At 32.8% G+C, this 67,662-nt stretch overlaps 7 protein-coding genes and 1 pseudogene across 9 annotated transcripts; 5 read left to right on the forward strand and 3 right to left on the reverse strand.

Moving 5' to 3' along the window:
• Positions 1-5,210: 5,210 nt before the first annotated feature.
• Positions 5,211-7,773, reverse strand: LOC125868373 (uncharacterized). The gene is made up of 4 exons (XM_049549038.1): positions 7,483-7,773; positions 7,012-7,200; positions 6,340-6,906; positions 5,211-5,325 (listed from the first exon to the last, which is right to left on the reverse strand). The coding sequence occupies exons 1-3, from the start codon at positions 7,771-7,773 to the stop codon at positions 6,343-6,345; spliced, it is 1,044 nt and encodes a 347-aa protein (XP_049404995.1). The 3' UTR covers positions 5,211-5,325; positions 6,340-6,342.
• Positions 7,774-12,356: 4,583 nt separating this feature from the next.
• Positions 12,357-22,372, forward strand: LOC125866775 (probable RNA-dependent RNA polymerase 1). The gene is made up of 5 exons (XM_049547126.1): positions 12,357-12,510; positions 15,112-15,681; positions 17,658-19,522; positions 20,168-20,318; positions 21,371-22,372. Exons 2-5 carry the CDS (start codon positions 15,178-15,180, stop codon positions 22,190-22,192), a joined length of 3,342 nt encoding a protein of 1,113 aa, XP_049403083.1. The 5' UTR covers positions 12,357-12,510; positions 15,112-15,177; the 3' UTR covers positions 22,193-22,372.
• A 718-nt stretch (positions 22,373-23,090) lies between these two features.
• LOC125869418 (uncharacterized) lies at positions 23,091-27,459 on the reverse strand. The gene is made up of 10 exons (XM_049550005.1): positions 27,156-27,459; positions 26,856-26,947; positions 26,311-26,418; positions 26,149-26,231; positions 25,885-26,018; positions 25,692-25,741; positions 25,451-25,543; positions 24,094-24,185; positions 23,594-23,700; positions 23,091-23,433 (listed from the first exon to the last, which is right to left on the reverse strand). The coding sequence occupies exons 1-10, from the start codon at positions 27,366-27,368 to the stop codon at positions 23,392-23,394; spliced, it is 1,014 nt and encodes a 337-aa protein (XP_049405962.1). The 5' UTR covers positions 27,369-27,459; the 3' UTR covers positions 23,091-23,391.
• A 5,460-nt stretch (positions 27,460-32,919) lies between these two features.
• Positions 32,920-39,210, forward strand: LOC125869406 (probable methyltransferase PMT2). 2 transcript variants are annotated; one of them, XM_049549992.1, is made up of 7 exons: positions 32,920-33,352; positions 34,206-34,857; positions 34,974-35,184; positions 35,314-35,608; positions 36,783-37,157; positions 37,966-38,043; positions 38,583-39,210. In XM_049549992.1, exons 2-7 carry the CDS (start codon positions 34,213-34,215, stop codon positions 38,815-38,817), a joined length of 1,839 nt encoding a protein of 612 aa, XP_049405949.1. In that variant the 5' UTR covers positions 32,920-33,352; positions 34,206-34,212; the 3' UTR covers positions 38,818-39,210. The 2 variants fall into 2 exon arrangements, with proteins under 2 accessions (XP_049405949.1, XP_049405948.1); XM_049549991.1 differs by having other exon boundaries at positions 32,920-33,250.
• A 1,916-nt stretch (positions 39,211-41,126) lies between these two features.
• Positions 41,127-42,836, forward strand: LOC125869412 (protein PHYTOCHROME KINASE SUBSTRATE 1-like). Its single transcript, XM_049549997.1, has one exon. The coding sequence runs from the start codon at positions 41,350-41,352 to the stop codon at positions 42,760-42,762; it is 1,413 nt and encodes a 470-aa protein (XP_049405954.1). The 5' UTR covers positions 41,127-41,349; the 3' UTR covers positions 42,763-42,836.
• Positions 42,837-50,371: 7,535 nt separating this feature from the next.
• Positions 50,372-52,254, reverse strand: LOC125869408 (AAA-ATPase At3g28580-like; annotated as a pseudogene). Its single transcript, XR_007446815.1, has one exon. The product of XR_007446815.1 is annotated as an AAA-ATPase At3g28580-like (transcript).
• An 11,433-nt stretch (positions 52,255-63,687) lies between these two features.
• Positions 63,688-65,005, forward strand: LOC125868857 (uncharacterized). Its single transcript, XM_049549430.1, has 2 exons — positions 63,688-63,987; positions 64,436-65,005. Exons 1-2 carry the CDS (start codon positions 63,688-63,690, stop codon positions 65,003-65,005), a joined length of 870 nt encoding a protein of 289 aa, XP_049405387.1.
• Positions 65,006-65,369: 364 nt separating this feature from the next.
• Positions 65,370-66,372, forward strand: LOC125869420 (uncharacterized). Its single transcript, XM_049550007.1, has 2 exons — positions 65,370-65,820; positions 65,932-66,372. The coding sequence occupies exons 1-2, from the start codon at positions 65,440-65,442 to the stop codon at positions 66,370-66,372; spliced, it is 822 nt and encodes a 273-aa protein (XP_049405964.1). The 5' UTR covers positions 65,370-65,439.
• Positions 66,373-67,662: the final 1,290 nt, after the last annotated feature.

Here is a 67,662-nt window from a genome sequence, read left to right on the forward strand (position 1 = left end):
TGAGACCAAAGGGCATAACAGTAAACTCATAATGTCCAGAGTGAGTACGAAAAGCAGTTTTATGAATGTCGGCTGGATCGACACGTATCTGGTGGTAACCAGAACGCAAATCAATCTTCGAAAAAATAGTTGCTCCATGCAATTCGTCCAGAAGCTCATCAATATTTGGAATAGGGTACTTATCTGGAATAGTGATTTGGTTGAGACCTCTATAATCAATGCACATACGCCATGTATTGTCTTTTTTCTTGACGAGAAGGACAGGGCTAGCAAATGGACTGGTACTTGACCTTATAAAACCCTTTTGGAGTAATTCAGAAACTTGATTTTCAATTTCTGATTTTTGGAAATACGGATAACGATACGGACGGATGTTGGGTGGTCTTGAGTTAGGAATCAAAGGGATAGAATGAATGTGTTGACGAAAAGGTGGTAGGGCATTGGGTTCTTCAAAAATTGATTCAAATTTATGAAGCAAGCTTTGAATATCAATAGGTAGAGACTTACCTGAAGTATCAGCCTCCTTGGAGAAATACTGAAAAACAACTGGTGCATTTGATTCTTGTGGAACCCCTTGAAGTTTATATCGCTTCCCATTTAAATTAAAAATCAAAAACATCTCATTCCAATTTGCTTGAACTGTATTTAAAGAAGCAAGCCACTTAATTCCAAGCACCAAATCTGCTCCTCCAACAGAGAAAGGATAAAAATCCTGATCAATAGTTAATCCAGGGAATTTCACAACAAGATTTTGGCACAAACGGTTGCAACGTATGATATCTCCATTGCCAATCTGAACTCCAAAATAGGGCACAACTTGAGCAGGTAACTGTAATTCTTCAACAATTTTTTTCGAGATAAAATTGTGGGATGACCCACTATCAACCAGAAGCAGCACCTTGCGTCCATTTAAGGTCCCTTGAAGTTTCATTGTTGTGCCTGTTGTGTTAACTAGAAAGGCGTGGAATGAAATTTCAGCAAGATCATTTGTACCTGCATCACCATCAATAATGTCACTTGACATTTGTTTTCCAGATTCACCACCTTCAATGTTGTCATTTGCCTCCATAAGAGTGAGAGATGTTGTTTTACAACGGTGACCTGGTGCAAATTTTTCATTACACCTAAAACAGAGTCCATTGGCTATGAGATTCTTCTTCTCTATCTCCCAAGCACAATTCAAAGAAGGACGAGGAGACATCAGTGCAGAATTTGGATTTGTTCGTGATACGTGTTGGTTGCCTACTAATTAGTAAGGAACATCACGTGCAGAACCAGTTTGGATTGTGGTGGATCATGACAAATTTGACCATTGAGACTTATGCCCACGATTAGAACTAACTTTTTGCTCAAATTCCATTGCAAGGCTCATGGCTTTATAAACAGTTCTAGGCTTATGAATTCTCACATTTGATTTGAGTTCTTCTTTAAGCCCATTCATGAAAACCCCTAAGAGATAGTGATCTGGCCAGTCTGTGACTCTAGATGAAGGTTTTGCAAATTCTTGACGGTACTCCTGTATTGAGCCAGTTTGGTGGTGTTGGGTTATGAAAGGTGAATAGGGCGTCATGCGGAAACTTACAATTGCAAATAATATGGTTGATAAATCAGATAATAAAAACTTATACTAAAAATCAAAATATTATTATATCAAATCTAATATAAAGAAAAACATTGAAACTGTAGAGATAAAATCTCTCCATAAACTAAACTCTTAAACGTCTACATTGTGGATATTATTGTGTTATGCTATGAGAATAGGGATCTTCAATTTATAAATCTCCAATTTTTTCCTCCAAGGAAAAAATAAACCAAATATGGAAGAAAAATATATTTTTCTTTTTTCAGAAAAGTAAAAACTTTTATGGTAATGTTTTTTCTTTTCTTTTAAGAAAATATAAATTTCAAATAAGGTAAGAAAATCAGGGCAAAACCCTAACAGGCGGATTCTACATAGATGCTCGTCCAGATTTTGAAACTCTGCAGGCCCATAATTTTCTTGCAATGCTTTAACAAGTTCTTCCCAATAGAGCAAAGTTCGTTCACGATTGATCCAAGAGAAGAGATCAAGTGCATCACCTTCAAGATACATAGCAGCAATGTCAACTTTGTGTTCATATGCAATTTGATAGTAGTAGAAATATTTTTCTGCCTTCAAAGTCCAACCCCTAGGGTCTTCTCTTTCAAATCTGGGAAAGTCCATCTTCGTGTATGGCCTCCGGGGAGGATTTCTTGGCCACCCTGTATTATCGATGTCTTCTTCCTCTTCTTGCCAAACATTTGCACTCTTTCCTCTGTTATGAGTTCAATAACTGGTTTCCTCTTGTTGGATTTACTAGTTTGGACTTTCAGTGAAGTAACATCTGCTGCCAATAAATCAATTGTGTTTAATTTTGATGCAATAGTAGATAGTTGTTGCGCAAGGGTTTCAACATTGGGAATGTCTTCTTGTGATTGCGAAGTAGAAGATCTGGTATTTACCATTTGGATCAGTCTACTCTGATACCAAAATGATAGAAACTGATATGAAATGAAATGAAAATGAAACTTTACTGGTTAAATAAAGTGCAAGAATCTTAAACACTGCCTTAACCAATAACAATGTCTGTATGGAGTGGACAAATCTCCAGATATAAAGAAATAATAATATTTTTTCCTCCCAGAATTCTCCTAAAATACAAATATTTATAGTAAACATAAATAACTCCTAACAGATAAATAGAAACAGTTACTGTTGTAAATAACTGTTGTTACCTGCTGGTAATAACTTCTACTTTATAACTACTATAGATAATTACTGCATATATATTTTATCCTACTTAATACAAAGACAGTAAGACAGATAGACTAAGATAGATTATCTTCACATGTTGCTCGCCTATATTTTCTTCTAGAGTAAGTCCTTAAAGGAGCATTTGTATCACGTATCTAAGGGGGGGTCACCGGGTTCACGTGAACCCATGGTCCCCTCCCGAGATCATATATAGTAGTGTTATATTTAAAAAAATATATTGAAATATAGATGTGTGAACCCACACGTGAAGTATCACATAATGCGATTATGACTGGGTGCACCTCTCTCTCGAGGTTAGAAATTTGAATTTTATATTTTTCTTGTTTTATTTTTTTTCTAAAATTAGACAACACTTCTCTAAGTGGTAATTGGTAATTAATTTAGACCTATAATTTTAAAATTTTAACTGTTTTCAATAGTAAAAACCTAAATATCGAACCGATTAAATTTATATCATAGATCAACCTTTTTATAACAGTGCACCCATCATCTCAAAATTCTGGATAGGCCTCTGCACATACTCAACTCCCCTTTGTTTTTATCGTCACTAATTGCATTTCCCCAACAAGGGTCATCTTCAATATGCACCAACATCATAATCAACACATTAAGCAACTTAGTAACTTCTTCTTTTGGTACAATCTCCATCATCCCACACCCAATCTCCCTATTCTCAGCCACAGTAACAACAAACTCTATAGCAAGTTGTCTTAACTTTTCGATTCCCCTAACTTCAAATTCCAATAAATCGCTTATTAAGCTAAGCCTAGACAACAAACCACCACTAGTGCAAAAAAAAAAGAAGATAAAACAAACAATAAGAACCTCATAGGTCAACCCTTCAGAGACTAACTAGCATAATTGCCCACATGCAGAAATAGTAGCCTCAACACCCTATCATTTTAATCAACACACAAAACAAGAAAGTAAACGTTTACTTGAAACAATCCGCAAAGGCCTTGTATTTACAGCTCCCACTTTTCTAAAAACTGACATGCAGTACGATACCCCTTAGAAAACTAGGTATCAAATCATCAACAGAAGAAAACAACCAATTTATCACCAAACGAAACTACTACTATACTGAAACTATTCTTAAAACCATGCTACAGTCTAGCTACAAATGACTACTTGAAAAAAATGTCATTCTAAATCTGTGCGACACTACTTCAGCTCAGCAATACGATTCTTGATCCGCTGACGATGTGCCTCGGATTTGGCAATTCTCAACTCAATATGCTCGAGCTTAGCCTCCTTTTTTGCAATTTTGTGTTCAAGACGAGCTTTTGCCTCAAATAACTCATCCTGCAATACAAAAATAAATGTATTACGCAATTGTAATATTTTTTATCTATTATAGTAGTAGATCATTTACTACATCTTTTAGACTATTGAACATACATAAATTCAAAATTTGAATATTATGGGTTCAAGTTCAAAATTATATATTCACCCATTCAATTTATTAGATTTACATTTAGATTCATTATTACAATTATATAACGAATTGTTTATCATATGTATAAAATTTAATTATTTACTATATCTTTTAGACTATTGAACACATATAAATTCAAAATTTGAATATTATGGGTTCAAGCTCAAAATTCTATCACCCATTCAATTTATTAGATTAGATTTATTATTTACAATTATATAGTGAATTGTTTAATAAATGTACAGAATTAAGTCAAAATTATATGATTATTCTCTAGTTTTTTTGTTAAAAAAATAAATTCATTTATCCCATCTAAATATACGAGTTAAAAAAATAAATTCATTTATCCCATCTAAGTATACGAATCAGATTTGATCAATACTAAAGAATTAATAAAGTGTTAGTTATAATAACTTATCTATTTTTATTTGAATTTGAGATGAATTTTTTTTGAAATGTGATGAGAAAGGAAACACTATGGATAATATTATGTACGTAAGTAAATTATTAATAGGAAAAAAAAGTTATAACGAAAGCAATTAGATATACTAAAATAAATCATACTATGATATATTCGCTAACTAGATGGAGGAGGCCCGTGGCAAGCACGGGCCCAATAGTCAAATTACTATTAAAGCAGCTATGCAGTTATTATGCTTGGAAAATATTAATATTAATGAATCAAGGGTGACGGCTTCTGCAGAAGATGGTTTATATCATATACTATTAGAAATATTCAGAATATGTACAACAGACACCAGTATGGTGTCTACTTGAACGATCTGCAGATACTAACTAATGTTATACACCCAAAAAAAAATTATAGTAGATGTTTCAATTTTGAGATATAAGATTACTATGTCATTGTTTATCATAGGTAAAGGACGTCGAAGTTCACTTCTTAGTAGCCAATCTTCTGCATTCAAAAAACCATAGTGTAATGTTAGTAAATTCACAAAGTTGAGGTGGTTGGTGGAAGTGAAACTGTTTGAAAAGTGACATATGACGCAAAAATGTGGTATAAAACATTACCTGGAAAGCTAAATAATCTCCCTATTGAGCGAAGTTGTACCGGTCGAGAATCCAAAAACTTCTTCATTAAGAAAAAGTGACAAAATCAAGTAAGGGATTTCATGTAATTGGACAGTGTAAAGTATGTCAGAAACTGAAAATGTAAAGTACATTTTCGATGTATTAGCAAACATTTGTTTATGTATATATCATGTCAAATAGAAGTTGAGAATCAATATGTGCTTTCTATCTTGACTTTTAAATTTAATTAAGAATACATCCATGATAATTGATATCCAGTTGTAGAAGTACTACATAGCTTTTTGGTCGAGTTGCATTTACATTCCATGGAGATACACTAATTGTTAGAATATAAAAAGGCAGCGATGAACCATAAGATGTAGCAACACATAGCAAAAGAATTTAAATTTTAGAATCCCTCAAAACGGAAGAAAAAAATCGAAACTTTATCCTCCAAACTGGCACCTTTTTAGCACAGAAAGTGGAAATGAGCAAATGGTAACTTTAGAAAGAGCAAAATATGGTCAATTAACACTCCTAGCGACAACAAAAATAAAGGAGGCAAACTTTAGAAAGACTGAAATTTTCTTGAAATTTACTCAAATGGAGCAAGGAAAGAGCAAAAAGATACTGAAATTTTCTTGAAATTTACTCAAATGGAGCAAGAAAAGAGCAAAAAGATAGATTTTAAAAGCACTTACTCTTTCAATTTCATCAGCATTGATGAGAACAAATTCATTTCTATTATGTGAACCAGCATACAACTAAAAACTGAATAATCATAATGTATTTCTTGCATTGTATTGCCAATTTGGCAGCATATAAGACATTTCCCAGAGAAATCATAACTTTGAACAAAATGTATTGGCAAAGTAAACTAATTGGGTTGTAAATGCTTCCAATAGTATCAAATATTTGGATTGTATTTATGTATGTCTTTTGGCTGGAAGTTGTGTTTCTTTATGGTGATTTTCATAGGAATTCTTGATAATTATATAACGTATTTTTTTTAGTTTGAATAGCTTACATGAAAGTTTATTCCAAAAATAAATATGAAAGTCATATGTAGACCGACCTTTTACACCTTTTTTGTTGGTGTGGGTGGTCCAAATTTCGGCCTCACACTTGAAGAACTACTACTCCACTCTATGACTGGCTCACTAGGTTGCACAGGTATAACATCAAAGTTCATAGCAACATAAGGAATTACAAAAGATAAACTCGCTCTGGGGTCTAGCAAAACATAAACAACAAAGTCAAAGACTCGAATCATACCAGTGACAACATCTGGTGAATCATCTTGCTCTTGGCGACTGTTGATTGCATAGAGGTGGTTTACTCCTCCGCCAGTACTAGAAGTAGCTCCTCTAGGTACCATCATGTATGGGGGAGCAACTGATGAAGCTTGGGCCCTATTGCTCAGATTTCCACTACTTTGCCTGTTCTTAGGGCACTCCTTCAAGAAGTGACCCTCTTGTCCACACTTAAAACAACCTGTCTGGCCATCACGACACTTACCTAGGTGGGTTCTACCACACCTAGCACATGCAGGAGCCTTACTACCCCTTGGTACCATACTGCCTTGAGAATAGGCAAGTCTAACCCTGAAACTATAGGAATTTCTATTGTACCCATCTTTGTTCTAAGGTACAAGTGCACTACCAGATGGTGGAGCAGGTCCCTTCTGTTTCTGTGGGAGGGATGACTAATTGGCATCATTTTTTTGCTGCCTGAACTCGTCCCCTACTATCTTAGCCCTCTTATCTTTAAACTCTTCTCTATCCTTCAGCTTATCCTCCTCAACTTGTTGTAAATGGATCATAAATCTTGCTAGGTCAATATCCCCTATCAGCATAGCTGCCTTGTCTTCCTTGCTTGACTGACGAGATAACCCAGCAACATATAAACTCATTCTACTCATCATGTCTGCAACCATCTCCGGAGCATAGCAGGAAAGTTATGTGAACTTCAGACTGTACTCATGAACACTCATAGACTCCAGATTAAGGGTGAGAAACTCTTTTATCTTTGCCTCTCGCAACTCACGAGGAAAGAAACGCCCCATGAGAGCACTCTCAAACACAACCCAACTCACTATTGGCGCATCCTCAACCCTATTCTTTTTCCATTGGTCAAACCAGATTCTAGCGACACCCTTCAATTGGTATGCAACTAGTTCCACCCTCTCCGACTCAGCAACCTGCATCACATCAAATACCCTTTTAAGCTCCTCAATGAAGTTCTTTGGATTCTCACTAATACTTAAACAGGTGAAACTTGGTGGGTTCATCCTTAAGAGTTCACGAATCCTTGAAATATCAACCAATTCGTGTCGATTATTTCTCTGCCCAACATGAAAGGTCGCAACTTGACTTAACATCTGGATAGCTTCACGAAAATCAGCATATTTGATCTCTTCTTGGGTTTGCACTTCTAGGGCATTCGGTAACTCTTGTTCCTCAACACTCTTCATAGCCGGACGAACTCTGACTGCTCTTCGTGGAGGCATGATCCTCTGAAACACGTGCAAGCACGAATTAGAAAGACACTTTTTAGAGATAAACTCTAACGCACGAGATAAGTGTGAAAGAAGTGAGAAATCTTCCTAAATGTTGCAGCCTCATAATTATAGATATGGCGCGCTTCACATCGATAACTAAGACTTTACAGACACGGCTTCATAGACTCCCTAGGACTCTTGCACTCTGTGCTCTGATACCAAGTTTGTCACGCCCCGAGCCTACACCCTGGACATGACCGGCACTCGAAGACCATTGCTGGCCCCAAGCGAACCCTTGGCCTGGCTATCTTAACTCAGCGGAAACCTAACTCAACAGAATAACTTCATGCAATGAAAGGTCATAAAACAACCCAACTGATAAAATCTGGCCAAAAAGGCAACTCGAGTCTCAAAATAGAATATTTACATATATACATAGATGAGAGACTCAATACTAACTGACTGACTGTCTATGAAGCCTCTATAATATTGAGATGGATGTTGGGACAGACCCCACAACATCCTCATAAAGCAAAACTAACAGAACAAAATAACCGAGTTCTCCAAAATGCAAAGAGGCTCACCACTGACTCTGGAGTGCTCAACTGGACCAACAGCGTGCTGGATGCTGATCATGGGTACCTGCGTCTGCGTCATAATAAGATGCAGGCCAACGGGCATCAGTACATGAAATGTACGAGTATGCGAGCTGGACAGCTAAACAACAACTTAAGCTTGAAAGGGATACAAAAGAGAACTTACCTCGGCTCAGTTCAACTCATGAATAACTGAACTCAATATAAAGCAATGAGACACATGCAATATATATAAAGCTTGCAAAACTATTTAAAACATGACGTCAAAATCATATTTATAATATCATGAAAATATCATGCTTCCTCTCAAAGTCTACTTGTGCAATGCATGAATGAAGTCCCATACCCCTATCCATACTAAGCAGAACCCCTCGAGGAACCATGCAATTTCTACTGTGGGAGTTCTCTAACCAACAGCCACCACTACATGTCTAAGTGGTGATACAACGTCTTGTCCACGCTGCCAGAACTGTCATATATTTTGTTGTCATATAGGACGCTTTAACTTAGTGGATCCACTAGCTTAACTTTACGTGATCATCCAAAAAGTATGACCCGTCAAATCCCATATTTGGCTACATGGTTCTTATGGAGAGTTGAGTTAATATGAACTCGTGTCCCCAATTCGGTGCTCAAGATTACTCCCAAAAATACTTTAGCTCATTAGTGTTTTAAACACATCGTGCTTTAGTTGAGATAATTACTCAAAACTTAGCCCAAAAGGCTCTTGAAAACTCTTTCTAAAAAGAACATCTCAAAACCATATTTTAATATGATCATTGATGACTCGGGATATTCATACTGCTTAAACATTGATGGTATATCTAGAGACCATACTATTTAAACATTGATGACATACTCGATTTGTCATACTAATCATGTTTTAAAAACTCTTTCGCAAAACTCATCTTTTCTCAAATAGAGATAGTGCTCAAACTGCTTAAAACTCTTTTGGAAATCTCAGTTTCCTCTCATCTTAAATGTGAAAACATTTATAAACTTTTTTGGGAACACTTAGTTCCCTAATAACTTTTGAGAAATGAACTCAACTTTAAACTCTTGACTTAACTTGAAACTCGATACTCTTTACTCGACTTGAAACTTGAGACTCTTTACTTAGCTTGAAACTCTATACTCTTTGCTTGACTTGAAACTTGAACCTTAAAACGAAGTTAGAACGTTCAATAAAGACTCTTGAACAACTTTGAATACTTGCTTTGACTTACTTCTTAACTTTTAGACTTGACTTCTAACTTCACTTGACTTTGATCCGAACTCGCCTTGAATTGAATTATGGATTCAAGGTATATGATCACACGTTTACGAATGAGTTCTTGACGTTTAGACGTACCTTGGAGTGTTGGAAACAACTATGAAACATAGGTACAATGCCAAGGAACATGCATGAAAAAGTGGGGAATAAATGGGAAAGGTTAGTGTCCTTGGCGCTCTGAGAGGCGCGGGGCGCCAGACCATAAAGCTCAGAAGGGGCCTGCTGGCGCTCTGCTAGGCGCGCCGCCCCAAGGGCTGGACTTCAGAGTCCCTTTTGGGGGGAGCTACGCCACCCCTTTTCCCCGAAAACTCGACTTTTCTTCCTCCTTTGTCCAACTGTAAACCACCCTAACTTCAAGGGTTTCAACTCCAAACACTAAGAATCATAAAATCCCTCAGCATACAAGAGATTCATCTAAAAAACACAACCAAATCATGAACTAAACCAACAAGAACTTCAACAACACCAACCAACAACTTCAACAACACAACCAATCTTTTCTCGAAAATAAAACGAGTTTGGCGTGTGGGGAAAAGGGCCAACCCAACACTAAGAACTCACATAACTTAATAGGGATCACCCCCGACGAAACCACGACGATCTCCTTGCTTGCTCTTCTCTTTCTCCTCTTCTTCTCCTCTTCACTCACAAACCCTCACTCTCACTCTTTTAAAAGGGGAAAAACTGATCTAAAAATCAGTCTAAATCCCTAATATAACCAAAAGAATTGATTAGGGAAAAGACCAAAATACCCTTACAAATTCGGACTAAACTGCCCTGCCAACAACCCAACTTCCAATGGGCATAACTCACTCATACGAACTCGGAATCACGCAAACTCGGCGGCGTTGGAAAGATCACTCCATGAGCTTTCCAAACATAACTGGAAATACACCTAACTCATCTTGAGCTAGGAGTTATAACTGCTCAAAGTTGGCCAAAAACTCACCTTTTTTCCCATACTTGACTAAAATTTCCAGATTTTAAATTCTTTCCAAAAATAACTATTTCCAATTCTAAGCTTCTTCATAGCTATTCCAAAATTGCCGGATGTTACACTATGTATTCCCAAAAGAGTTTAAAATGTTTTTACATTTAAATAAGAACGGAAAACTGAGATTTTCAAAAGAGCCTTTGAGCTAGTGTTTCAGTATAGAGCCTTTGGGCTAGTTTTCAGTTAAAGAGTAAATGCTTTCACAATAAAGCAAGAGAGGAAACTTTGATTTCCAAGATAGCCTTTGAGCTAAGTTTTTAAGCACTAATCTCAAATCACAGAAAGAAGTATGTTTTTAAAACATAAAGAGCTAGTATATTTTGGGAGTAGTATTGAGCACCGATATGGGGGAGAGTTTAGACAACTCACAGCCCCCATAAACCATGTAGCCATCATGGGTAGAAAATGGTCATACTTTTTAGATGAATCATTTTTCGCATAGACTAGTGGATCCACTTAGTAGTTCAGGTCTTATACATGTGGCAAGGTATAGGATGCGGTGGTAGCGTGAGGAAGATCGTTGTATCATCACAATAGCTCTTATGTGATGGTTATCGGTTAGAGAAACTCCCACAACAGTATTTTGTATTTTTATATACATCAGATTGTTTGTATTTTTACATACATCTCAGAGTTATATGTATCTTTGCATACACACAGAGTTGGCATCATGTTTTTAAATAGCTTTTTTTTATATTGCACATGTTTTAAATTACTTTATATTGAAATGAGTTCAGTTATGTTGAGTTGAGTTGAGCCATGCAATTTCTTCAGATTCTTTTTAAGTTTATGCTTATGTTTTAGAATTCTCCTTACATGCTCGTACATTCCACGTATTGAGCCATTTGGCCTGCATCTTTTCATGATGCAGACACAGGTATTCGGGATCATCAACAGGAGATTCGTTGATACATTCGAGAATTCGAGTTAGCTATGGTGAGCCTCCTTGTTTTCGAAAGATTTCATTTACTTTTCAGTTTAGTCTGGATGTCGTGGGTCTTATCCCGGCTTTCATCTTTATCAGTTAGAGGTTTCATAGATAGTAAGTATAGTTGAGAAGCCTGTATTATTCATTTATTTTATTAAATGTTTTAAAGACTTAAGTTGCTTATTTTATGGCGAGTTGAATATATTATTTTTATTCTAAGTTGTTCATTTGAGTTAAAGTTTTGAAAAGTTGAGTTTGTTGAATTTTATTCAGTTTTAAGCTTTTGCATGCTTAAGTTAGTCTTCCGCTTGTAGTCAGCCAGGATGAGGGTTCGCTTGGGGACCAGCAATGGTTCTTGAGTGCCGGCCACGTCCAGGGTGTAGACTCGGGTCGTGACAACCAAACACTAAAGGATTTTTGTCATCTGTTCTAGTTTTGGTAGACAAAATATTTGATATCTGTTATTGATGGCAAATGGTAGATATCTCATGAAATTAATTGAGGTGCGTAAAAGCTGATTCGAACCTCCGTTAACTTTCTATCCTAAGAACATGAAATTCATCTTCAAGAATATTTAATATTTTAAAATATTTTTTTGGAAAAAAGAAAAAGAAAAAACATGATGGGGACTGTAGTGTTAGATGACTTAATTGATTGATTGTCTTACGTAAGTCTCAATACATCAGCAAACATCCAAACAAATCCCAAAATTTTCTCAATTGAATCATTGTACGAAAAAAAGGCAAGAATTATTGTACCCTGTTCAATTTTATACTTATAAAAAACTTTGAAAGCAAAAGCAACCAATTAGAATGATAAAGATGTATTATTTACTTAGTTCACTAGGGATTGACTCATCACTCCCCCCTCCCCTCAAGTCTTTGTGTGTTGTGTAAATAAATTTGGTTGTGCTTCAGTTTCTGGCACTACTACTGGGTAGTTTTATTTTTGCATAGTAAGTCTCTCTTTCAAAGACCCATGTGAATTTTTGCTTTGATTCAGTTTATTTTGTGTTGTTTATGTGTTTGGGGCTGTTGGGTAACTGTTTTCTTGGTTTGTGTGTTTTGTTGTTGTTTAAAGTTTGAATCTTTTTCATGGTTTTGTGAGTCTGACTGAATATATATGATCATGGGTGGTGAAATTTCTGTAAGATTCTTGATGGAAAGGCTGTTTTAACTAATGTTTCTAGTATGCTGTTTGTTGATCATTGGCTAAGAAGAAGCAGAAGGAAAAGTTAGCTTTAAAGAAGAAAAAAGAACAGACTTTGTCATCTGTGCAAAAAGCTGTATAAAAGAGAGTGTAAAACCACTAGATATGGCTTGAGGTAGTAGTAGTTTGCTAGACTGGAGAAGGTCAAGAAACCCCATTTAGCTAGATGATCGACTTAAATTGGGGTTGAGTTAAGTTCAAGTGTTGTATCTTTACATGGTATCACACTATTTGGGGTCCCGTGCAGGGGCGGACCTAGGTTGTGTTTAGGGGGTTCACCCGAACCCCCTCGATCAAAAAATTACGTTATATATATAGGACCAAATTCTAATTTATGTGTACATATATTAAAATGAACTCCCTAAAAACAAGTGAGAAGCTTTGGCTCAATGGATAAGGGGTTCAGGAGTGGCTTTTACGTTGTGGGTTCGAATCCCATGCGCAGCAATTTCTCTTCTCTTATTTTTTACCCTTTTTAATGCATGGAATTGGGCTCAACTTTTGGGCTTGGATTATGTTCTCTTTTTCATTATTTTTTCTCTTTTATGTCATTTTTTTTCTAATTTGTTTTTGTTTAAATTTATTAGACACGTTTTTTTTTTATTCTTCTTATATCTATTTGTCATTTTATTTCAACATAATTTTATGTACAATTCTTTAAAAATGATGAATTATATGTATAAAGATAAATTAGATGTAGTTGAATGAAGAAACTAAAAATCGTCAATATCCTTTTAATAACATATATTTAATAGAATTCATGGAATTTCCTTTCTATTTTAGAGAGATGGAAACTAAACTTATTTGATTTATTCGTTATTTTTTTTTCAACAAGTGATGACTAACCTAGTAAATTAAACTAAATGAACTAAAAAATTGACGATGCCATTTATTTATCTTCTGAATATGCATTATAATATTAGTAAATCTATACTTGCACACTTTTAGAGAATCTTGATAATTTTCCTAGTAATATGTGTTTGAATGGATACTAATTTAAAAAAAATTAAAATGTAAAATAAAGTAAAACATTACAAAATAAAAGTATAAAAAGCACAAGAAATTTTAAGAATGTTCAATGGAGCAAGGTAAAAGTAGGAAGAAATGCTTAATGCGATACGATAAGGTAATATAAATTTAGCGGATTAAGGTAAAATATTTTTCTTCTCCGTCTCACTTCCTTTTTCATCCTTTAATTTTCACGTGTTTTAGGAATTAACTTATGTATACAATTGATCCACTAATTTTTTTTATCAACGTAGCTTTGTTCTCAATATCTTTGATTAGTTTGGTGTTAACTTTTATCAACCAATGAGATACCTTGTACAAAAAGCATGTCGGGGTTACTACGCTCACCGTGCACTTACATTACCACATGAGCTTCTTCTTTAAATTTCGAACCCCCTGAGCTTAATTCCTGAATCCGCTACTGGTCCTGTGTAAGCTCTTGTTGGGCGTGGACATGTAGGGGGTGTTAGAGTGGGTCCCACATTGGTTGGGAATGGGTTGATGGTCATATCTTACCTGGTATTAGAGTTAGGTTCATCTTGTTTGGGCTCCCGGTGAATGCTCCAGTTGGCTTGGGCGTGAAGGGGTGTTAGAGTGGGTCCCACATCGGTTGGGGAATGGATTGGTGGTCGGTTTGTATGGACTTGGACAATCTTTTCCTTATAAGTTAATCTTTTGCGGTTGAGTTAGGCCTGAGTGTCATAACTTTATAGGCCAAAAATCTCAAATACGTACATCAATTAGGTTGATTTCCCTTTAGATTCGTTTTCTTCTCTTCTGTGCTGTCCTGTGAACTATAATTACACATCAACAGGCATAGTAAATGTAGTGGCTCATTCGCTAAATACTTCACAACTACATTAACATCTTGCTGTATTTAGTAGTCAAAAAACCTACATTTTTCATGTCTCACAAGTCTGGAAAACGTATCAAATAGGTGTCTAGTAGGTTGCTTATTTCTTTATATAGGTAGTCATAGTTTTGCATAACTTTGTGGAGTCTAGTTTTCAGCACATTAGGCTGAGTTTGCTTTTAGATATCCTTCTTATGGAGCAGTTTAGTTGCTTACATGGTCGATGGGTATGAAGCTCTGGGCTGTCCTCTAGTGAAGGTATGGCAAGAACACAAAAGATCAATAGTTCAATGCTCTTGCTTTTGGGTTCACTCTGTCTGTGTGAAATAGAAGGATGCAGCTAAATTTGAAATGCATAGCATTTAGGATTCTCTTTTACCTAGTAACTTTTGGCTCTTCTTTTACCTAGTATAGTAACACTTTTACCTTAATCTTGCTATCTTTGTTCTTTACAAGTATTCTTACTTGTGTTACACATGTATGTAGACTTCAGGAGGTATTCCAGTTGGTGATTAGCATTTGAACGTCGAACTGCACTTGGAATTTGGCTACATGGGAAAGACAATTCAGGTTTATGGATTCCCTGATCTTCTGCCTGCAGAAGTGGTCAAGTCATTCTTAGAGAAACATACAGGATATGGAACTGTATGTGCATTGGATGTTAAACAGTCCAAAGGAGGATCTAGAGCATTTGCCAAAGTTCAATTTGTCGACAACATTAGTGCTGACAAAATCATCAATTTGGCTAGTAAGAGGCTGTATTTTGGCTCTTCTTATTTGAAGGCTTGGGAAATGAAAACTGATATTGTCCAAGTGGCGTATGTGGATCACATCGATGGCATAACTTTGAATTTTGGATGTCAAATATCAGACGACAAGTTTGCAGTGTTGGGAAGTACAGAAGTTTCAATTAAATTTGGCATTGGATTGAAGAAAATTTACTTCTTTTTGTCTAGGGGTTCAGCTGATTATAAACTTCAGCTTTCATATGAAAATATATGGCAGGTTGTGCTGCATCGTCCATATGGTCAAAATGCTCAGTTTCTCCTCATACAGGTTTTTCAATTATTCCAGACCTTTAGCTATTGTTTTCATCCTTCTTCCTGTGCCCGGTCTTTGTGAATATTGTGACTATTTGATTATTGGTTGAATGGTACACAATTCTCTTGTATTGGGTTTCTTACTGCTTGTTGATCCACTTCTTTTGAAGCAAAATCATTTCTGCTAACATATATTTATTTGTTGACTTATGAACCATATGGAAGGGGTTGAAATCCTATTTATGAGAATTTTGACAATAAATTCCATTTCTAGAAACTGAACATGCATGAAGGCTCGACCCGACATTAAACTGGAAACTTACTTGCTACTGATCACGAAGTAAAGAAGCTTTAGAAAATACAAAGTACAAGTTCATAAGCATTAATAGCGGTTAGGCCCTCCTCAATATTGTTCTGCTTGAAGTCTTTTAAGGTTGGATGCTTGTGCGTTTATAAGCACTGCTATGTGGATAACCTAGCATCCTATCCAAAATCCTAACTAACATGCCAGATTTCCATATTCTCAGCCTATCTTTTGATCTGTCGACATCCTTTTCCTTTTATAAAGATATCTGTTGACATCCTTAAAGAGGAGTGTTCGAAATTCTTAACATCTTTCATGAATATTTGCGCTAGAACTTTTTTTATATAGTAGAATACCATGAAATGGTACTGTGAACATCCAAAATTCTTGAAGAACATGTCTTTCATTTTTTTTGCGCACGTTTCCATCAAAGTATAAAATGTTGATTTTCTATCTTCTTTTTTTTTGGGTAAAGTAATTAAATTGTATTGATTTTCTGTTAATATGCGCTCCTATTATATATTTAGAAATTACTATTACTAATGTAACTAGTGTCTAAAAACAAAAAAATTAGAAATTACTATTACTACTATTAATAATGGAGAGTCAGAGGAGCTTCTTGTCGTCCTGTCTACCGACCAAACGTATAATTTTGGAATTTTCCCTTTGAGTTCGCTATTTTTGTATTGCACTTCACAACAGCCGCAATAGATTCCAGACGGGAGAATTATAATAGGCTGTGCATTCAGACAAAATCATGTGCTTTTATTTTATCTGTTTAGCTTGGGAGGGTGTTTTCTGTACTTCTGTATTCGTTGTCCTTTCTCATTGGTGGATACAGATGCCTTTATTCAGTTTCCAAGTCACACTTTATAGTTTCAGTTATTTTTGGGGATATTTGGTAGTTAAGACATTCTAATAGTGCTAATGACATAATTTTTTCTTCCTTTATCTGTAATTATGATTTGACTTTCCTCAAGACACCTATTTTAAAGTATTGCATTGTTTCTAATCAGTTTTTTAACAGGCATGTACTCTGTTTATCATGTAAAATAGACTGGAAAATAACTAGGTGGAAAATGTGTGCATCATAGACTAGAGCCATTTGGATAGCCCTTGTCTGTTTAATTATATTATGTGCTTAGTTTTGATTAAAGAAGAAACGTTGAAAAATGGTTAAAGAACATTTGTCAGTTTTTCAAATTTATAACCTTGGTGGCCGGGTTAGCTTGTGTGCACCTCAACAAAGTCCATGGGTACCTGCTACCTCCTACCAACAACAAACACAGATACCGAGTTAACAATTTCTTTTTAACAACTAAAAATTCGTGATGATTAAAAAAATGTGTTAGTAAAGATGTTAAACTTGGGCCTGTGCTCTACACAGGCTTGGTACCACTGGTTAATTAAATAAACCAAGCTTCTAACTTGCGTTTTATATAAGTTAACAAATATATGTCCACAATTTTCAAATTTTTCAATACTTGTGACTTGTCTGCTCGTGATCTTTTAAGTTAAAGAACGTGAAAGCAACTTTTCTACTGTGTTTGCAGAATTTCCTCATGAGTATAGTTGCATCAGTTAATATATCGCTTCATATAATTGAATTCTGGTTAGATCAGTAGTCTACTTTGCTGATTTACGATAAGATTCAGTATTGACTTATTCATTCAATTTCTATGATTTAGTTATTTGGTGCTCCTCGGATCTATAAGAGACTTGAAAACTCCTGTTATAGCTTCTTTAAGGAAACTCCTGATGATCAGTGGGTGAGGACGACAGATTTCGCTCCATCTTGGATAGGGCTATCTTCTAGCTTATGTTTGCAGTTCCGTAGGGGTGTTCATCTTCCAAATTTCCAGGAAAGTTTTTTTCACTATACAGAACGTGAAAACAATATTACTTTACAGACTGGTTTCACCTTTTTCATCTCTCAAAAATCGGCTCTGGTTCCCAATGTCCAGCCTCCGGAAGGAATTGCAATTCCCTACAAGATATTGTTCAAAATTAGTTCTTTGGTACAGCATGGATGCATTCCTGGGCCAGCATTAAATGTCTACTTTTTCCGATTAGTTGATCCTCAAAGGAGAAATGTTGCATGCATTGAGCAAGCCTTAGAGAAACTGTACTATTTGAAGGAGTGCTGTTATGATCCAGTGAGGTGGCTCACTGAGCAGTATGATGGGTATCTCAAGGGTAGACAACCTCCAAAATCTCCGTCCATCACTTTAGATGATGGGTTGGTGTATGTAAGAAGGGTCCTAGTAACACCATGCAAAGTTTATTTTTGTGGACCAGAGGTTAATGTTTCCAATCGGGTTCTCCGCAATTATTCTGAAGACATAGATAACTTTCTTCGTGTTTCTTTTGTTGATGAGGAGTGGGAGAAACTGTATTCTACAGAGTTATTACCAAAAGCAAGTACTGGAAATGGTGTCAAGACAAACATCTATGAGAGGATCCTATCAACTCTGCGGAAAGGCTTTGTAATTGGTGATAAAAAATTTGAATTTCTAGCATTTTCATCGAGCCAGTTGCGGGATAATTCAGTGTGGATGTTTGCATCAAGACCTGGCCTTACTGCAAATGATATAAGAACTTGGATGGGTGATTTTTCGCAGATCAAGAATGTGGCAAAATATGCTGCGAGACTTGGTCAATCTTTTGGTTCCTCCACAGAGACTTTGAGTGTTCTTAGGCATGAGATTGAAGTAATTCCTGACGTAAAGGTTCATGGAACCAGCTATGTCTTTTCTGATGGAATTGGTAAAATATCTGCTGACTTTGCTCGTAGAGTTGCCTCAAAATGTGGCCTTCAATATACACCATCTGCTTTTCAGATTCGTTATGGTGGATATAAAGGTGTTGTGGCTGTTGATCCATATTCATCAATGAAGTTATCTTTGAGAAAGAGCATGTCGAAATATGAATCAGACAACAATAAGTTAGATGTCCTTGGGTGGAGCAAATATCAGCCTTGTTATCTTAATCGTCAACTGGTTACTCTCTTGTCTACACTTGGAGTGAAAGATGATATTCTCGAACAGAAGCAAAAGGAAGCTGTAGATCAGCTTGATGCTATCTTGCATGATTCTTTGAAGGCACAGGAGGCTTTGGAATTGATGTCTCCTGGAGAGAACACTAATATTCTCAAGGCAATGCTAAATTGTGGTTATATGCCTGATGCTGAGCCCTTTCTTTCAATGATGCTGCAAACCTTCCGCGCATCAAAGTTGCTCGATTTGCGGACTAGATCAAGAATATTTATTCCAAATGGAAGAGCAATGATGGGATGTTTGGATGAATCCAGAACCTTGGAATATGGTCAGGTGTTTGTTCAGTTTACTGGTGCTGCACATAGAGAGTTTTCTGAGGATTTACATCCATTTAATAACAGCAGATCCACCAACTGTAATTTCATTCTCAAGGGAAATGTGGTTGTTGCAAAAAATCCATGCTTGCATCCTGGTGATATTCGTGTTTTAAGGGCTGTAGATGTTCCAGCGCTGCACCACATGGTAGATTGTGTTGTATTCCCCCAGAAAGGAAAAAGGTAAATTTTACGTTGGAAACCTATTAACTGTTTACTTACGTGTAATCTTATAGAAGGCTTTACCATTTCTTGCCTGGTCTTACCAATGCTCTAATCCAAATTAGTTTCAAAGATAGTCAAATTGACTCTCGGGAAGCAAAAAGTGCCAGAGGGAGTAATTGACTGTCTTAGTTAGTTAGGATTCACTTGTATAATATCCCCTTCTCATGAGATGTAAAGGCACATTGAAATACGAAGAAGTCTTTTCTTCCTTCCCATATTCTACACCAACTTATGGGTGGAAATCATTTTCCTACTGGCTACACAATTATTTCAACTCATAACTTTGTATAAAAGCTCCAGACTAGGTATGTATTTCAACTGCCTCCCTACCTCTGAGGTAGAGGTAAAGTTTGCGTACACTTTACCCTCCTCAGACCCCACTTTGTGGTATCTTACTGGGTATGTTGTTGTTGTATAATTCAGCAGTACTTCATCTATCTGGAATATTCTCAATTTTTGTTCATGGAAGAATTTTCAAGTGTGAACTTTATTAATTGCTCTTTCTAGTAAAAGTGTAAAACTAGCTTCCATCCTTGTTAACTGTTTCTATCTTTATTTCTTTTTCACGGCATTGTTACTTAAGTGTTAAAGCTTTGATGACAGACCTCATCCGAATGAATGTTCTGGGAGTGATTTGGATGGAGATATCTACTTTGTTTGCTGGGATCAAGACATGATTCCGCCAAGGCAAGTCCAACCGATGGAATATCCTCCAGCACCCAGCATACAGTTGGATCATGATGTCACAATTGAGGTACCCTTAGTTTCGAACAACTAGTTTTACTTCCAAAATTATCATGCTTCTGATGCATCACTATGTTCAACCTTTCTTACGGAGAATTGGCATGGTCTTGATATTTTTTTTTCCTTTTAATCTTTTTTTTTTTATCAACGCTTCATATTAGTCCCACTTATTCTATTGCTGAGATTACCTTCTCCAAGACTTTGATTCAGTCGAATCTAGTTTAGTGTATGAGTGTTAGGTGCATCAACTACAGACTGGTTACTGTACTTTCCTATTGCTGAGATCTCCTTCTGCACAGCTTCGTGACTGGATAGGCACATAAAACCAGAACTGCTGACCAGACGTCATTCTTTCACCCCCTTCTTTCTCCTTCTCTAAGATTTTTCGATTAATGAGACAAAAAAGGAAGAGATCAACACGAGTATTGCAGTAAGAGCTGAATGCCTTAATTGTTTATTTTCACTATATTTTCATTATTGTCCAATTTCCTTATTTTGGATGTACAGCTAACAGCATTGCCTTTGTGCTGTTTTCTTTGTTTTTTACATCAATAAAATTCTCTACCCATAAAAAAATTAATGAAGGAAAATATACCCTGAAGATAAACAACTTGTAAGTGACCAAAGCCATAAATAAAAAAATTCTGTTGTGTCAAACCTGAAATAGATTCTTCTTTCCACTTTCTTATTTACCTTATCAACTATACATGTGAGATTCATCTTCTAAGTTTATTATTGTCTCGTTCATGAGGGGGATCAATCCTGAGAGTCCCTAAAGTTTGTGGAAGTGTGCTCATTCTTGGTTTTTTTACTTCAAATCGCTGATTTTCATATCAATATGTGCCATAGGAGTTACGTCTCTGATGAAAGAGCACTTACACTCTTGAATTTGTAGTAGGGAATGAACTCTTGAAATCATACTTATAAGACGTGTAATGCAATACAAGTACTGAGGAACTCTTTATTATTTTTTGTTTGTTGTGGGGGAGGGGGGATTGGCCAGTATGTGCAACAACAGTGCAAGTACTGAGGAACTCCTTTTCACCTGTCTGCCTACTGCAGGAAGTTGAAGAGTACTTCACCAACTATATTGTGAATGACAGTTTGGGAATCATAGCAAATGCCCATGTCGTATTTGCAGACAGAGAACCTGATATGGCCATGAGTGATCCATGCAAAAAACTTGCTGAGCTCTTTTCAATTGCAGTGGACTTTCCAAAGACTGGTGTTCCTGCTGAAATACCATCTCAGTTGCGCCCTAAAGAATACCCAGACTTCATGGATAAGCCAGACAAGACAACCTATATCTCAGAAAGAGTTATTGGAAAGCTTTTCAGGAAAGTGAAGGACAAAGCACCTCAGGCTAGCTCTATTGCGATCTTCACAAGGGATGTTGCAAGGAGATCATATGATGTTGATTTGGAAGTTGATGGATTTGAAGATTACATTGACGAAGCTTTTGACTACAAAACTGAATATGACAACAAGCTGGGTAATTTAATGGACTACTATGGCATAAAAACGGAGGCTGAAATACTTAGTGGTGGCATCATGAAGGCATCAAAAACTTTTGACCGCAGAAAAGATGCTGAGGCCATTAGTGTTGCTGTGAGGGCCTTGAGGAAGGAAGCAAGGACCTGGTTCAAGAGGCGTAATGATATAGATGACATGTTACCAAAGGCATCGGCTTGGTACCACGTTACATATCATCCTACATATTGGGGTTGCTACAATCAGGGGTTGAAAAGAGATCATTTCATTAGCTTTCCCTGGTGTGTTTATGACCAGCTAATCCAGATTAAGAAGGAGAAAGCACGTAACAGGCCAGTTCTCAATTTGTCATATCTCAGGGCTCATCTGAGTCGCAAATTAGTGTTGAAATGAGATTTCAGTCAAGCATTTAGCTGATATATATATAATGTAATAGAGTGTGATCATAAGAAAACTGCTATGCCTTGTTAACAACCTTTTGTCTTTAAAACTGCATGAACCTGTAACATATATGCAGTATTCTTAGAAACAGCTGTACAGCTAAGTACTAATATGTATGTGATTTGAGTTTTATCTCTCTTGTCAACATGGTTCATATTATGTTTTTTGTATTATGCACAACCACAATTCCTTTCTTGATATCCATGAGACATTATAAATTACTGAAATTTTGGATGACAGGACTGATGGATAGTCTATCATAAACAACCTCTCTACCCCACAAAGGTAGGATAAAGGTTTACGTACATCCTAGCCTCCCTAGAGCCCCATATGTGGCATTATTCTGGGTATGTTGTTGTAACACTGATGGATAGAGAACTTAATAGCTCGAGGCTGCAGCTGAGAACTGAACATCTTTATTTGTGTTAGCTGGGGTAAATTGACCAATGGATCACAAAGTTAGCATAATAACTCTTGCTAGCTCAGACAGCAGCAACGACATCAATGGTGAAATTTCAGCAATATGTTTTTAACTTGTCTCCATCCCTTTGTCATCCCTAGTCATAAATAATATTTCAGGAACTTCAGTAGTTAAAATACTAGTGAGACATTCATGTTTGTGCGAACAGGATTTGCTGTGACCCTTCTTAATTCTATCAAAGATTTGAATGCTCCTGGAATGTGAAGAGAACCACATACCATTGAGTAACCATTTTAGTCAATTATATATTTGAATGTCTTTAGAGTGTGAAGAAAGTTCCATATCATCGAGTCTCCGATAGAAACATGTCCAAATGAAGCAATATGGCTATCAAAAATTCACTCATATAACGATCCTGACCAACATGTGCACACAAGGATACATTAAAGGAGAACTCTGTAGTCAAAACCTACAACAAATAGTATACTAGATTATTGAAAAATGAACAGAAGCTTCCTTGTGGATTTTTCGGCTGCTTTTCAGGAGGGAAGAGTATTATTAGCTCTTCCAGTAAATTTAGCAACTAGGCATTGTAAAAAAGAAGAAGAATAATAGCTTCTCACATTACTTACAAGCTCCAACTAGCATTTGGCCTAAATTACAGAAAATAAAACCAGATTCGTTACAAGCTGATGAAGACGACTTTGTCCAGAGAATTATGGTGCCTAAGTCAAGTTCCTTGTATTATTTCCCTGATATCATAGCCTTGGAGCTATATACAAAAGAGTTTAAGAGGAAGAAATCAGACTAGCATATTCATAGAAAGCAACATGGCAACAAATACTGCCTGCTAGATGGTAATTCTAAGTTGTCATGCTTTAAATGACTTCACAAAGCAGTGAGCTTAAATAAACGTACGAGGAGAAGATTACCTGAAGGAAGGTCAGAAGCAAAATAACACCAGAGTTCCATAAAGCATGAATTGTGATTGGGGTTAGGAGGTTCCGCGTCTGAGCATAAGAAAATCCCAGAGCAGTCCCTGAATGCATGTCATTTTTCAGTTCAGATTAAACATGAAGAGAAGTGCACTGATAATAAAGGGTGAAATCAATTAAGTATTCGCCTCAACGGTGCTTCAATTCCAAACTAGTGGAGGTAAACTACATGAACCCTTTGTATCCATTCTACTGTGTTCGAATTCATTTCATTTCCTCTAAAATTTAATAAAATATAATCTCAAAAACTACAGAAAGTTGTTGATCCTTTCTAACAAGGTAAAAGCAATTCTTACTAGAACTATTTTTCCTTCCTAAAAAGATCTTTTTGAGAACTTTCAGAAGTAAAACCCAATTATATTATTCCTTTTTGTAATTTCTGCTTTTCCTCTACTTTCGTCCAGTGTCATATACATTTAAGAAAATGGAAGCAATACCAAGAACAAACAACTGAGGAAATTGTCCAGGAGTGAGATGTGCAAGAGCAAATACAGCACCACTAATAACCGCTGCAAGCGGTGTAGGTACCCTGCAAGGGAAAATGGAAAAGCATGAGAGACAATGAAGCATCAAGTCACATGTCCACATTAGACATGCATGTGTATGTATGAATAGTCCATAAGTAATAAAGTCATTAGACGACTTTCTTTCGCTGATTTTTCTTTTATTCTTTTAGATGAAGTAGTGATATAAATGGCATCAAGAAGATGCATGATAGCAAAATAGGTACAGAAGAGTTGAGTTTGTTAGCTCTATTGCAATGAGTCCTGTGTTATGGATAGAGCTAACAAAGTCCAAAAGTCTGACATGTACAACTATCTTAACCACTTCCTAATGTATCTTAATCCACATCGGGGTTCTCATGTTGCTATTCAATAACTAGGTTGCCATTTTTTCCTCCTTATTCCCTTTTAAAACCAATTTTAATTATAAACATCCACAACAGAATGTTCAAGAGACAACATCATAGCTCTAAGCAAAGTATAGAAGTATCAACTGATCAAGCCCAGAAATATTTTCAAGTTGAGAAGGTTCACACTTGACATTTAAGTTGTGTCCGGTACAAAAAATGTTTTCCAATTTTCTCATGTTCGGTTGGTCAAATATTTTGGAAAACATTTCCTTCATACCGAACACACCCTAAGAGTATCTATAGCCTACCTCATAACATGTTGGCATTCAATAACTAGGTTGGCATTTTTTCTGCCTCATTCCCTTTAAAACCCAATTTCATTATAAAACATCCACAACAGAATGATCAAGAGATAACATCGTAGTTCATAAGCAAAATATAGAAGGATCGACTGATCAAGCCTAGAAACACTTTCAACTTGAGAAGGTTCACACTTGACATTTAATGCATAGAGCAATGCAGTTGGCAGAATCTATAGAAAGAAATCCCAGGATGGCAAAAGATATTTGTTTTGTGTTCGGCATGATGATATCTCAGGTGTCGATTCAAAAAGAGCTATTGGGGGCAGCCCTACTATATAGCATTCGTCTTTTAAGACAGGAGCTCGGCTCCTAGGCAAGGAGGGAATATAAAAGCAAAAAAGTAGATCAACTGGTGAAATCAGAATGTTTACGTATTTATTGTGTTTTCATGCTCATAAGAGAGAATGATCCACTGGGGTAACAACTTTATCAAACCTTGAGCAATTCAAAACTTTTTGTCCCTTCTTTTTTCAAGCTTCTTCAGTAAAGTCCAGAAGATTCACAGACACATAGAGCCAGTTCTAACAAATGTGAAGCAGTAGTATATCTGTAGTCAAATTTATAAAGAAAGAATTATACCACTTAGTCAGAGAGACCATAAAAAATCCTCTAAACACGGTCTCCTCAAGAATTGGAGCAAGTACACCAGTAATGCCTAGCAGAGAAGCAGTGCTACATAAAAAAAAGAAAGGTGGTTACTCAATTGTATATCATGCATAAGTATTCAGTTAGTGGCAGGAAAGCCATCAACACAAAAGCAATTGACTTATTGATAACTGAGATAATTTACAGATGAACTTCAAACTTCCTTCGAAAATACCTGATACTTGAGGAACCTATCAATGGGAGTAACCGAGCAAGCGCATCAGTCTGTAACAAGTTTTAAGGAATTAAATGAGGAAAAAAGAAAACATCACAGGGGAGAAAAATGAAATTTAATTTGCTTCAAAGGTTATACAAAGAATGAAATTCTCAATCCAAAAGATTGGATTAACTGTTAGTTCAATTCTAACCTCTCTTTGTGGCGGCTCACCATTGAAAGCAGACATTGCCACTCCTGTTAAAGCAATTGCACCTATTGCTCCCGCTAGACCAATTCCAGCCCACAAAAGCCATCCTCTCTGGAGATTGAAAGGTTCCTTCAGATCTGGAATACTAACAGATCATAATCAACCACGCTGTAATCTTTTAGAGTGGAGGAAACTGCAATCCAGTTTTCTGACCAAACAAAGCAACAGATGAATGAATCATTCCATAACTTGGAAAATGCTAATTACCATAACGATATATGTCATCAGGAAGTGGTTGAGATGACTTGGTGAGAGTATAAAGGACTATTAGCACAACTGCAGTTGTTATACTGAAAAAAAAAAAACAATAAGTACACAAAACATCAGAATCGTGGAGATTGGATACAATGCAAAAATGACTGTCCATACAATTGATCAGCGAACAAAATTTCAGCCTTCTCATCCAAGCTCAATGCTTCTACATCAAGTCCTACATATGGTATTGATGCTGTCTCTATTAGTCCTGTCAAAACAAAACTGCCTGAATATTAGTTAGCTTTTTCCTCCCAGGACCAATATTGGTTGCTAGTTACCCAATATCCTTCCAAGTTCCAAGACAAAACAGAATTTCAGCTTGTAAAGATATTTTACACCAACAAAAAGAACAAAACTACCATTTCAGTTACGATCAAATAAAATGTTGCAGTTCATAAATCTTCTATCTTGCTTAGTTGCAATAATACATCCCATTACAAAAAAGGTTCAATCTTTTTACAATTCACAATAAGATGACACTTCATTAGTCAGAGTCAGACATATTTGAAACCTATGTTGCTCGGAATCTCCAAAAATGATGTCGTACCCTTGTTGGATCCTTCAAAAATGCACTACTTCTGAAGGATCCAACACGCACCAATCGCCATTTTTGAAGAGAGCAACATGTTTGAAAGCTTAACCAAGTAACAAAATTACACCTTAATCCACATGCAAGCGAAGAAAGTGAAACAGTTTGCCAATTCCATGGCACATCCCAGCGTCTCAAAATTGGCCAATCAGGTCCACCTCCCTGTAGAAAAATAAAATAAAAAACACAAAAATCACTCCCAGAGAAAAACCATTCTAAGAAGCTCATTCCAAAAGCATTCAAATTTATCATTTTCAATTTCAAGATTCAATTACATCACTGTGACATAGCACAATTACTTCCACCTAATATATACCTAGCACAAAAAAAGATATACCCTTAATGCCAATTTGAAGTTTATTATACTTACTTTATAATCAGAACCATTTCTGGGACTAGAAAAGCATATAGTAGTGAACCCTCTTGTAGAACATTGACTAGGAGCTGAATCTTGAAATTTGAGAAATGGGGTCAATGGGGCAATAGAGATTCTATGTGATTTCTCAAGAAGGAGTTTTGATGAATAAAGTTTTGGTGAAAAGGGTGAAGATTGAGTGAGAGTCATACATAAATTGCCAGCCATTGTTTGAAAGTTCAAAGCTTTGAAGAGAATTTGGAGTTTTGGTGGAGATAAGGGGCTAAGGATTGTGGATGGGTGGTTTTTGAGAAGTTTAGGGGGTGAAAAGAAAATTAAAGTGGAATGGAAGTACCAATATTGAAAGCGAAAAATGATAAATATAACCCCAAACTTTTTGATTTAGAACAGATAATGGAAGTACCAATATTGAAAGGGAAAAATGATAAATATAACCCCAAACTTTTTGATTTAGAACAGATTCCTCGTTAAAAAAGTTATGCATATATACGACGTTTGTTAGACGGTGAGTGAGTGTAAATATACAATTTCCGTTAACTAACATATATTTAATTAAGAAAATCTCTAGACTAGTTTTAATTTCAAAAATGTCATATGACTTCAAAAAATAAACTCATTCATCTTTTATGATTTACCCCTCCATGCCCTATCCAAATTTGACCTACATGAAAAAAATTTATCCCTCATTTATTCAGTTATCACCCCGATGACTTACACTAAGGACGCCTTTAGTTGGTCGGGTAAGAAAAATGAATGAGGTAATTTTTTAAAATTACGTAGTATTTTTGGAATTAAAATAAAATAATTTTAGGATTATTAGTTTTTCTGCCTCTGAGATAGAGATAAAATCTACGCATATTCTATTTATTCCAAATCTCATTTGTTGAATTATATTGGATATATCATTTTGTAGTAAATATAGATTTGTGAATGAAAATAATAAATATATATCATTTATTAAACAACAAAGATATAAACGTCATTTATTAAACGACTAAGGTATACATATGCAATTTTTCTAATGAGAAATATATTTATTCTAAATTATAAATTAAGGAGGTGTATAATATTTGCCCCTTTTCCCATAATAATGTTTCTCTTGTGATATTTGCATGTTAGCCACATGTTCAACCAAAGTGAAAAGGTAGACATACCTCTTCCCAAAAATGAAAATTATGAATCTGCAATTGAACTACACAATACAAGTGTCTTATACAACAAAGAGTAAATAAATGCATTTACTAAATTCAATTTTACGATACAATTCAAACAATTTTTTGTATAATGATGAATTGCAGTCTTTGTACATTTGCTTGTTGGCTTAAAGAGAAGTGAAATCCACGTGTACATTCACTAATAAAATATGTCTAGTGTAGGCATTGAAATTTTGTCAAACTCTTCAAGATGCATTCAATTTGATTTGAGACTTTACAAGGAGTGTGCAATTTAAATTAGGATTTTTGGAGGCTACTCAACTCTAAACTCTAGTTCACGCTTGTATAAAGGGTACAAAATTCAAGATCAAGATCTCCTCAAATATTCCACAAACTCATGGAATATTCATAAAGAGATCAAATTCAAATCATCATAATTCGATAAATACGTCACTAACGACTCTCGAATTATGAATATCAAATCTAAATCATCCTAATTCGAGAAATACGCCACTAATGACCCTCAAATCATGGATAAATCTTAGGAGAGTAGAATCAAGGGAGGAATAAAATTATACCCGCATACTTATTAATAAAGTTATGTTTCTTCAGATTTNAATTTGATAATAATATAATTAATTTAAACATGAACTAATTAATTCAAAATCGTAATTATGATTTAAATTAAACTAAGTTAGTAAAACACTTAGCTAAAAAGAAATAAAAATATTTTGATACGATTTTCAAATATTTATAAAATATACTAATTAGACACATAATTATATAATAATTAACTTAACTATAAACTAATTAACTCGAAATATAAGTTATTAATTAATTTAAACCAAATAGCCAAATATTTAAATAAGACTAAAATCGTTTTGAGACAATTTTTGAATATTTATAAAATATACTAATTTGACACATAATTATATAAAATATCATATTTATTATTTTAAAATTTATAAAAAATGACAAAACTACTTAAAATGACTTGAAAATTATTTTGAATTTTATGAAGCTAATTATTTCAAATCGTTTAGATTTTAGGAAGCTCGATGATTAATTTATATTGGAGAGGGTCAAAATTGGGTGTCAACAAGATTTTGTGTTAATTAAAATTGATTAACACTAGTATTAACAAGATTTAACCATATAAATTAGTAGTAATAGTTACATTCTTGAGATCTTTACTTTAATTACTACTGTTGAATAATAATGGAAGACAGCAAACGGGATGAAAATTTGAAAATGCAAATGATTACACTTGTTTCATCCATTAAAACTCTATTGATATCTAACAATCAATCTCAAAACGATACCCCACCCAAAACCTTCAATTCTACGAAAAAAGTCCAATCTCTTGACTAACGTGACTCGTAGTGATACAAATCAATTGGAATCTCTCGATCTTTAATAAGAGGTTTCAGGTTCGAACTTCTAGAAGTGAAAAAATTTTACTAGAAATGTCGCCTCCAAAATTGAATCCTGCAATATATAAATCAAAATTTAGTTGAAATTCAATACAAATATTAAATACCGAATAATTTTTTAAAAAAAGTCCACTCTTACCTAATTTTTGAATTGATAACGATATGGAATTTTGATATTTGTTGTAGTTAGTCTTAAAAGCATCATCATATATAAATGTCCCTTTACAATAAGAACGGGTCCATTTCTATATTTTCTCGAGTAAGCCAAGTGTTTTGCTACTTTTTTCCTATTATAAAAATTAAATTGTCTAATTGTTAAGTTTTTAAATTACAACTTTTACCAATGTTACCTGCAAATATATTTTCCGTAACTTAATAATTAGTGTCTTTTTTTAAAAATTCAATGATGTATAATAGTCAACAAAAAATTGTAGAATATGAAAGAAGTCATATATTACGCTAGACTAGATCTCTGATTATTTTTTTCATTTGATATCTGATATTTGATATTCATATTGAAATTCGATAAAATTTAGTCTTATGTCAAAAAATTCCACATTAAGGAGAGGGGTGTAAAATCTCCCTAACAAAAGTGACTCAAACTCAAAAATTCTGATTAAATTTGAAAAAGGACTTACCGCTTTATTAGAATCTATCCGGATAGATCTATGATATATTATAGAATATGAACATGCTGATCATATAATAATGCATGATGGAGAAAACGGCAAAAATATCAAGACATCTTATCCCTTTTTCCTATTTGATTAATTAAAAAAAGGAAAAATAAATACAAATTAGTACTACTACTATATGATTACTTTATGCATATTTAGTTGGATCTCGATCCTCTAACCTTATTTTATTTACCAAAAAAGTTAATAACTGAGATAGAAACTTAATTGTCTTGTCGATTATGGTAAGGAACATATAATTTTCTTAAAATATGATTTTAATTGATTATTATTATTTATTCTTCAATTATGCCCTTTTTTGATGACTTAACTAATTTTATCCCCTACTATTTTTATACTCAGAATTTTTATTAACCTTTTTGGCATAGCAAGTTGGAAGAAAAAGACGAAAGAAAAACAAATTGGAGTTAATTTTCTGATGACACGTATTTTAATTTTTTTTTGGCAAATTTTTTTCTGTGAGTTGAATAAAAAGAAAAAAAGTTCGTTTTTACTATTTAGATAAAAATAAGAGAAAATAATAATTGATTCGTAAGAATTCAATTCTCCTTCGAACCAAACGAATAAAGAAGGAATTTGATTGAATTCTTACGTTTTTAAGCTAATTATAACTCAATTTAACTGCTTTTACTTTTTTAATTAATCTTTATTTATGAAAAAATAAAGAAATTTTTTTCCAATAATGATTGCGTTTACATAAAGTGACAAGACAGCATTTATGAAACATTAATTAAGTAGTAGTTCCCATGTCTTCCTAAAACGTACACAAATTGAGGATCTCCTGAATTAAGTAATAGTAATTTCAGCTAATTATGACTACTTTTTATTCTATTTTTTTTTTATTTGATTTTGTTTTTTTATGGGATTTAAAAATAAAATATTATTATTTTAAATTAAAAATATTTATGCTCTTAGATATGCTTAAAATTAAATAGCTATAAAAAAATTACTACTGTAATATTTTCTTAAAAAATAAAGATAAATAAATTGAAACGAGAGGACGAAAAACTTAAATGAAAAACAAATTATAAAACCACCGTCAAAAAGCGTTAGATTCCCAAAAGAAAGGGGCATTTAGTCTACGTCGTGGTCCACCTTTCCAAAATAGAACAAACATCCTACGGGCCCCACCCATTTACCATCTAACGCACCTGAATAGTTAATATCTCATTGATTAAACGATCTCAACCGTCCATTCCTACCGACTACTTCACTAGAAAGACAACACCTACTTGTGTAAAATTACTAACTATAGCATAATGAGATCTACTACTTGGTACTTACCATTAAAATAAAATAAAATTGAATACTCGTTATTCAATTTTAAAGATCAATTAATAATTTTAAAATACATGTTATAGATGGTTTGGAAATGTAAAGAGAAAGTGTGCAAATATTTCAGTGAAAAGACATGAGAGGTTGGTTATAGAAGTACGTGAAGAATAGTAGTACTGTGGTAAGCTGAAAAAGTATTGTGAATAAGTAATTAAAATAAAATATGATGCAACTAATTCATATTATTGAAGACATGACTTATATACGAAGGAGTGAATGTTGCGTATTACGATAGAAGGTTAGTAGAGATAGAGTGTTGTCTTATCTGCGAGGGTTTAAGCTTGTTAGTGCATGTCTAGTACTAATCGTACACTTGTAATTCTTGTTTTTGGTGTGCTTAACACCATGTGTTATTTGTTCTATTTCGATTACTACACTATTTTGTTATTGTTATTGCTTTTTTGTCAATTGTACACTGCTTTTCTTATTTAATTGCTATACTTTCTTCATTGTTTTCTTCTTCTTTCACTTGAATTTGATGTTGCACTTGAGCTGGAAGTCTTTCGGCAACAACCTCTCTGCCTCCACGAAGTAACAATAAAATCTACGTATACTTTATCCTCCCATCATTGATCATCCTCACTTAGTGGGGCTTTACTTAGTATGTTATATTGTTGTTATAATAAACAATTTATTATTTATTGAATATTATAATTCATTTATAATTGAGACATAAAATTTATACTTACATATTCTTTAATTTTGTGTTTCATTTTTCGTATATTTTTTTTAAAAAGAAATATGGCAAAGGAATGAGAAATCATGAAAAAAGTGAAAGCGCAGTTAGCCAACCAATTGTGTTATTAAAATTTACTTATGATTTGAAACATATTACATAAAAAGTTAATTTTTTTTTTTTTTAAAAATAAACTAAGATAAACAGATTAAAACGAAAATAAAAGTCACATTGTTGATTTACCACCCCTAGTTTTTCACCCAAAAATAGCTTCAACCTTAGCACCGGCAAAAGTCCTTCTTCTCCTTGCTAGATTTTTACTAAAATACAATATAGGTCCCTCATTTTCCAATCAATTCGCGCGTGGGTCCCTTATACAGATCTGGGATCTCATTGGTGAACATTTTGTACCCCAAAATTTTCCATTTTTATTATACTAATAAATAAATGTGAAAATGATTTGTTTCATTTAGCAAACTGAAAACAACCAAACCCGAGTTTTCACTTTCTTCAAAGTACCATTTTTTCTGTCTTTGTATGATAGATAGAGAGAAGGAGACGTGTGATTTTGATATATTTGGTTGAAAGAATCATCAAGAAACGATTTTTATGAATTAAAGTTTGGATTTTTGAAGTGGGGTTTGTGTTAAATTCGTTTCTTGATTAATTTTTTGGAATTTTTTAAGGACTGGACCCATAACCCATTTCTGTCTGTTGATAAAGGAAAAGAAATAAAGGGGAAAGAAGAGTTTTTGGAGATCATTTAAGGAATTGTTGGAATATTTTCATGCCATTGGTATGTGATTCTTGAATCATGTGTTAGCTGTGATCTGTTTATTTAATCATTGGAACTTTGTGATTTGGATTTGATTTCTTGTTTAGTTGATTCATTTGACAGGTGGGGTTTGTTTGAAAAACGTTTTTTTGAGCTCATTTATGTTTCAAATCTGGTCCCTTTTTTTGTTTTTTTAAGGTGATATTGATCATTGATTAGATTAGCTGATTTAAATGAAAGTTGTGTTGTTGAGCATTTAATGTGGTATGTAATTCTTGGCTAAAAGGTTTCTTCTTTGGTAGTGCATTGTGTTTGTTTGATGTTTTTGTTTTATAATGTTTGGAGTAAAGATATGTTATTTAAGTGTTTGGTTTAAGCACTAGACTGTTTAGTGTTATGTAGACCAGAATTCTTGAACTAGTAAAGATCTGATTTTGATCCTTGTGAAGTTTTGAATGCTTGAAAGATCCAATTTTTATGGGATGTCCAAGAAGTGACTTTTTGAGTGTTTGAAAGCTATACTGGTTTCATCACTATGCTGGATCTGCAGTTATTCAACTTCTGATTGTATCCCTGGCCTGGGGAATGAGAGCTTCATCTGATCTAAGTCTACGTTTTGGTTTAGTTGATCTCGATTAACTTTAGGAACTTTGATAACATTTGACATGAAAGGGTTGGCATGGAGAGATCCCTTATATTATGAGAGTGATGTGAGGAGGAACTTTGAAAGTTTGTTTGAAATAATAAGCCTATGTATAGAAAAATTAAGATCTTGAGACCTCAATAATCATTTATCACACTCTGATTCTGGTCTAGCTACAAGCTTGTATTTTTCTTACTCTATATAATGAAAGGCCATGTTATATGCAATTAGTGATGTCTTGGTTTCCTTGCATCTTTTTATCACTCGAAGGAAAATGTGCATCTGCATTTGTATTTCCTTTTCAATCCTAACGAGGTACTGAAATTATTTCAGGGCTGCAATGGCGGGCAAAAACTCAGGGGATAATAGGACTAGGACTTCTGTATCAATATTTATAATAGCTGGTCTATGCTGCTTCTTCTATTTACTTGGAGCATGGCAAAGAAGTGGTTTTGGGAAAGGAGATAGTATAGCAGTGGCTGTCACCAAGACTGCTGGTGAGAATTGCGATATACTACCAAATCTCAATTTTGAAACTCGTCACGCTGGCGAAGCAGGCGGTACTGATGAGTCAGAAGAAGTCGAGGAACTCAAACCATGTGATCCTCAGTACACTGATTATACACCATGTCAAGATCAAAAGCGTGCTATGACTTTCCCAAGGGAAAATATGAACTACCGAGAAAGGCATTGTCCACCTCAAGAAGAGAAGTTACATTGCCTTATTCCAGCACCTAAGGGATATGTTACCCCATTTCCGTGGCCAAAAAGTCGGGATTATGTTCCCTATGCCAATGCTCCATATAAGAGCTTGACTGTTGAGAAGGCCATTCAGAACTGGGTTCAATATGAGGGTAACGTGTTTAGATTCCCAGGAGGAGGGACACAATTCCCTCAAGGAGCAGATAAGTATATTGATCAGCTTGCTTCAGTTGTCCCAATCGAAAATGGGACAGTTCGGACTGCTTTGGACACTGGTTGTGGGGTACGTTTCCTGCTTTGTGAACTTCTTTCTTCTCTAAACACACGTGTCTTTGCTTACATGGAACGTATTTGTTATTCTGTTGCGTTTTTGGCTAAGAATTTCTCAAATTGTGCTAGGTTGCAAGTTGGGGTGCTTATCTTTGGAAAAGAAATGTCATAGCAATGTCATTTGCCCCAAGAGACTCACATGAAGCTCAGGTTCAGTTTGCTCTGGAAAGGGGTGTGCCTGCTGTTATTGGTGTACTAGGAACAATCAAAATGCCATATCCATCTAAAGCCTTTGATATGGCCCATTGTTCTCGTTGTCTAATCCCATGGGGAGCTGCTGGTATGTATCTCATGTTGATATCCAAAAAAATGGTTAAATGCAGTTTACTTGTTTGTCTGTATGTTTAGCTAATTATTTTCTTTCTGATAATGGTTTTTTAATTGCATGTATTGTTTATTCGTCATGTAGATGGAATCCTCATGATGGAAGTTGACCGAGTTCTTAGACCTGGAGGCTACTGGGTGCTTTCTGGACCTCCTATCAACTGGAAGGTCAATTTTAAGGCCTGGCAACGCCCCAAGGAGGATCTTGAGGAAGAACAAAGGAAGATTGAAGAGGCTGCTAAACTTCTTTGCTGGGAGAAGATATCTGAGAAGGGAGAGACTGCTATTTGGCAGAAAAGAAAGGATAGTGCCTCGTGCCGTTCTGCACAAGAAAATTCTGCAGCCAGAGTTTGTAAACCTTCTGATCCAGATAGTGTCTGGTATGTCATCATACTTAATAGTTCAATTGTATGTGTTGGAGGTTCTCAGATCTTCTCTTGGGAAAATGAAAAGGTGAATGTCCTTCATGTGTCCCAATTCCCATGAGTGGCAGCTCTATTCTACTGTGAAATAGGTTTCCTCTTGAGGTGCTTTAGAAATAAATTAGATCACGTCACCAGTTAGAATTACTTGAACTTGAGAAACTTATTTCTTACGAATGAATAGCATAACAAGAAGGTTCAGTATGCGAATTTGAATTGTCTAGGTGGCAGAAAATTCACTAAGTATGCAGGACAATCCATTTGCCATAATCTGATAAGGTAAATATCACATTGCTAACTTACTAAGTGAACTGCGTTATGGGAGTGGCTTAGTGCATGCTACAACTTATCTCAACTCTCTAAGCCAAGACCCTTCCTAAAAAAGCGGAAAAAAAAGGATAGACTGAGGTTCTTTCATTACATTGGACATGCACTGTCAGTTTAAAATTTTCTTTAATGATTTAAGCTGTATGTTAGAAGTAAGATTTTCCTTCATATTTAGTTACATCCTGGTTTGACCATAGAAGCAATTTAAATTACTTGTTCTGCACTTTATTCTAAAAAAAAAACTTGTTCTGCACTTCAATCTGTTCTCCTATTCTCTTATTAACAGTTCTGGTCATCTAATTATTCAACCGCCACTTCTGCTAATTAAGCCAGCTGAAATTGTTCAATTGATGTTTAATTCTTGTTGAACACAATATATGTACTACCACAGGAATATATCAACTTATAGCTAACTGCACGATGAACAGCACTGTCCTGTTTAGATGACCATAAACAAGATAAGCCTTGCTTCATTTTGTCCAAACTGGTTTCTGATAGAATTGAGTATTTTAACTGGTTTAATTTTGCAGCTATTAGTTTTGGGATTTCCAGAGAACTTAAAATAATTCACATTATATCTGTAAATGCCTTTTTGTGCTGAATGTGACAGTAGGATTGGTATTGTGTTTTGAATACTTCGTTATTTTGTAGTAAGTGATACAACCCTGAAATCGGTTGTATGTTGAAATGCATGATTACTGTGTTTTGTTTGAGGCAGTTTCAGTGGTCTTGGTTGTGTTCATATTGTATCAATATTGAAAATCAAGCTCATGGCTGATCCATTATTTTTACCTCTTTGGTTCAGGTACAACAAAATGGAAATGTGCATAACACCAAACAATGGTAATGGTGGAGACGAGAGTCTAAAGCCATTCCCTGAGAGACTTTATGCTGTTCCTCCAAGAATTGCCAATGGATTAGTTTCTGGAGTGTCTGTTGCGAAATATCAAGAAGACAGCAAGAAATGGAAGAAACACGTAAGTGCTTATAAGAAGATCAACAAACTCCTGGACACTGGAAGGTACCGCAACATTATGGACATGAATGCTGGGCTAGGAGGTTTTGCAGCAGCTCTTCACTCTCCCAAGTTTTGGGTTATGAATGTGATGCCAACAATAGCTGAGAAGAATACTTTGGGAGTTGTATTTGAACGGGGACTGATTGGTATCTATCATGACTGGTACGTACAAATAGGGAAAGAATGATCTATAGTACTGATATTGAGATGATGATGTAGTTATTGCTGTCTCCGTCATAATCTATCTTTTTAGGAATTATTCTCATTGTCTCCCTCATAAGCTGACCTTTTAGGAATTCAGTCTGTGTTTCCTCTTGTCGTGCAATTTCAGTCTGTGTTTACTGGTGGTCCTTCTCTTTCTTCAATATTTTCATTATAGCTTTTTTACTCCTATTCTGGAAAATGATTTTCTTGAGACAAAGGGTTTATCAAAAACAGTCTTTCTACCCCACAAAGGTAGAGGTAAGGCTTGAGTACACCCCACCCTCTGCACACCCCACTTGAGGGACTATACTGGGTATGTTGTTGATTTAACAGGCATAGGACCATGATAGAAACTCTCCATTCCCCTGGTTCAATGTGTTTTGGTTACATGCTGGAGCTAAGATCAAGACTTCCACCCATGCAAATGTCTAAATGTGTTAAAAATATATGACTACTGCATTTCATTTTTGATGAAATTGTCTCTTGTGATTCCATCTAAATGTTTCACAAATGCACCTAAGATCCATATATACAAAAGTAATTTCTCATTTGTTTCTCTCAGAACATATTCCTGCTTTATTGAAATAGCAAAAAGGATGTCAAGAAAATGCAGTATGCTGTTTGAGAAAATAGCTTGTATCAAATTTATCTTTGTTTTTATTCACAAGGAAGATAGTAGTGTTATGTTTTACTTTATTTCTATTTATTTCTCTTCCTTATGTAAGAGAAAGCTATCGTCTGATCATATAGTTGTCTTCTGATTCAGGTGTGAAGCATTTTCTACATACCCAAGGACATATGATCTCATTCATGCTAGTGGCCTTTACAGTTTATATAAGGATAAGTAAGTTTTTATCTTCGCTATTTTATTTATATTGCTAATTTACTTAGCGTGTTCTTCATTTAGATAAAGAGCCTTATAGCACTGTGGCATTGCAGCTCCTTCATTGAAAGTCCTATTGTTGGCCATGCCTAGTTGCTATTTAAGTAAAAGGGTCTAATTAATTGTGATATGTACGAGCCAAGGTAACTTAAGTAAATATACACTGATAGTAGATGATCAGCCACTTAAAATTTTAGGGTAGTAACCTTATCAAGATCAAGTATGGTATCAGGACTGATATTTGAATTACCGGCAGAAGTTTGCGTGTGCTGTGGCTAAATCCACCGGCATTTCTCCTTTTGGCTGCTGTGACTTAATATGCTGTTATTCGTAATTGCACTGTTCTTATTGAAATAGAAATGCCAGCTCGTCACTCTGGTCACTCACATCTCCCCCTCCCATTGATCCCCAGCCAGGAAAAGAAAAAAAATCCAGTTAAAGGGAGCTATAGGGAAAAAAATAAATGTCATTGACTAAATTAGCATTTTCTAATTTTATAGGTGTGAATTTGAAGACATTCTCTTAGAGATGGACCGTATTTTGCGTCCAGAAGGAGCTGTTATTCTTAGAGACAATGTGGATGTACTGATCAAGGTGAAGAAGATAATAGGAGGCATGAGGTGGAACTTCAAATTGATGGATCATGAGGACGGTCCCCTTGTTCCTGAGAAAATACTGGTTGCTGTCAAACAATATTGGACTCTGGGTGATACCAACTCCACATCCTCGCAATGAGATGCCACCGAAGATGTTGTCTGACCATTTGAACTCGTATGAATCAGGAAGACCAACATCTTATGAATACAAAGTCCATGGTTATGCAAGACATTCCACCACTATAAATTTTGATCGAGCAGGGTCCCTTGAGAGGAGACTCCACGGCATATCTTTAGTCTTGATGGATCCATAAATTATACCAGATGATTTAGCGTTTACAACTGTCTTCATTTTCTTCTCTGTTCCATGTCTCGTTAGATAATGACTCTAAAAACTGAGCAACATGGGATTATTATGAAGCTTTTTGAAAGTCCTGAGAACATTTCTTCCCTCGATATATACTCTGTAATGTGTTGTTCAATTAAAGTGGAATCTTGATCTAGTTGATTTCTGATATGATATCTTGATTCAGTAATTATTTTTTCTTCAATAGAATGAGGGGAAGTTGTAGCTTTAAACATACATGAAGATACATCCTTGAGAAAAAAAATGCAAAAAATACATAAAATGGAAGTGCCCAAGAAACCACAGGACACTGATCTTATTACAAAAATCATAAGACATCACTGTGCACTTCTTTTATATTTGAGATTATTGTACCTCAAGTTACACTTGACTATACAGTTTTAGTATCGGGTTAGACCAAACTCGTTACTTGCATTTTCTAGAATTCAGAACACATAAACTCAATATTTTAGATCGGCCTCCCTGGCTTTGAATGACAAGTGATAAGAGTTGTCACTAGGCTACTAGGATGGACAGTAGGGTCAATGATTTGAGACAAATTTTGTTTTAAAGTGAAACTAAGATCTAAATACGTAGTATTAGCCATCTGCACCTAAAAACCAAGTCAAATAACATAATCTCTATCAACCTTAGGTGCATCCAAGGAAAGAGAAGAGAAGATCTTTATAAGGCATAAAACAAGTTCCAATGGTACACATGCCTTTGAGTTCGATGATAGCTTAGCTGAAGGGACAAATCTGTGAGGTCAAAGCGGACAATATGATGTCATTGGTGTTAGATTGTGACATCTGGTTAAGTGTGAAGGAATCTCAACCATCCTACGCCGCCCCTCGGTGGTGGTGGGACTATACCCCACCTTACATGTTGGTAATTGAGTTGTAAAATCTTGTGTTGTGTGCATCAAGTAGTATGTGAATCCGTGGCTCTGCAGAAGTATTTGCCGACAAGGAGCATGTATACATGAATGATCTAACATTATTGATACCAAATGAGTTAAAAAATTATTATCTGTTCATACACAGATTTGATTGTAAATGTTGTTAGATATTGTGAATCTTGTGTGGCCAGCAGTCTTTATGGGCCAAAATTCACATAACACCATTAAATTGACTTGTTCTTATTTGTTATAATTTGTGATAGCTAAAGCATAAGCTAATGTGGGGTAACTGCATTGATATGATTTCTGTTTTTGATAGATTTCTAACCTCATCTACTTCTACACCATATTTAAAACAAATTAATTATATTCCATAAAGGACAAGCAAATATTCTGCATTTTCTGCTACATATTCAAATTTTATTACTCCACTATAGAAATTATAGCAGTATGGTTGATAATTGCAAAGCTGAAAGTAACTAGCCACCTAGAAAATCATTACATGCTAAGCTTGTTTGAAAAAATAATTTTCTCTTCAATTAGAGTTAATGATTAAGAAAATAGTAAGTTGAATAAAAGAAAGTGTAAAGAGGACTACTTTCAAAAAGTGGGAAAGTTCTTGTAATTGTAAGTACTAACTCTAAGGATGTGTTTGGTATAAAGTGAAACATTTTCGACGGAAATTGTTTTCATGAAAAATAAGTGATTTTCTTATTTATTTTTTCGATAGTTGATAAGTAAGCAGAAAATATTATCGAAATGGTGGGGTTGGGGTTGGGGATGAGGAGGTGGGGGCGGGAGTGGGACCGGGAGGTTCCACGACATTTTGACCTACCTAACATGAAAACATTTTGAGAAAATATTTTCCTGTTTTCTTATCTATGATGATAGATCTAGCGTTGATTGGCTTAGTGAAGTATTATCTTATTACTAGTGACCGCCTGACCGGCGAATCACTGATCAAAGAGTGAGCGAGCACCAAACATACTGATACCAATTAGAAACTACCTCTCTACCTCACAAGAGATGAGTAATGTCTGTCTTCCTCAAATCCCACTTGCGGGATCATACTAAATATGTTATTGTCGTTGATGATAATTTTCCTCCATACCAAACACATCCTAGAAGGTGGGACAAGTTGTCAAAGGAAAAATCACAGTCTGATGTTGAGAACTCTAATATAGGAACTAGGAAGGAAGAAAAAGGGTATATAGCTTTATTAAGCACCATCTATTTCACCAGTGAACTGGCTTCCTTTTTTCCTTCTATGATTTCTGTTATATCTGCATCCAAACTATTTGTCATCATTTTCCTATTGTAGTTTAGTGCTTCCAAAATCCATTTTTCTTTACAAAATCCTCTTCTTTTTGAGTCCTTTTCCCTTACCAAAACACTTCCTTTCCACTCCAATACAAAATTTAGTCTCAATGGCTATGGTCAAACTAGAAGCCACCAAAAGTACTAGTACCAATCTTCTTGATCCCTCATTTTCTTCTTACTTGATCAATGGTACTGAAGAAACCATTGTACTTAATCTTGAATCAAGTAGAGATTTGAGTAAGAAGGTAGATGATGGAGAGATAGACATCTTTAGTGCAGAAAAATACTTCAATGAAGGAGTTGAAGAAAATAATGTGACACAAAACAAACACAAGATTCATGATGATCAACCTGTTGCTGATATAGTTTCTTTGCAGCAAAAGATTAGACCTTTAACTCCAAGTATTCATTCAGAATCAAGTTGGAATAGCAGAAGTGCATTGTTGCAGAAAGTTTCAATAAATCATCAATATCAGCATCAACATCATCAACTGCAGCGGCCAACAAAGACTAATAACAAGTCTTATGGCAAGAAATTCCTTGCTAGATTTGGCTGCAATTGTTACTGCAAAGACAAGAACTCTGTTGAGATTGATGATCAACTCCGCGAAAAAAGTTGCAAATCAAAATCAAAGCAAAACACCATCAAGACTAGTACAATAGGAGCTAATCATCAAAATTTGCACTTCAAGAAAATTGATGAATTAGGAGTACTTGGATTGAAATCAGATGAGCGTTTCGCGGTTCCTGTTTTTGATCCTAAAGGTGGAAATCCAAATCCAGGAGTGAAGATACAATTGCATAAGGAAGAAGAAGAAGAATCAAGAAAGTCACTAGAAGTGTTTGGCTTTCCAATAACAGAGAAAGAAAGAAGCAAAATGAGTCTTGAGAAGAACATAGGCATGTTAACATGGGATGCAATTGTTCCGAAAGCTGAAGAAATCGACATCATCAACATAGGTGCAAGTTCAAATGGAACATATGAAGAAGATTACGCAGAAAGCGATGCAAGTTCAGACTTATTTGAAATCGAAAGCTTCCCAAGTAACAACACAGCTAATCCAAGTTTAGTTAGACAGGGCTCAGATAGTATGTCCTGTTATGCTCCAAGTGAAGTTAGCATTGATTGGAGTGTTGTAACTGCTAGTGCAGCTGATTTCTCTATAATGTCTGATATAGAAGAAGTCAAAATACCCTCAATTAGAACAACCAGCAACTCCAATAGATCAGTTTCCCAAAATGGAAGAGACAAAGCTAAACGTCGTTCGGGCATTCTGTTGGGATGTAATAGTCATAAAGCTGTAGGAGTTGTGGGAGATGCATATAAAGTTAGTGAAAAATCATCAATTGAGATGCATCAGAGGAATTTCAAGACTTATGAGCCTATTATACCAATGACAAGGTTTCATGCTGAGAGCAAAGTGAATCGATTCGATGGAGGAAATAGGAAACATGAATTTACTACAAGATCATTTGCTACTACATATTCTGGACGTCCTGCAGATTTCTTGTATATTTAGATGTCGAAAATTCTGTGTTTTTTTTTAGAATTTTTATGTAAAACTATAGTAGTTGAAGAATAAAGTAGACTATTAGAAGTATTTTTTGTTAGTTCTTGTTCTTGTTCTAGTGTGTAAGTGTAATAGGAGATTCTTAGTTTTAAGTGTTTGGAGTTGTTTTTTTCCAATAAAACATTGGTTATATTTCTTTATGTTGTTTGTACCAGTGATCAATTTATGGATGAGTGCTCTTGGAGTAGTCAGTCTTCCTGTTCAGTTGCTGAAAGATAGAGATCAGACTTTTTTGTTGTGAATACATCTTGTTGATTTTGTATCTGTGTTTTTTGCTTATTACTATAGCTTATGTAACTGAATAATGATATTCACTTCAAAAATGATCTTTAGCTGTAATTATTAGCGGCAATAGTTCAATTGCCGCTAAATATGTATTTTTAGCAGCAATTAACACTCTTTGTATATATGTTCCTAAAGCTTTTAGCGACATTGGATCTAATGACACTTAACTAATGCCGGTAAAGACTTTAACACTCTTTATTAATTAATGTGTTTATTAATTGCCGCTAAAAGTTGCTTTTGTTGTGGTGATTGTTCTTTCTAATATATCTTAGCTTATTTAACTCTCTTTTATAAATGATGATACGAAGTCAGATTGATGTCAACTACTCTTACTCCCAGAGTCGAACCTTTAATTAATGCAATTCAACCTGAATTTTTCTTAAAATTTAAAATATAGAAGTGTTGAAACTGATAATAAATCGTAATTTCATTATACTTCCTTCATGACTACCTTAAGATTATTTACAAGCCTATCTCATAGCAATTAGATGTGTTCACTAGTTGAGGCCGGTCCCTAACAATGAATTAATAGGGTAATAGAAGTGTAGCACACCCTATTAAAAATTCATTTAATACAAATAAATGATTAATTTAAAATTCAGTAAATAAAAATAATTATAATTGAAAATTCATAAACTAAAAATTTTAATTCCAACCACTAATCTCTATAAAAGTTATTTTTTTTGGACATGTTCTTCCAAGACATTCCATACTTATTAAAGTTTTTTTTTTTCTTCTTAAAAGTGTATTTAATATGGTGGGGTTGACTAATTACTTCCTTTTAATTAATTCCAACTTGTCATGAAAGTGATATATATTGTGTTCCTCGTGGCTGGTTTGATTCATCCTTGTCCAACCATATTATAAAAGGAGTATATAACTATTGACTACTATATGTTGATAAGCTTTAAAATTATTGACATGCATGATATATTAATTATGTCCCTTCATTTTTACATGTTCACTATATTAACCAGGGAAAAAGGTCAAAAATACCCTTAAACTATATGAAAGAAACAAAAATGTCCTTCGTTTATAGTTTGGCTCAAAAACACCCTTACCATCAATACTTTGGTTCATAAATATCCTTAAACTATGCGAAAGGAACAAAAATACCCTCCGTCTGTAGTTTGGTCCAAAAATGCCTTTGCCGTCAATACTTTGGTCAAAAAATGCCCTTATTGTTATTTAATGGGTCAAAAATGCTCCTTTTCCAAATAAATATATTATTATTTTCTTTTAAACACATTCTTTTTCTAATAATATTTTTTTAATTAGCAAATGATTATCTAACTTCAATTTAGGAAAAAATAAAAAATAAAAATATTTCTTATTTTATCATCATTATTTTTTATCGTTATATAAATATAAATAATGATGGATATACTATGATCATATATATATGACATATATTATCTGTCGAAAGGGTACATGAAGTTACTCTATTTTAATTGATAAAATGAGATTAAGAAGAAAAAACATATTTTCTACAAATTTTTTTTTGTTAAAGTGATTTTAGAAGAAATAAAACAAAAATAGTGTTCTTTAATAATCATCATATATTATTATAAGTGGGAAGTTCCAACATTTAAAGTTGGATTACCATTTTGCCCCTAAACTAAAAGATGTTATAAAACATGTAAATAATAAAATATTAAATAGTTAAAAATTGAGTAATCATTTTGTCATTTAAAAAAAAAGTTATTTATCAGTAATTTAACTACATTTAATTGATAGAAATCTTTCATCTCCCCATTAATTAACCTAATACAGATTATTTGAACTCAATTTACAATCCTACTATTTCATATCTCACATTTACTGTTTTTTCCCTTGAGCTTCCAAAAGTTATGTGAACTTTTCATGTTCCTTGTCAAATAGAATTGGAGTACTATATAGTGCATGTGCAGTGATTTTCTACAACTCAAGTCACATTAATCTTTCATCTTTAAGCTTTATATAATATACTCCCTCTATCCACAATTGTTTGTCAGGGTAAGGTCATGTACATCCCTCAAGAAAAATTTAATACAAGGTGTAATTTGACTAATATAATCCTACTATATCAAGAATACCAAAAGTCCACATAACTTTTCGATTGAACTACACAATCATTAAGGGTAGAATTGGAAAAAAGTGACTAATTATTTCTTGATTGTTAAATTGACAATTAATCTTGGACATCTATTTTTGGTATACTTGCCAAACAATTGTGGATGGAGGAAGTATAGATTAGCAGCTATATGCCATAAAAGTTTGAATATATAAATATATATTGTTGATTGGTAACTACTTTATTCCTCTTATGCTCATTTTAGTTCTCAACAATATATATTTAATAGATGAAGAATTCCTTGAGTTTGCTAACTAATTCTTATTTATTTCTCTACATTTCAGATTTTATTTGGTAACTGTGCGCTCTTCACTTCTCATCATTAGGTACATAATGGATATGCTATTTATAACTCTCTTTTTATCAATTTTATTATTTCACATACATAAAATATAGTTTATAGGAAACGTGATATAGAAATAAGATTTTTGAGATTTGAGAAATTGTATGTATAATTTTCAGGATATTTAGATCTTATACTTTTTAACATCTTTTATATATTTTAACTTTTTATATCAAGTCCCTTGTTCTTTAATAAGGATTGATTCTTATTATATTTCGTAATGCAATTATACTAATTAAACAATACAAGTAATACTCTTATGTCAAATTTTCATATGAAAGAAAATATTCTTGAATATAGATTGATTCTTATTATATTTCAACCATACAAATAATATTCTTATGTTAAAGAAATCCTAATCTTGAATCAAAGAAAGGATACGTGTAGGTGCAATTATAATTAATATATATTGATTCAATTTTTTTGATGTCAATAATAATTAAGTATCTTTGTCATAATATAATTACTACTTTTTTACTAGGTGTATACTATAAAATTGACAAGGATATTCTAGCCATATTAAAGAAGATATATGTTGATCAACTTTTTGTTCAACATTTACAAAATACTACTTTAATTCGACAACAACTTCTTGTTATGCATATGACTATAAGAGGAGGAATTTCCAATTTCTGAAAGTCATGACATAAGTTTTAATATGTGAAGCATTTGAAAACATAACCAACCTTGCTTATTTTCACATTTAAACTATTAGGTGTTCCTATCAAAAAACATAGAAAGTGAATTAATATTTCAAATTTCAACAATTTCTATTTTATAATTCAATTTTTATAATAATAATAATATGGGACAAACGTGCAAAGCACGTTCCCAAAGACTAGTATTTTAATTAGGAAGAAGATGTGTTTAAAAAGAAAAAAATTATATATATATTCGGAAAATGGTATTTTTGATCCATTTTGTAACTATAGGGACATTTCTGGACCAAAGTATTGACTGCAAGGGAATTTTTGAACCAAAGTATTAACGGTAAAGATATTTTTGAACCAAACTATAAACGATTCAATTCTGTAACTTGTAATCTAATTTTCTAAAATAGCTTTTAGGGCATTTCCATCATTTTAGTAAAAATAGTAGTACTTATATTATAACCAAACACATAAAAAATATATGGTTATTTATGTATATTATTATATACCTATATTTNCCGGGCAGCGCCCGGGCTTTCTTTACTAGTATTATTATATACCTATATTTCTAAATCACTTAATGTGATTTTTCATTATTTTTATTTTAAAAAATTGGTAAGATTTTATCTCGTGTCTTAAGAGTTAGGAGTTACTACGTAACTACCCCTCTCATGTTGTAGTGAGATGGTTCGATTTTTTTTTTTCAGGTCATAAGGAGTGGCTAGTGGGATTGTTTAGTTTTCTTTCTTTGCTAACTAATTTATTTTTCTATTTTCCATGTTTTCTTTTTATGTATGATTAATATTTAATAATTAAACAATCGGATCAAATTAATTTTTTTTTTAAAAAACAAATCGATAAATATATTATCATATTTGATGATAATAATTTAGTATGATTTTAATATTTTAAAAATCGATTAAATTGATTTGATTTTAATTTTAATCAATAATCGATTCAAATCGACCTGTGACCAACCTTGTTAGGATATCATTGGTTTTAAAAATGTCTTAAAATTGAAGATAACATATCTCAATGTGATTGTTCAAATTGAAGATAACATATCTCAATGTGATTGTTCAAACATAGATGCAAATCCAGCTGGTCTTTTCGAGTGACTTTTCAATCTCTAACTTTAAAGATGAGTCAATTTTCAATAATAATTGAAAAGGTATAATCCAAAATCATCTCAATCATTCATTACCTTTATCTCACATGAATTGACATCTACAATATTATTGAAAGTAGATCAAGAAAAAAAATAACGACTAACGTATANTGACCTGTGACCAACCTTGTTAGGATATAATTGGTTTTGAAAATGTCTTAAAATTGAAGATGACATAGCTCAATGTGATTGTTCAAACATAGATGTAAATCCAGCTGGTCTTTTCGAGTGACTTTTCAATCTCTAACTTTAAAGATGAGTCAATTTTCAATAATAATTGAAAAGGTATAATCCAAAATCATCTCAATCATTCATTACCTTTATCTCACATGAATTGACATCTACAATATTATTGAAAGTAGATCAAGAAAAAAAATAACGACTAACGTATATTTCGATTGCATTGATAAATAATTTTAATTGAACGGTACATATTAATAAGTTTCCAAAAAAAATAATGAATTTATTTATAAATCCTAGTCTATTTTATTCTGTTATTTTCCTTCTCATGGGCTACTATGGACACTTGAAAACTTGGCTGGATGAGAACCAGGTTAAGAATTTGTCATATGAGCAATATTGTATTAAACTTTTTTTCAAATTTCATTTTTTTTTTTGTAAAGAGATCAATAATATACATTCAACTCCAAAAATAGCTCATGAAATGAGAATTATTTAAGAGCATATAAAAAGATAATAATATGTTTCTTTCAAATAAAATGTACATTTAACACTTTTCACTCTTGACTTATCAATTGGAGTGTGAATAACATATATAACATATGAGGGTCAATATTATGACACAATAACATCAAATTAGAGTAAGATTCTTATTACCATATAAAGAAATATATTTGATTCAAACTCAATCCGAAAAAAATATATGATTCATAAGATAACAATTATTCAAAATCATATAAAGAGATAACCAATTTATTCATCATCCAATGTGGCACACTTAACATACTTCCTTTAATCTTATATAATACAAATTTAAATCAGTCAAATAATCAAAGTGGGACTTAATTATATATCTTTAGCCCCTATACCTGAATTTATTTTTCAAAAAGTGGTCCAACAAAATATAATTAAGATCCTTATCACTTTGCTGACAATTTATTAGGTATATTCATATAATATAATATGTGTATAGGTTCTCTACCAAGTGTTGAATTAAGGCTTTTTATTTGACACAAGTCCCTCTTATTGTTTTAGATTCTTCTAGTATTACCTGTGGATAGGTTAATAATTCGCTTATTTTATTATAATTCAATTCATTTTAATTTGTTCAATTCAATTTACTTTAAAATTAGATTGATATATAGTTTTGATTGATCCATAAGAAACTTTGTTTAAATATTTCCAGTGACTTAATTTGCTCAACAAAGAGAGAAGCTAAGAAGAAGTTGAGTGAAGAAGCAGGCTGTTGATTTGCCTTTGAATCAGAACATAAGCCCAACTATATTATTGGATTGATTTATTCATTATGGTTCAACAACAAAAACAATAGAGGTCCAGTTCTAGTATAACAATTTCCTTGTAAATACATATACATGTACAGATATTTTAGAGTAGAGTACTCTGGAAATAGTCAGGGGCGGCTCTAATAAATCGGTGGCCTAAAGCTAAATCCGAATGGATGCCTTAAATTCGAATATATATTTTTTATGAAGTTTATTATAGCCAATTATTTAATCTTTCTTGAGACATAGTACTTATAATTTGTCAAAACTTCTATTACTTCTCCGCTCTTTTATGAAAAAATTATATTTTCTACAAATAATACTCGATATTTTTTTAAAAAAATACTTATAAATTTATTTTTTTTTCAAAAATGAGTCCCCTCAAATTTTGGGGCCTAAGGCAATTGCTTTTTTTTCAAAGCTGTAGAGCCGCCCTGAAAATAGTACATGCACTATTTTCTGCTACACAACTGTATGTACTAGGTAGGTACTTAGTTTATTTTATTACCATTCAATCCCTAGGAAGTTCCAATATATTTTCTTATACAGTAGCTTTGTAGTCTCAGGTTGAAGAAATACAAAATCCAGAAAATTTCTCACGATCCTTTCTAGTATATTTCTTTATATTCTTTCAGTAACCCTATTTTCATCCATTTTAATCCAACATGTTTCAACCTAAGTAACTTTTAAACGAGTCATTAAAATTTTAACATATCCAAATTCAATTCAACTCACATGTTTAACACCTCTACCTGCAAGTGGCGAATTAATATAACTATGTATAAGAAATGTATATATATACATTATTATACAATATTTATACACTGATATATATCGTTATGAGCTGGATCATGAAGTTTTTCATTGAAATCCCTTATATATATCTTTATGCAAAGCTGTTTCCTGTGGTACCATTTGTTGGACATCTTACAGTACATGAACAGACTTGCTAGTCTATTAGAGATCTTCTGTATTAATACATATTAATCTTTATTCTGTAGTCGCGACAACTTTTGAAGCACGATACGTTAGGACTTTTTGATGATATAGGTACATTCACTTTCCTTCTCTTTAACTGTGGTTCCCAACATTTCTTTTGTGAATATGACTTCAATTCAAGTAAATATAGTGTCTGTCTATCCAATGACCGCGAAAATGCTTTTTTTCTTTTCGTGCTGATTCCATCTAGGATCTGTCCTGCATTGTTCTTGCACCTATTCATAACATTCTTCTTGTATCAGGATCCTGTATCAAATAGAATGTGTACCTACTTTTGCATAAGAAAAAAACCGTAAATTCCCAATGACTTGTGTTAGATACATCTTTTTTAAAAATACTAATAAGGACTAAGGAAGGCAGTGTTGAAGACAAACAGAAACCACAAATATACTATGTCAATATCGTTTAATTTCATACAAATAGACAGAAGTTGGCACTGCTACACTTAGTAATTGAGCGCTGCAGTGCTTGTTAGCTCGTTAGAAGGCGCTAGGCAAAATGTGGATTGTAATACTAAAATTTGAGTATTTCATGATAAAAAAACTTCTTATTAACCTTCACCAACTACATGAAAACTACTGGCAGAATTATGTGTATTCAAGCACCACTAAGACATAAAATAAACTTATTACAAGTACAGCTAATAGACCCAGTATTGTAGAAAACATAAAAGCTAAAACACCCCTAAGTACACTTTCATATATGTGTATTCATCAATCTTTGTTAACATCACCATTTTCCTTAACACCATTATCTTTTTCGTTTACAACGTCAGCATTCTTAGCTTCTTCAGTAGCTGTTACTTCTTTCTTTTCCTCGCGATCTTTCTCTTCCTTCTCCTTTTCAGCTGCCTTTGCTTTCTCTTCTTCCTCAGCCTTCAATTTCGCTTCCTCTTTTGCAGTTTCAAGAGCTTTAATCAATCTCTCCAAACAAGTGTCTGCATTTTCCTTTGAAGACTTAGGCATCAAATTCTCAGCAACATCAGCAGGAGTCATATTAGTTTCCTCCAATAAACGACGAATCTCAGGAAAGTGAACATGAGATTCAACGACGTCAAGATAGTTATGTGCAAGAACTTTGAATGACTCAAAGCAACAGTAGGATAGGACAATATGTTTATCCATCCTCCCCCTCCTAATTAGAGCAGGATCAAGCTTCTCCATATAGTTGGTAGTGAAGATGACAAGCCTTTCACCGCCAATAGCTGACCATAGACCATCAATGAAGTTCAAAAGTCCAGATAAAGTTACCTCACTTTGTTTTTCTTTCACCTCTCCTCCTTTTTTCATCTTCTCCTTGACGGCATCTTCCTCATTTTTTCCTTTATCTTCCTCTTCTTTCTTCTTCTTATTCGTCTCTCGTTGACCTGTAAGGTCAAGAGAGCAATCTATATCTTCAATCACAATAATAGATTTACCTGTTGTATCTATCAGCAGTTTTCTTAGCTCGGTATTGTCCTTAACCGATGTCAGCTCAAGATCATAGACGTCATACTTCAAGAAATTAGCCATAGCAGCAATCATGCTAGATTTACCGGTTCCTGGAGGACCATAAAGAAGATAACCACGCTTCCACGCCTTGCCAATCTTTGCATAGTAGTCTTTTGACTTGCTAAATGTTTCGAGATCATCTATAATCTCTTGCTTCTTGTTTGGATCCATAGCTAGAGTATCAAATGTTGATGGATGCTCAAATACTACTCCACTCCACATCCTTCCTCCCCTGTATCTATAACCACCTCCATCTCCCTTATTGTTTGTGTACAGCTTTCTCTGTCGTTCTTTCACAGATATCGCCTTTCCTTCATCCAACACATACTTCAAGTATGAATTTGTGATAAGGTCGCGATTCTTTTTGTGAAATTTTAGCTTGAAATACCTCTTCTCATCCTCCCTATAAAAAGATATTGTCTGTCTGTTGGCTGGTTTTTGGCTCGATATCCACCAAACCTTCTTCCCTTTATATTCATCGGTTATCTCCTCATGATCATCCATGGTTAGAACAAGCGATTGACCATCCTTCACCGCGTTGGCTTTGAGACGCTTAGCTTGTGTGCTCGAGTTCTTGCTAAGGTACCTTTCAATCGCTACGTAAGCTTTGCTCCGCTCAAACCACCCTTCAGTTTCAAGTTCATAAAAGATAATGTGCATATAAGGATAGAAATAGCTCACAAGTTTATCGGTATACCTCCTAATATGACCACGAAGTTCGTGAGGGAAGTAGTTCTGGTACATGGTCCAGGTGAACATGATTGCTGCAATGGTTGGACCCAACTGAGTCCAAACATCTTGCATCATCTTGAAGTTAATTGGAGTATTCAAGTTTATGTGAATGTTTGTTATGGCCTTCTATATATAGAGAGAGATAGAAATGACCAGAGAGGGCTTGTAAAATGCCTTTAAGACAAGACAAAAAGACATTTTGTCATTCTTTTTTCGACATACTAAAAAGGCAAGTATATCACATAAATTGGGACACAGACCTCTAGACCTGATTTGAGATTCAACTCCCAGGTCTGAGGTCGGGTCGGATTGGGTCAAAGTCAGATCCTGATCTGGGTGTTGGGTCCCGGGTCAGGATTTGAGGTTAGATCCTAGGTCGAGTGTTGGGATGGGGTTCCAGGTCGGGTGACAAAGTCGGGTTTTGGGTTGAGAGTAGAGGTCGGATCGGGTCCCAAGTGATCAGCTGTCGCGTGTCAGGGTTGGATCCGGGTTAGAAATCGGGTCTTGGGTCGAGTGTTGGGGTCGGGTTCTGGATCGAGAGTCGGAGTCGGGTCTCAATTTGGAAGTCGGGTCCTAGGTCGAGTCTCGACTTAGGTGTTGGGGTTGGGTCCCAATTCAAATGTTGTGTCTTGAGTCGAGAGTCGAGGTCAAGTCCTAGATCGGGTCTCGGGGTTGGATCCCGAATCAATTATCGGGCGTGTATAATGCCTTTAAGACAAGATAAAAAAGACATATTTTGTCATTTTTTTTCGACACACTAAAAAGGAAAATACATCACATAAATTGAAACGACATTTCTATTGCGAATGTTGAAATACTGTTCTTGTCCTCTTTAGTAGACTTTTAAGTTTTAATTTATATATAATTAGGTCCCTTGAGAACTAGGAAGGTTAAGTTAAGATTAAGATCCAATAATGCATGTGAACATTTGTCTTTATTCAAGGGGAGCATATATATATATAAGATGTCATTGTACTTACGTATGGAAGAGTGAATTATGACCATATATATATCATTTAAAATAAGATGTTTTAAATTATCTGATATTCGATATACAAATTCACACATAAAAACCAAACAGGGAGGGCGAATCACAAACGTTAAATAAAAAATTAAGGTTAAGTAATTTAGAAAAAGAGGAAAATCGAACGAAAAGTTAGCCTTGAACAAATTAAAGTATATTTGTTTGTTGAACCAAGTCTTTCAACAAATTATATTTTATTAAGCCACCCCTTTGTAGGTACCAGTTTGCATTAAGTAATTGTCTTTGTTTATATTAATATATATAATAGATGACACATTGTGTTTAGGTAAAGCAATTAGTATGTACAGTTTCCTGGAAAATGCACTCTCATCAATGGTCATATGCAGATGCAGTTCAAATACCTTTCGTCCAAAAATTATATTATGTATATAAATTATTATGCGAAGTATATAGATTAAAAATTATTTTTCATATATATATATATATTTAATCTTGAACACCTTTAACGAAATTTCTGATTTTGCAACCGATTGTCACTATTATTAACAATTTCCTGGAAGTTGNTAAGTAATTGTCTTTGTTTATATTATTAATATATAATAGATGACACTTTTTGTTTAGGTAAAGCAATTAGTAAGTACAGTTTCCTGGAAAATGCACTCTCATCAATGGTCATATGCTGATGCAGTTCAAACACCTTTCGTTCAAAAATTATATTATGTATATAAATTATTATGCGAAGTATATAGATTAAAAATTATTTTTCACATATATATATTTAATTTTGAACACCTTTAACGAAATTTCTGATTTTGCAACCGATTGTCACTATTATTAACAATTTCCTTGAAGTTGCTTAGGTAAAACACTGTCATGACTCATGAAGTAGAAATATCTTGACTCATACAATAATATTGGTCTTTCTGAACTATATGTACGTAATCAAAGACTCAATGAAAAGGAATATCAGACATCATGGCATGCGTCATGCATACTATTTGATAGGTAAGGTAACTGTCATGAAAATGTAAAAGTATAATAGATAAGTATGTCATTTATTATTGGCCTCAGTTAGCATTTACTATCTTTAATTTTAGGTGTGTACAAGTAGTCACTTAAACTTGTGTAAAGTTTAACGAGTAAACACACACATCCTACATGACAATTTGGGTGAAATACACTTGAACTGGTTTGCATATGTCATGTAGAATGTGTGTCACTTATTCAACTATATACAAGTTTAAGAGTTTACTTGTGCACACCCAAAATTGGAGGACATAAATGTCAACTGAGGTCAAATTAATAGGCACATTTATATTGGGTAATAATTCAAGTAGGAAACTCACACAACTCTTAATAATCTATATATATAAATAATATAATAAAGCTGAATGTAGAGGAGGTGATGTGGCATGCTTCTAAAGTCAAGAATCACATTTATCTTTTTTTTTTTCTGAAAATTTTGACATTTTTCTCAATTATTTCCATTTATTATATGATGTATCAGAAAATCTTTAAAATGTTTATTAATTACATTTTCTTAATTATTAATTTTTTTTTTTGCAGTAGTAATTCTTCAAATCAATCTATGTTACTGATTTCTTGCATTTACTCAAATCATAACTATCACTTATTGTGTTTCACTCCATTTAGAAACCTTTGAAATCATTTTCATTTCCGTTTGAAAAATACACCAACCTACAAATTCTATTTTTTTGTTCTTAGTTCTAACTCATATACATATATAATATCGTAGTCATTCCAACAACCCATTCACAATTTTTATCTATTCTTCATTTGTCTCATAATTTTTTTTTGCTCTGATGTAATCTTATTTACCTTATTTTGTTTTTAGTAATTTATTGATGTATTATATTTGCATGTTAAGAATTTGTTTAAATATTCTTTCTTGATAATTTCTATGTTTCACATTTGGTGAATGTAATTTTATTTGATAGATTATATTTCTTTTGGTGATTTTGTGTTGTTATGATGGATAAATATGTTTCTTTTTGTTCATTTTGATTCAGGACTCGGAAGTGAAATTTTTATTTTGTTTTTCAAAGAATATGAGTTTTTGATAGAGTAAGCCGATTTGTCAAGGTATTATAATTTCCGTTGTCTTTCACCATACTTTCTTATCGCAATATTTTTATTTTATTTCCTCCGCTCATTTTATATATGTGCTTCTCAATTTGTGTGTATGAGTATACATAAATAGATTAATTTTTCTTATTATTTATATGGTTAATCTTTTATTTCAAAAGTTATTTTCTTCCTTTGATTTATCAAAACAATAAATTTACTATGTATTTGTAATATATTCCCTTTGTTGAAAGTTGTTGATCAATTTTCTCATGAAATAGTGTAAAACAGAACTCATCACATCAAAAGACTGACTTGTGATTGAATGGATGAAATTATTGTTGCATAAGAAAAGAATGAGAAAGTCGTTAGGGGAGGAGGGCTTCTACTTTTAAACTAAAATTATCGATCAAATATACAATTTAGATGCTAAATCAAATATAAACTTCGTTGTTATAAAAATTTTATTCTATATGAAGTGTTAATTAAATTTAGGCATAGAAAAGGTTATATACTTTTTTTTCTTCCTTAAAAATATCTAAATATATTCCTGACTCATTTTTTTGGACATTTTTTCTGCATTTTTTCTAAATTATTTATTATTCAATTGGATTTAAAAAGACCTCATACATTAAATATTCATAAAAAAAAAAGATATTTTACATTGATTCTGAGCAAGAATGTAATATGTGAAATTTTAATTTACTTTCTTATAATTCTCACTTTGTAGTGCTTCAATTTTTGTAATGTATTGCTTCTTGCAGGAGTTAAGAGATATATCAAATAGTGTAAAAATGAGAAGAAGACTAGAAAATTATTATGGAGAGAGTTTTAGTATTATAATTACCGGCCACTTGACNATCAAATAGTGTATAAAAATGAGAAGAAGACTAGAAAATTATTATGGAGAGAGTTTTAGTATTATAATTACCGGCCACTTGACATGAATATCCTTTTTAATAATCTGTGTTTTTTTTAAGAAAATCATTGAAATAATTTAGTACTTTTAAAATTTGTTGTTTATGAATACTTAAATGAAACATTCTATTTCTTAAGTTTGCATTATCAGTTTTTACATTATCTTATTTTTTTTTCATTTCAGTTAATATATATTGATTTAAATAAATAGATTCATATTTAATTTTGATGTTCACACATATTTTATAAATTATATAAAAAATCATGAATCAAAAAAATAATAAAATAATGAAAAGATGTTTGATTAATATACATTACAAAGATTGTAATATTAATATTTGTTCATATTTTATATTTCATAAATTGATACTTCTTTATTTAGCTTGGAATGTTACTCACATATCCTTTGTCAAATTAAAGAACTTCATATATAAGATACTAAAAGAATTATAAGCAAGATGCAGTTATAAACAAATGTTTAATTGATTAAAAAAAATATTTTTCTTCAATAAAATATATGAAATTAATATTCAATTATATGTTGACTTTTTTTTAATTATCGCGCGAAGCGCGATCAAGTGCATTAGTTCAGATATAAAACTAAAAAATTTGAGATAGTTTAATGTATTTTTGACCCTTTTAACTCTTTCGTTAATATAGGGGAAAATAAGCCCTATTATTGTTCGTCAATAGACAAATGTAATTTTTGGTTTTTGGCCATTCCCAGACCTAAATTAGTCATTTTGAAAAGTTGAACTTTTGTATAGATGGATCAGACTCCTTTAGGGTTGTTTTTTTGAGCACCACACATATCACAATTGAACTTCCCGAACAATTATTGTCAGCAGTCAACTTTCCACACGGAGCTAAATAATTGTTGGTTGTAATTGACGCAGTAAAATAATGGGATAATACATAAACGTGTGTGAACGGGCGGATCTACGTCACTACGTAGAGCGTGCTGGGTGCTCGAGCACCCATTGACCTCGACAAATTTTTTGTATATTTATATTGAAAATCTGAAAAAATGAATATATATATATACATATTAGCACCCAATGAATTTTGAACAAAAGCACTGATGGGTGCTTTGCTTCAGGGGCGGATCTTAAAGTCATGCGTTCTCGTCAGCAGTCCAAATATTTTTCCCCAGAAATTATATATTTTTCTTACAATTAGATCTCAACCTTTTACGACATTCATAAATGTTCCTCCATAGTCTTTTTTACTTGGATTTGACCACACTACATATTTTGGGTTGGAAGTTAGATCTCATTCTCTAAAATTAATTAATGAAGCCTTTGTAATCTTTAGAAACATATCCCTCGTTCACATCATGTATTTTCTTGTACATAAAATAAAGGCAGCATAAAATAAATTATTATTTATAATATCATACATCATGTATTTTCTTGTACATAAAATAAATTATTATTTATAATATCATATTATAATGCATTTCAAATTGATTCATCAGAAATTTTATTTGAATATTTTAAAAAAGAGATTTATAATTTCTCATGAATCAATTTGAATTGCATTATATTAGCCCAAATTAAAATGGGATGAAATAAACATATCAAATGAGTCCATATAATAAAATAAGTAGATTATTAACTTATTGAAACATAAATGAATTAGACGGATCATGAATATTTGAACTGATTTTGCCCACCCCTATCAAAGAGTGATTTGCCTGACTCGTGAGTTAGCAGTAGGTGTTCAACATCTGATATAACATTTTAAAATTTTATTTGCAAATTATGTATCAATATGTATAGATACAAAACAAAAATAATCTTTTGCGACAATTAATTAATGATAACAGCTTAATTAATGCTAAATCTGTATTTTTAGCGGCAATTAACATGTGGAGTGTCACGTGATAGAATTTCAAAACAAAAGAGAGAAGGCAATAATACACACAACATCATAAATTAGTCGAGAGGTGTTTCGCTAACTATTGAGTGATAGTTCAAGGAGGAAACTCACACTCTCAATAATTCAGATATGAAACTCAAAAAATTAAATAGTTTAGATGTATTTTTGATCCTTTAACTCATTCGTTAATAAAGGGGGAAAATAAGCCCTATTATTGTTCGTCAAGAATAGACAAATGCAATTTTTGGTTTCCGGCCATTCCAAGACCAAATTAATTAGTCATTTTGGAAAGTTGAGCTTTGTATTCATGGATCAAACTCGGTTAGGGTTGTTGGATGGGACGGGGAAGTGGGATCGGGTTGGGTCAAGATAGAGGAAATTTGGGGGGGAGGGGATCGGGGAAAGGGTGTCACAACCCGATTTTTTTTTTTTATGTATATATAGTTTGTTATTTACCCTTGATTTCTTTGTATGTTTACATCTCTATAATTTTATTAAGTCAATCTTTTTTCTTAAACCCGATGAATGAATTAAATAAATTGGCGGACAGCCTCGATTTATATATTTAAGTATTTTACTTTTAATTTTTTAAAAAAATTAAATAAGTTTTAAAAATATTCGTAATAATCAACGGCAGGTCAATTTTTAAGTTTCTGCATTGTTTTTAATTTTAATTTTGTAGAAAATCGACGGACAGTGTTGATTAGTTCAATCAATTTTTTGCCAAAAAAAATAATATGTAGAAACGTGCAATTTCTGCATCTCACTTGTCAAATATAATTAATTGCAACTCAATATTTACTTGTAAACCAATACTAAATGTTGCAAAAATCAATTTTAACTGAGCTATAATATCAGTAACAAACTGACTAAATACATACTAAATATCCATCAAACAATCTAAAAGGTCTACCAAAGTTCATTCATTTACAAAACATTCAATTACCAAATAGTATAAAATTATCAAGTCAACAATATTCCTAATTAAGGTATCTAGGCAACAGTTAAATAAACCGATGGACAATATCGGGTTTTAATTTATTTTTTTAAAAAAAACTGACGNCTCAACCTTTTACGACATTCATAAATGTTCTTCCATAGTCTTTTTTAGTTGGATTTGACCACACTACATATTTTGGGTTGGAAGTTAGATCTCATTCTCTAAAATTAATTAATGAAGCCTTTGTAATCTTTAGAAACATATCCCTCGTTCACATCATGTATTTTCTTGTACATAAAATAAAGGCAGCATAAAATAAATTATTATTTATAATATCATACATCATGTATTTTCTTGTACATAAAATAAATTATTATTTATAATATCATATTATAATGCATTTCAAATTGATTCATCAGAAATTTTATTTGAATATTTTAAAAAAGAGATTTATAATTTCTCATGAATCAATTTGAATTGCATTATATTAGCCCAAATTAAAATGGGATGAAATAAACATATCAAATGAGTCCATATAATAAAATAAGCAGATTATTAACTTATCGAAACATAAATGAATTAGACGGATCATGAATATTTGGACTGATTTTGCCCACCCCTATCAAAGAGTGATTTGCCTGACTCGTGAGTTAGCAGTAGGTGTTCAACATCTGATATAACATTTTAAAATTTTATTTGCAAATTATGTATCAATATGTATAGATACAAAACAAAAATAATCTTTAGTGACAATTAATTAACGATAACAATTTAATTAATGTTAAATTTGTATTTTTAGCGACAATTAGCATGTGGAGTGTCACGTGTCAGAATTTCAAAACAAAAGAGAGGGCAATACACACAACATCATAAATTAGTTGAGAGGGGTTTCGCTAACAATTGAGTGATAGTTTAAGGAGAAAACTCACACTCTCAATAATTCAGATATGAAACTCAAAAAATTAAATAGTTTAGGTGTATTTTTGATCCTTTAACTCGTTCGTTAATAAAGGGGAAAATAAGCCCTATTATTGTTCGTCAAGAATAGACAAATGCAATTTTTGGTTCGCGGCCATTCCAAGACCAAATTAATTAGTCATTTTGGAAAGTTGAGCTTTGTATTCATGGATCAAACTCGGTTAGGGTTGTTGGATGGGACGGGGAAGTGGGATTGGGTTGGGTCAAGATAGAGGAAATTTGGGGGGAGGGGGGATCGGGGATAGGGTGTCACAACCCAATTTATTTTTTATGTATATATAGTTTGTTATTTACCCTTGATTTCTTTGTATGTTTACATCTCTATAATTTTATTAAGTCAATCTTTTCTCTTAAACCCGATGAATGAATAAAATAAATTGGCGGACAGCCTCGATTTATATATTTAAGTATTTTATTTTTAATTTTTTTAAAAATTAAATAAGTTTTTAAAATATTCGTAATAACCAACGGCAGGTCAATTTTTAAGTTTCTGCATTGTTTTTAATTTTAATTTTGTAGAAAATCGACGGACAGTGTTAATTGGTTCGATCAATTTTTCGCCAAAAAAAAAAATATGTAGAAACGTGCAATTTCTGCATCTCACTTGTCAAATGTAATTAATTGCAACTCAATATTTACTTGTAAACCAACACTAAATGTTGCAAAAATCAATTTTAACTGAGCTATAATATCAGTAACAAACTGACTAAATACATACTAAATATCCATCAAACAATCTAAATGGTCTACCAAAGTTCATTCATTTACAAAACATTCAATTACCAAATAGTATAAAATTATCAAGTCAACAATATTCCTAATTAAGGTATCTAGGCAACAGTTAAATAAACTGATGGACAATATCGGGTTTTTAATTTATTTTTTTAAAAAAATTGATGTTGTTCGTCGCTTTCTAATATTTATATTATCTCCCAAAAAAAATTGGATGCAAATTATCATGTAAGATGTCATGTAGGAAATGTATGCTTATTTGTTTAATTTTTTATAAATTTAAGTGTCTATTTATGCGCAATCAAAATTGGAGAACATAAATATAAATCGAGATCAAGTTAAAAGGATATATTGTACAATACCTTTTGAATAATTCTTTGGCACTTTATCTTAGTGTACCAGCAATGACTTTGTTTTTTTGTTAGTATTGCCCAACTCTTTCAAAATATCTTACGCGTAGGGGAGAGAGCTATTTGTTATCTTCTATACTTCCTCTTTATGAAACTTTTTCTATATCTAGTTCTCACTGATTCTTATTTTCTTCATGTTTGTTAATTAATAGAGATTCACAATAAGATTGGTAAGGTAAGACCCAACCCCATTTACTTGTACTTATCCCTATTGAGGATATTTATGTTAATAAAAGACAAATTGTCTAGTGGTATACATTCAAAGAAAAAAAAAATACTCATGTAAATATTACTATTTATTTTAGATTATAAGTTTTTTTTTTAAAAAATCTTTTATTCTTAAATTTTATGTCTAGTCTAACACTCTCACATAATTTGAAATTTGAGTAATATATATTCTACTCACGGATCTTCATCGTGGACAAATAATTGTTGATCGTAAAATAATGAGATAATACATAAATATGTCTTTTAATGTGACATAATATAAATCAGCTTATCTCATGTGAATTATTATATTAGTTTCACGGCATGTGCGCTGCACGTGCGTATCGTATATATAGTATATGATGTTGTAAAATAGAATTAATATTACTAAGTTAAAGCTTTTTAGTAAATAATTATAATTGAAATAACATAGTACAAGTGTTTTTTAATTATTTATACATACTGTCATAGAGTTACTTGTATTTTGAGATCAAAATGACAAGATATCATTAAAACATTTCAAAATACATTCAAAGTTTAAATATGGGAGAAAGTGACATTTCTTTAATAACATTATTTCTTACTTCACTCAATTTTGTAAACAAATCTAACCAACAAAACAGAAAAAAAAATATTCATTCAAAAAATGTCACCAATAGGCTTTCCTCTTGAGGTTATGAACATAAATGATGTACACCATTTAAGTACAAATTTTGTCTTAAATATTCATACTTGAAATTTAGTATGTGCATGACACTAATAAGGATTACAATAAGTATTTCAATATTTTATCTTTATATGTAACATGTCTTATACAAAATATTATTACTCAGTTAATATTTGAGTAAGGCTATCATAGACAGGTAATTTTCCCAAAAAAAGTGTACTTGGTTGTTATCATGAATGATTGTTATATATACTTTAGTAGAATAATTTAATTTTAATATATGAATAATATCGGTGAAAAATATTTCATTTCATTAAGTTTCTACCTTATCATTGTGAAATTGTAGTCTTCTCCTTTTTTCTGCCGCATACATATCATCTAGTTGTTGTCTAATGAAAGTATCTAGTATCTTATAGAAGTTGTATCATGATATAAAATATTTGAATTTTTCAATAATAAAAATTAATAGATGAATAAAATTTAAAGTATTATTTATAGAATCATTAATTTGATTTAAGATCATTTTATGATAGCTATTTTTATATAGCTAGCTAGTAAAGAGTGTATCTTGTGACATAAAGAAAAATTATATGGAACAATACATAGCCAATGAAGAAGGAAGACGGAAATTTATGTTCATGCTATATTCACTCTAGTGTTCCATTTGATTTAAATATCTCGTCACCAACACTTTACTTTCTCCGTTCATTTTTACATACATATCTATTAAAAAATAATTATTATCATGACTATGTTATCATATTAGAAGTAAAAGTGAAAATCTATTTTTGAAATAGTGAATTTAACATCAAAACTAATAATTCAATGGACTACGTTGATACCCATTGTTTTAGCAAAATTAGGAAGAAACTCCTGTTGACACCCAATTTTGACCCTCCTTTCTTCCAATTCATTGTTTTCGAGCTTCTAATTTAATAACGCATCAAATTATCCTTTTTCGCAACTATTTTTACTACTACGACTATCTCTCTACTAAAATTATATATTTTATTATCGAAATGACTATTATCACTTTTGCACCTCTTTTCTTAAATAATCAATTGTTGTCATCTTATTTCTAGTTTCCTATTTATTTAATTAATCATAAGTCAATATTTTATAAATATATTTTATATTAGCGATATTTTTATTATGTAAATTTTTTAGTTGTTATCATATCATAATATATATTATAGTAAAAATTAGGCAAATGACATAGTATAGGAAAGAAATTAATTCCTTTCCCTACTCTTTCATTAATTACCAAAAATTCCTTATTTAGTGTTTTCTGGATACATAAAATAGGAGCGTTGATACTTTAATTTATAACACGCTGATACTTAAATTAGTAAGTTGTTGTTACCAGTTTAATGCGTTAAATAAGGGATTAAAAACTGAAATTATAATTGACTCCCACAAATCACGGTTACGTTTCTTCCTTCAACCAATCAATAGTTCATAATTGTCTAACTGAATTTTTTTTTGTTAATTTCAAATCACGCTTATTTTTTACTTTTTTTAATCCTCTAACGTTCTCCCTGTTTTTTGAAAAAACAATAAAAGTTTTATCTCTCTCAAATTTGGAACACTATTTTGTGAAGATTCGACATGAATATTTCGATCTTGTTAAGGCATTCTGGATCATGGGAAAGCGATGTTAGATACGAACGATACATAAGTGATGGTATAGTGGTTTGTGAAAATATTTCATTTGTGAATCTTATTTCAGCAATTACATCTGAATTGGGTATTGATGAATTAAAAAAAAACATTGAGGTCAGATACGTTGTTGAAGAAAAATTCGTCTCCATTATGTATTCGGAATGATATGGGGGTGAAATTGTACATAGAAATTAAGAAACATGAGGTGGGATTCGGTATGTATCCTCTATGCATTGATACCTCTGATAAAAGTGATGAAGAGATACAAAATTTTGATGCAACAACAGGTGCAATCGTGTGTGTTGAGGGTGGAAAAAGCGACGCAAAGGCTCTAACCATTGTTGAATCAAAAATTGGTGATTCATACTACATACCAGAAATGGAGGTGAAAAATTATATATCAGATACAAATATTTCTGTTGTTGAAGTGAAACAAATGTACAAGGATAAGGCAACTCTAAAGGCTGTAATGAAAAAATACAAAATAAAGAATAGCTTCAATTTTAAGGTTAAAAGATCTGATAACAAAAGGTATGTGATAAAATTATCTGATAATTTTCTTCATTTTTTTTATAGTGTTTGTTAATATGTTTACCATGACACTGATAACATGTGTTACGTGCCGTTGTAGGTGTTACGTATCATGTTCGTTTTGAATTGCTTATGGTTATTATGTATACATTTAGAATGGTAGATGAAAAATGATTAGTTTGAAAATTGTGAGCAATGGATACAATAAATTATTATATTTAGTGAATTTTGAATTGGGTATCAAATGTGCATCTGAACATGATTGAATGTGTACTCATTAAAATTTCTGGTATAGTAATATATTTTGTGTTGTTCTTCTATTTTTATTTATGTATTAGTACATTAACATGATCAAGTAACAAATATATATGGTGTAATTGCAGCTACGTATTAGTCTGAATTCAGATGATTGTTGTTGGAAATTGAAGGCCTCTGTTAGGAAAAATTCAGACATATTTAAAGTTAGATACTTTAATAGTGGACATAGATGTCCATTGAGGGATAGGGTATTAAGTAAGGTACAAGCTACTATTGGGTTTGTTAGTGGTGTGACAGCTCCAATATTGGGGAATCATAAAAGGAAACATACTCCCAACGATATAATTACTGATATTAGGGCACTATATGGAGTTGAAATTTCTTACCAGCAAGCATGGAGGTCTAAAGAGCGAGCATTGGAAATGATCAGGGGAAAGTCTGCTGATGGATATAAACAGCTGCCAAGATACATATATATGTTGGAAACTGTGTATCCAAATTCATATATAAGGATGCACAAGTCAGAAAAAAATGAGTTTATGTATCTATTCATATCATTAAGGCCAATGATGAGAGGGTTTGAATTCTGTAGGCCTGTTGTTGTTGTTGATGCTTCACATCTTAGCGGAGCTTACCGAGGGACATTTGTATCGGCAAGTACACTCGATGGGGCAGGTATATTAGGTTGTTTATGAATTTATTTATTTTTTGAAGTAACTTTAATATTCTGCAATATATGGAATAATTTTGAACTAGAACATATATGATACTAAATAACTTCATATCATTAAATATATTTTGAACTAGAACGTATATGATACTAAATAACTTTATAACATTAAGGCCAATGATGAGAGGGTTTGAGTTTTGGAAATTAATGTTTTGTGTTTCTATGTTAGGTTGCATATTGCCTTTAGCTTATGGAATTGTTGACATGGAAAATGATTGTTCATGGATATGGTTCTTTCAAAAGTTTAAAAATGCATTTGGTGAGAGAGATAAAATGTGTGTAGTATCTGACAGAAATGAAAGCATAAAGAAGGGTGTAAGTATTGTTTTTCCAAATGTTCCTCATTTTGCATGCATATGGCACCTCTGGAAAAATGTTTGTTCAAACTTTAGGAGAAGCATGTCCATACTAAGTGATCTGTTTTATTCAATGGCAAAGGCTTATAGAAAAGAGGATTTTGAAAAATTGATGGCTAAATTGGAAAAAATAGATGGCAGAGTAAAGGAGTATCTTCATGATGTTGGGTATGAGAGGTGGTCTAGGTCTCATGCAACAGTGAACTGTGGAAGAATGATGACTTCAAATATAGCTGAATGTATCAATGGTTGCCTTGTTGATGCACGACAACTACCTGTTATAGACTTTCTGGAAGAAGCTAGAATTCTATTTGGTTCTTGGAATTGCAAAAATGGAGAAAAAGCATCTTATACAAAGGAAACATTAGGGAGGAGATTTGAAGAAATATTGATTATAAACGCTTCAAAATGTGCAACAATGAAGGTACATATTTATCTTACAAGTATTATGTATCTAACTTTACTTCTAATTATATTGTTGTGTATACCAAATGAAAAAACATGTGATATATCTCTAATTTGTAAACAATTGCAGGTTGTTGCATCTTCTGAGTTTATTTTTTCAGTGTATGAAGGTGGGATAAGATACATTGTTTGTCTTGAGAGAAAAACATGTTCATGTGGTAGATTTCAACATGACGAGATACCTTGTGCGCACGCAATGACCGTTTTGAAGAAGAAGAATATTAAAGATGTACACCCCTACTGCTCTGATTACTATAAATATGATGCATTAGCAAATACTTATGCAGTTCCAATGGAACCAATGCCAGACAAAAATGATTGGACAGCTCCGGAATGTGTTTTGAAAGAAGTCGTCTTGCCACCAAGATACAAAAAAATGCCTGGTAGACCAAGAAAAAAGAGGAAGAAAAATCCTGACGAAAAGCTAAGCACAAAAACGAATTGTTGTGGACGTTGTGGACAAGAAGGTCACAATATAAGACCATGTACTTTCTTTCCAAAAAATTCTTGAAGATTACTTTTAAGGATTTTCCTGCTTCATGTGTACTAAGTTTCTGGATATTTTGAATATGCTAATATGATATTATCATTTGGTTTGATTTTAACTTTATCTAAATGTTACAAGAGACAAACTGTTGTTTGATACTAAAATATATTGCGATAAGCTGTTTTATACCTAGTGCATAACAAATTGTATCTATCAACTAAGTTATGTGATGTTTTATTTAGTATCATATACGTTCTAGTTCAAAATATATTTTGGATAAATTGTGTATCATATAAGTAATAATTATTTGGATATTTTGTATCTGATACACAATAGGCTATTACCTTTATATCTTTATATAAAAATTTGTTACAAGATTCAACATGTTAAATGATACTAAATATATTGAAACTTAATTGTTTTTGTACCAATTGTAACATATTATTTGATAGTAATTGTGTATCATATACATAATAATTGAATGGATATTGTGTATCTGAAAATAATATGTTATCATAATTTGTGATTTGCATCAAGGCTACCACATGTTTTAATAGATACTAAATAAATTAAAAATTAGTTCTGGACCCAATTATGGAATATATAGTGTTGACACTCAATTTTGACCCTCCCCGGTATAAATTAATTTTTGAGCTTCTTAGATTCCGAATGATTTAGAATATTCAGTTTTTAAATCTTCTTTATACTATTAAATAAATCTTATTTAAATCTGTACATTCAATCACATAGAATTTATGAGGAAGTTAATTATACAAAAGAAGAAAAAATATCAAACATCGTAAGGAGGGTTTTGTGGGGGGTAAATGATGAAACTAAGGTTTATATGAAATAATGTACAAATTTTATGTGGAGTTTAGCTTTTCTATTTTTCCGACCAAACCTTTGTTTGATTAATGTGATGTTCTATGTTTTATTGCATTTCTTTTTTTATTAATCATTGTAAGTAATATCCACTTGACACTTTTTCTCATAATTTATAATACATGTGTAAATTAGAGTGAATTTACATATTAATTTATATAAGCTATAGTGTGAAAGAAGAAACATAGAATATTAGTAATATGTAAATTAAACACCCAGAGAATAGATTAACCTTCATAATAATAAAAACACATACTATTATTTTGCTTAAATGTAAACATATGATTTAAACCATATCTCATGTACTAGTTTGTCTCAACGTTATAATCATGCATTACTAACTTTGTATTATACTTTCTGTATTACTCATTGTTGACACCCCAATTTTGACCCTCCCCGACAATCATTAATTATCTAGTTTCTTAAATTTCA

This window comes from Solanum stenotomum, chromosome 6, assembly GCF_019186545.1.
Source record: "Solanum stenotomum isolate F172 chromosome 6, ASM1918654v1, whole genome shotgun sequence".
Classification (NCBI taxonomy): domain Eukaryota; kingdom Viridiplantae; phylum Streptophyta; class Magnoliopsida; order Solanales; family Solanaceae; genus Solanum; species Solanum stenotomum.

Coding starts and splice junctions, on each gene's coding strand:
- LOC125868373 (XM_049549038.1), bottom strand. CDS start 7,773: ATGCCTCCACGAAGAGCAGTCAGAGTTCGTCCGGCTATGAAGAGTGTT. Junction 7,201..7,482: donor TCATTGAGGAGCTTAAAAGG/GTATTTGATGTG, acceptor TATGCTCCGGAG/ATGGTTGCAGACATGATGAG. Junction 6,907..7,011: donor AAGATAAGAGGGCTAAGATA/GTAGGGGACGAG, acceptor CTTGTACCTTAG/AACAAAGATGGGTACAATAG.
- LOC125866775 (XM_049547126.1), top strand. CDS start 15,178: ATGGGAAAGACAATTCAGGTTTATGGATTCCCTGATCTTCTGCCTGCA. Junction 15,682..17,657: donor CTCAGTTTCTCCTCATACAG/GTTTTTCAATTA, acceptor TCTATGATTTAG/TTATTTGGTGCTCCTCGGAT. Junction 19,523..20,167: donor TTCCCCCAGAAAGGAAAAAG/GTAAATTTTACG, acceptor CTTTGATGACAG/ACCTCATCCGAATGAATGTT.
- LOC125869418 (XM_049550005.1), bottom strand. CDS start 27,368: ATGGCTGGCAATTTATGTATGACTCTCACTCAATCTTCACCCTTTTCA. Junction 26,232..26,310: donor ATTTTGTTCGCTGATCAATT/GTATGGACAGTC, acceptor TTTTTTTTTCAG/TATAACAACTGCAGTTGTGC. Junction 23,434..23,593: donor TGCTTCTGACCTTCCTTCAG/GTAATCTTCTCC, acceptor TTTTGTATATAG/CTCCAAGGCTATGATATCAG.
- LOC125869406 (XM_049549992.1), top strand. CDS start 34,213: ATGGCGGGCAAAAACTCAGGGGATAATAGGACTAGGACTTCTGTATCA. Junction 34,858..34,973: donor CTTTGGACACTGGTTGTGGG/GTACGTTTCCTG, acceptor AAATTGTGCTAG/GTTGCAAGTTGGGGTGCTTA. Junction 37,158..37,965: donor ATTGGTATCTATCATGACTG/GTACGTACAAAT, acceptor CTTCTGATTCAG/GTGTGAAGCATTTTCTACAT.
- LOC125869412 (XM_049549997.1), top strand. CDS start 41,350: ATGGCTATGGTCAAACTAGAAGCCACCAAAAGTACTAGTACCAATCTT.
- LOC125868857 (XM_049549430.1), top strand. CDS start 63,688: ATGGGGGTGAAATTGTACATAGAAATTAAGAAACATGAGGTGGGATTC. Junction 63,988..64,435: donor ATAAGGCAACTCTAAAGGCT/GTAATGAAAAAA, acceptor GTGTAATTGCAG/CTACGTATTAGTCTGAATTC.
- LOC125869420 (XM_049550007.1), top strand. CDS start 65,440: ATGTCCATACTAAGTGATCTGTTTTATTCAATGGCAAAGGCTTATAGA. Junction 65,821..65,931: donor CAAAATGTGCAACAATGAAG/GTACATATTTAT, acceptor AAACAATTGCAG/GTTGTTGCATCTTCTGAGTT.